At 28.4% G+C, this 57,757-nt stretch overlaps 9 protein-coding genes, 1 non-coding gene and 1 further gene across 13 annotated transcripts; 4 read left to right on the top strand and 7 right to left on the bottom strand.

Moving 5' to 3' along the window:
- Positions 1 to 498: 498 nt before the first annotated feature.
- Bm4493 (Uncharacterized protein) lies at positions 499 to 2,875 on the bottom strand (the record flags this gene model as incomplete). Its single annotated transcript, XM_043077752.1, has 6 exons — positions 499 to 702; positions 973 to 1,095; positions 1,398 to 1,514; positions 1,745 to 1,942; positions 2,029 to 2,241; positions 2,633 to 2,875. The coding sequence occupies 6 exons, from the start codon at positions 2,873 to 2,875 to the stop codon at positions 499 to 501; spliced, it is 1,098 nt and encodes a 365-aa protein (XP_042933686.1).
- A 2,440-nt stretch (positions 2,876 to 5,315) lies between these two features.
- On the bottom strand, positions 5,316 to 10,106 carry Bma-klp-20 (kinesin-like protein KIF3A, putative; the record flags this gene model as incomplete). Its single annotated transcript, XM_043077751.1, has 13 exons — positions 5,316 to 5,355; positions 5,528 to 5,637; positions 5,955 to 6,100; positions 6,502 to 6,704; positions 7,018 to 7,226; positions 7,312 to 7,508; positions 7,648 to 7,822; positions 7,951 to 8,148; positions 8,413 to 8,548; positions 8,717 to 8,817; positions 8,969 to 9,195; positions 9,488 to 9,602; positions 9,960 to 10,106. 13 exons carry the CDS (start codon positions 10,104 to 10,106, stop codon positions 5,316 to 5,318), a joined length of 2,004 nt encoding a protein of 667 aa, XP_042933685.1.
- A 1,577-nt stretch (positions 10,107 to 11,683) lies between these two features.
- Positions 11,684 to 14,943, bottom strand: Bma-ppk-2 (Pip kinase protein 2, putative; the record flags this gene model as incomplete). The annotated part of the gene is made up of 10 exons (XM_001902864.2): positions 11,684 to 11,758; positions 12,032 to 12,174; positions 12,355 to 12,552; positions 12,654 to 12,786; positions 12,874 to 12,936; positions 13,406 to 13,552; positions 13,780 to 13,935; positions 14,005 to 14,101; positions 14,385 to 14,482; positions 14,815 to 14,943. 10 exons carry the CDS (start codon positions 14,941 to 14,943, stop codon positions 11,684 to 11,686), a joined length of 1,239 nt encoding a protein of 412 aa, XP_001902899.1.
- Positions 14,944 to 18,618: 3,675 nt separating this feature from the next.
- Bm4453 (syntaxin A, putative) lies at positions 18,619 to 24,982 on the bottom strand (the record flags this gene model as incomplete). Of its 2 annotated transcripts, none has more annotated exons than XM_043077749.1 (8): positions 18,619 to 18,720; positions 22,818 to 22,928; positions 23,249 to 23,437; positions 23,626 to 23,831; positions 23,939 to 24,013; positions 24,117 to 24,216; positions 24,409 to 24,492; positions 24,950 to 24,982. In XM_043077749.1, the coding sequence occupies 8 exons, from the start codon at positions 24,980 to 24,982 to the stop codon at positions 18,619 to 18,621; spliced, it is 900 nt and encodes a 299-aa protein (XP_042933683.1). The 2 variants fall into 2 exon arrangements, with proteins under 2 accessions (XP_042933683.1, XP_042933684.1); XM_043077750.1 differs by lacking the exon at positions 18,619 to 18,720 and adding an exon at positions 20,752 to 20,838.
- A 2,684-nt stretch (positions 24,983 to 27,666) lies between these two features.
- On the top strand, positions 27,667 to 29,579 carry Bm10320 (Uncharacterized protein; the record flags this gene model as incomplete). Of its 2 annotated transcripts, none has more annotated exons than XM_043077747.1 (2): positions 27,667 to 27,711; positions 29,124 to 29,579. In XM_043077747.1, the coding sequence occupies 2 exons, from the start codon at positions 27,667 to 27,669 to the stop codon at positions 29,577 to 29,579; spliced, it is 501 nt and encodes a 166-aa protein (XP_042933681.1). The 2 variants fall into 2 exon arrangements, with proteins under 2 accessions (XP_042933681.1, XP_042933682.1); XM_043077748.1 differs by lacking the exon at positions 27,667 to 27,711 and adding an exon at positions 28,591 to 28,593.
- Positions 29,153 to 29,497, top strand: Bm15580. The gene has a single exon (XR_006227965.1). The product of XR_006227965.1 is annotated as a pre-microRNA Bm15580 (primary transcript).
- A 6,267-nt stretch (positions 29,580 to 35,846) lies between the features above and the next one.
- Bm5458 (Syntaxin, putative) lies at positions 35,847 to 42,206 on the top strand (the record flags this gene model as incomplete). The annotated part of the gene is made up of 8 exons (XM_043077746.1): positions 35,847 to 35,879; positions 36,341 to 36,424; positions 36,617 to 36,716; positions 36,819 to 36,893; positions 37,001 to 37,206; positions 37,395 to 37,583; positions 37,905 to 38,015; positions 42,105 to 42,206. 8 exons carry the CDS (start codon positions 35,847 to 35,849, stop codon positions 42,204 to 42,206), a joined length of 900 nt encoding a protein of 299 aa, XP_042933680.1.
- A 1,913-nt stretch (positions 42,207 to 44,119) lies between these two features.
- Bm18164 (Uncharacterized protein) lies at positions 44,120 to 46,458 on the bottom strand (the record flags this gene model as incomplete). Its single annotated transcript, XM_043077745.1, has 6 exons — positions 44,120 to 44,209; positions 44,363 to 44,431; positions 44,911 to 44,970; positions 45,231 to 45,284; positions 45,755 to 45,974; positions 46,427 to 46,458. The coding sequence occupies 6 exons, from the start codon at positions 46,456 to 46,458 to the stop codon at positions 44,120 to 44,122; spliced, it is 525 nt and encodes a 174-aa protein (XP_042933679.1).
- An 870-nt stretch (positions 46,459 to 47,328) lies between these two features.
- Bm10317 (Uncharacterized protein) lies at positions 47,329 to 48,904 on the bottom strand (the record flags this gene model as incomplete). Its single annotated transcript, XM_043077744.1, has 4 exons — positions 47,329 to 47,409; positions 47,649 to 47,813; positions 48,069 to 48,221; positions 48,839 to 48,904. 4 exons carry the CDS (start codon positions 48,902 to 48,904, stop codon positions 47,329 to 47,331), a joined length of 465 nt encoding a protein of 154 aa, XP_042933678.1.
- Positions 48,905 to 49,697: 793 nt separating this feature from the next.
- Bma-mir-1822 lies at positions 49,698 to 49,813 on the bottom strand. Its single transcript, XR_006228148.1, has one exon. It is a non-coding gene; the product is annotated as a pre-microRNA Bma-mir-1822 (primary transcript).
- A 1,790-nt stretch (positions 49,814 to 51,603) lies between these two features.
- On the top strand, positions 51,604 to 56,440 carry Bm1395 (Uncharacterized protein; the record flags this gene model as incomplete). The annotated part of the gene is made up of 11 exons (XM_043077743.1): positions 51,604 to 51,636; positions 51,935 to 52,000; positions 52,414 to 52,515; positions 52,743 to 52,916; positions 53,297 to 53,470; positions 53,634 to 53,729; positions 53,909 to 54,067; positions 54,235 to 54,396; positions 55,059 to 55,178; positions 55,458 to 55,561; positions 55,951 to 56,440. 11 exons carry the CDS (start codon positions 51,604 to 51,606, stop codon positions 56,438 to 56,440), a joined length of 1,680 nt encoding a protein of 559 aa, XP_042933677.1.
- Positions 56,441 to 57,757: the final 1,317 nt, after the last annotated feature.

Raw genomic sequence — 57,757 nt, 5'->3', positions numbered from 1 at the left:
ATGAAAATTTTCTCTTATCGCTTATCAGATATCGACAATTTGCCTAAAAAGTTGTTCTTATTAAACTTCTAAACTTTAGTTGCTTTCTGCTATTCCAGAATTTTATAAAATCACAGAAAAAAAAAAAATATATATATACAAATATTGGATTCGAAGGAATCAGGTAATCTTAATACTGTCATAGCTCACATGCTTGAAATATAGAGAAATTTAATAATAATAACAACGGAAAAAAAATTTTTAGCTTAGTAAAATCTATCTTTGTGTTCAGGTTTTCTTATTAAACAGTCAAATTCAATAAAAAAAAATGAAGATAATTTCTTTAACGCTATGCAAACAAACTACAACAGTAAACCTAGCATTGTTATTATACTAATTTCAACAAATTTTATAGATAATAGTAAAAAACAAAACAAAAAAAAAAAAAAGCAAAAAAAAAGATACTTGAAAAGAATGAAAATCTAATTCTATTGCAAATTCGAATGAGTAAATGCATGATCAAAGAAGTTGCCGAGTTGCACTATATGCACAGGTAGCTTTAATCATTTCTTCGGAGATTCCACCACGCCATATACCGCCAATAATTTTGCAATGCTGTCGTTGTACTGCCAGAAATGATAATTGTCGTAAGGTTGCTGGCTCAAGCGGGACAAATGCTACACCGGTGGAACATATGAATGCAAATTGCGTTTTTGAACAGACCTGTGAAAATTTTATTCTCATAAATTCTGACCATTATAAGCCTATCTTTAGAATTTACGCAAGCCTACACTCGATTAGTAATTATTGTGAACATGAATTCAATATAATTATTCGAAAAGAAACTTAATCACATTTCAATTCAGTTAAAAGCATATTTTAAGTCAGTGAAATCATTTTCTTACGCCAACAACAACGGTATATAAAGCATTCACTTAGTAAAAAAAAAAAAAAAAAGATAATACTAAAGTATTAGATTATAAGTAGCTATACCCCATAGAATCGTAATTGAATATGCATGGGAAGACGATATTTACCCGCTGGTATTACTCGATAAACCTTTCGTTCATCATCAAATATAATATGATAGAAGGAATGATATGCTTGACGAAAAATCTGCAAAATAAAGAAAAATTATTCTTTTCTTGCAGAAATTTAAAGAATAACAATTAAAAGTAAAAGAAATATGAAGTGAAGAATTTTTTTACCCATCACTTTCAAACTATAGATCATATGATGCTTTTGTTGTACTCAATACTGCATCGCTAACTCTCTCTTTTCGATCTTTTTTTCACCTCCGTTCTATTCTGTTTCACCAGCGTAAACTCCGATCCAAATTTCCTAGCATATCATAAATTATGTGTTATAAAAAAGAATAAAATTGTAAATTAGTTTAAAAAAAAATAAACAAAACAAACCTTTGCAATGCAAATATCATCACTGACGTAAAAAGTAAGTGGTGATTCAATAGCTCCCATTCGATGCACTGTTCGTCCGTATGTTTCACTGATGCCTCTAACACGTAATAAATTCAACTATAAACATATAAAATTTATTTTCATTAGCAATTCAAATTTAATAACAGTTTTTAGAAGAATGCTAAATCAAAGCTGCTAAAAATTTTCGTATCAAATCAATAAGTGACATTATTACAGGTATCACTAGAAAATCTATACGAATTTATGTTCAGTATCTCACTAAACATAAGTTTTACTCTTTTAAAAATGTTCAAAAGCAAAAAAAAAAAAAAAAAAAAAAAACTAACATCAGTAGGTGAATCTGATGATGGTGGATAGGTATTCCAGCAATTATTTTCTCCATCATAAACAATAATATCGTGATTATCTTGTAGTTTAAACACTCTTCTTCTATCACCATCTAAAACAATCGGGAAACGACTACATCTTTCCTCATTTTCATTTGCAGCAATTGTTTCACTGATAATTACAAATGTCATACTATCCTGAAACAAAGAATATTTAGCAAATTGCATTTTCTAATAATTTAAATAACTTAAAGTTAAACTAAAAGAAGAAGAAAAAAAGAAACCTTAAGAAGTATTATTTTCCAAAACGGAATTGGTCCCATTACAACGCTTCTTTCATACATATATAATTGATGTTTTCCACAGCCAAGTACAATATTCTCTAAAAAAACCTTATTCTCGAATTCATCACCAGATACTTCATCCAAATTAAATACATCACATGCACCGCTATCCATATATATTCGTAACATTGATATTCGTGGTACATCACAATCCTAAAAAAAAATAATAATCAAATGGTTAATAAATGCATATAAATCAAACTATTTAACCTATTATAATATATATGACAGTTATATTCTATAAATCAGTCGAAAAAAACTATTTTAAAACATTATATGTGTTTAGAAATTTTTAGAATTTTTTTTTTTTATACCACATTTTTTTGGCACTTCTTAAATTTACCTATTCAACATTAGCTATTTCTAAATTATTTCCCAATTTATGTGATTATCTAACTTTTGCTTTCTTTATTTATTTGAAAATAAAAAAAAAAATTTTTCCCGTTTTACACTCATCTCTATTTATCATCCTAGTGCTGAATCTGAATCCTTTCATCAAAATTCTATAATAAAAAAAAAAAAAATGTATCATAAATAAACTTACGAATAATGCGACAATAAGAGCATAGATATATGGCTCATCAGGTGATACAGTGTAAAAAGAATAAAAAAGTTGAATAAGCGGAAAATCAAATAATTTTGACCATGAATTAGGTATAAATGAATGTATGGACCATATTTGAATACGATCAGTACAAAATGGTGAAACGTACAATTGATGACCCCAAAAACCAATTTTCATAAGTCGATAATTTCGTAGCTCAGGAATAATTCCAAAAATACGCATTATATAAATGAATAATGCCTGATTTAACACTTAAAATCTGAAATTTAAAAATTCACCAAAAAAAAAGTTGTTATTTTTCAAAAAATTACAAATATCATTTATTGGAAAATATGAAAGTAATATAAGCAAAAAGAAAACGATCGATAATAAATAAAAAAAAAAAAAAAAAAAGTAAGGAATAATCTTTTTGTCTTCGATTCTCTTTTTCAAAGTTTATCAAATGTTTTCATTTTAAACAACAGAACAGCTGAGCAAAATGTTAAAAAACAACAATTAAAAAAAAAATTAAATAAATAAAACAGAAAAGCAAACCTGATAATACTGCTAATGATAACATATTGCAGTTGAAAGTGATGATGCATTGAGGATAAATAGCAAAAACCAACAATCAATCCTCTAAATTGTTTATCATTTTGTTATATTGCATAAAAAAAAAAAAAAAAAGAAAAGAAAAAAACATAAATCAATATGTGAAATGAATGAATGAATCAATCAATCAATCAGACAAATTATTCATCCAATTAAATGAATATTATTCCATCTGATCAATAATTTTATCATTTACACTGTTTCATAATAAAACATATGGTTAAATTGAAATATTGAAGAAGAGAACGAGAATATTCCAAAAAAAAAAAAAGAATAATAAAAGTATTTGTATCTATTCTAAATTATAATAAACCAATTATAATTTTGAATTTGGTTTATTAATATTTGATGTAAAAGTAATAATATTCTAATATATTTGAACTGTTTAATATTATTTGTTTGATTTGTTTCTTTCTTTTACCTTTTTATTTGAATACAATTATTAATTGAAGAAATTGATTTACAAAGGTAATGTGTATTACCTTCGTAAATCAATAAATAACATTAAATAGTTCAAATATATTAGAATATTATTAATACCTTAAAATTTTATGCAAAAAATCAAGTGTTAATCATTATTAATTTTCAAGTATAGCTCCAAATAAAATGGAAATTGATCAGAGAATGAATTATAAGAAATGAATGATTGAATTACTCTAACGAATGATTTCTCTCTAATGATTGTGAGAGTTGGAAAACTTTCATTTCTCTCCTCTTTTTCATCTTCACCTTTACAAATTTTAGCATTGATTTGAATCCTTTGCACCTCTTACAGGTAAGCTTTTCCTGTGTTTCACTCTCCAGTACTAAAAATTTTATATTTATAACTACTATCATTCCTGAAATCATCCTCTATACAATAATTTTGCCTAATTTATGCATTTTATACTATTTAAAGTCAACCATGCAAGACTAACATAAAACAATGCCATTTTTTTTTTTGGTTTAGTTTAATATTTTATCTTTTCTTTGCTAATCTATCTTTTCGTTTTACATCTGAATAGTACACTTTAGTCTCAGAAAAAAAAAAAAAGAAAAAAAGAAAAGAAAAGTATCACGAAACTATGATAAAGAGAACTATTGATAAATCTTGCCTGGAGGCTTCATAGTTAAAAGTTAATTGTCTAAGCGAAATAAAAGCTGGCATTTTGACCAATCGAAAATTTTAACAGTTTTATCAAAAATCTATATTGAATAATCATTTACGCCTCTCTTCCTTGTTATTTAGCTAATCAACATGTATTTAGATATTAGCTGAAATATTTCATATATAAGTGCAGTGTAGTTTCACAGGTGGATTGATTTTTTAAAAATGAATACTCTATGTATAATCCATTTCGAGCGTAATTCGCTGCATTATTTCAAAGAAAGCTAACCTTATATCTAGATATTTCAAAGTAATAAAATTGAATAATTCGACATTCGTTGATGATATTCAATCCTCGTGATTAGTAATTATTTAAATCAGTTACGATGTACGTGAACAGTATTCAGATATTACGCTTGCTTAAATAATTGGATTTCAAATTTAAAAATATCTCTAAGCAAGAACTTTTGGAACCAGACTTTTCCAGTAGCAAAATATAGAAATAGCTTCGAATAATTGAAATTAGGAGCACAGTGTCAAAGACATTAATGAAACTAATATTCATTTCGAGTTATGTACATTAAAGCATAATTAAACTATCACAGAGCACAAAACAACGAGACAACATAGTTGCACAATAGTAAAAGAACTTCCGCGTACTTTTTTTTTTTTTTTTTTCTAAATCAATTGTTTTCATTCCCACATAAATTAAAGGTTTTCTTCGAGTTAACAAAAAAAAAAAAAAAGAAAGCTCGAGGGACTTAATTGAATCTAATCTATCATATAATTCTTATACATTAATGTCTCATTTTTTTCAATTCCCTTCCCCTCTCACAAGAAAAGAGAATTCTTTAAAGCTTCATAAATAAAACTGATCAGTTCATCATCTCAAACGTAAATACCAACCCAATAATCACAAACCAAGCACATATGTGCTTTATTTGTAAAAATTCAAAACAACGTGATCCATTCATCCAAACTGATTTAATTCAGTAACACATTCAGACGTGCCGCATCTCTTTCGCTGCAAATCACTTCACATATCATACTATATGCGACAATTTTAGTGGCAATTTCTTCATTAAATAAAATTAATTTCATGTATACTTTCCAAAAGAAGCTCTAATCTGCAATAAAATACTCGAACAATGTTAAGTAAAAGAAATTAAACGATTGAGGAAGATAAATTAACATACCGCTTGCTAGATTTTACACGTAGCTTTGAAGAGCGCACATCATTTGAAGGCATATGCGCTACTTGATCCTGATAGGAGAGGAACAAATCCAGCATTTGAGAGTTTGGAGGCTATAAGTGTAAACTAAAGGTATATAATTATAAAACTGTAGTCTTTAATTATAAGACTATAATGCTGCTTATTGCTTGAAAATATTAAAATCCATTCAAAAGACCTAAATAATACAGTAGTCAATTAACTGTTATTTTATCTTTAAAATATATAGCGCAAGACATTGAAATCTTTTTTAATTATTTTTGACGAAATAATTCGAGTTGCAGAAAAATTTAACTATTTCATAATAGTGTAAGTAATCATATCCTTAGTCTATTTGTTAGTTTAATTGTCGATGTCTAAGTGTTACTGAAACATCAAACAAAGTGTAAACCTTGTATAGTGGTTGTTGTGGTGGGTTACGTGCTCGCATATTATTTCCAGTATAAGCAATGCATTTTAATTGCCAATCACCTACTTCCTCATTCCATCGAACATAACGTTCAATGAGTTCTAAGAAATCCGGTGGTATATAGTTTTCTGCAAAAAAAAAAAAAAAATTTATCCAATAGTTCCATTATCGATAGTACTATTGCAAATGATCTATAGTAAAACGATGAAAATAAGCCAAGAAAAGAACAAAAGACTGATAACAGATTGATAACACTAGATGAAACGTTCTAAAAGTTTATATACAAGAAAGGCAATGTCAGGTTAATGTTCATTAAGTTATCTGCAAGAATTTGCAGCTACTTTACAATTCCACAATTCTTTATACGCACTGATCTCTTGTGTTTAGGTGATTTCATAACAATGTAATTCTTTTTGATGAGAACAAAATATAGGAAAACTCGTTGCTTTCTTTATTCCTGCTAAAAGATTTGCCATCTTAATCAATTTCATTCAATACGAATTAATTAGTATATATATATACTATTTACCAATAATGAGCAGTTGTAGAAGAAGTTCGCTGCGAAGTTGACGAACACAATCCAAAAGACCTTCCATTTCACGTTGATGTTCCATTTGTAAATCAGCCAATTCACTTTTTGCAGCATTTAGCATATTCCAAACTTTTTTTATCTTCTTCGACTTTCCATGTGCTTCTTCTGCTAAGGTATTATATTTTTCTTCTAGATCAATCCTATAAATATAACTGCTTAACAGAAAGAATTATCTTTTTTTTACCGTTTTTTTTTTCAAAGCTTGCAAAATCTTTTGCTTTTTTTACCCCTAATAACTAACAAAACAATTCTGTATAAAAGGATAAATTCTATTATTTTACCAAAAGGAAGATATAGGGAACTTAACGCATAATTCTCTGCACAACATGTTAAAATTAATATTCAAACATTGACAAACTTATAGAGTAAAGAAAATTTTAGGAAAAAAAAAATTTCAAACTCTCTGCTACATTTTCATCAATCCTTTTAATCAACTGTTCTAACAAATCGGACCTCTCTTGATTTTTTTCGGCCAATGCTTGCTTCAGCTGCGTCTCGTTTACACGTCCACGTTCTAATTCAGCATTACTTTGTTCTAGCAATCGGGCTTGTTTCTCAGCCTTTTCAAGCATATTTTCACCACCAACAATAAGCTTTTTCTCAATTTGCTTTAGTTTATTCATCAATGAATCATGATCTCTATGCGCTTGAGCCAATTCTTCCTAAATTAACACAAAATTTTAGAAAAATATCCGAAACAGAGATGTGATCGAAAGCAACTCTATAAACGACTGCCTATAAACATACCTCTTTGGCATGCAGTTCTGCTATCAATGTTTCGCGCTCCTCGTCAGCTATTCCTTTTTCCTTTTGCAATTCATTTTTCCTAATTTCAATCGTCTTTTCCAGTTCTTCAATACGATCACTATAACGATTTCGCGATTGTTTCTGACCTTTATTCCAACTCGATTCATCCACCTCATCTTCATTTCCACTTGACTCTTCTACAAGCGAAACAATAAATGATTAATTCATATCAAAAAATTTTTGTACCATAAGGTTTCATAATTTATAACAAGAACTTGTAAAACGAATATAAAAGAAAGTGCGTTCAGTACATTCATCCAAAAATGTCTATCGAACCTTTTTCAAGCATACGCTTAAGATGCTCAATTTCCAGTTGAAATTTCCTTAATAGTGCATCTTTTGGATCCTCATTAATTCGAACCACATTTTGAATATTTTTAGCACGATTTGCATATCTTAATGTGGAAACCGTTTCATCGTAATTATAGGAAGCAGGACCAATATTTGCAAACTGAAATAAGAAAAACATTACTCCACTGTACGACTTCTAAATTTTTAAACTTTTAAAATACGTTTCTACAAAAAACACTGTTCTTCGCACATAGTCATTAAAATCAGACTATGTAATAATTTACTTACCATGACAGTCTTTGAATTACCACCTAACGAATCCTGAAGTAATCGCGTAAGTTTGGAATTTCTATAAGGAATGTGAACAGTCTTCGAGTCGACCAAAGCACTAATAACATTACCAAGTGAAGAAAGGGACAAATTGATACGAGCCGCTTCTTTTAATCGATTTCCACTGGCACCACTCTTCGATTGTCTCTCACTACCCTAAATTACAATCATTGCGATCGTCGCATGATATCGGCCAAAAAGTTGAAACAATTACCGTTGAAAATAAAAACAAAATGTTGAAAATAAGTCGTATTTATAATTCAAACGTAACTTAATGAATTTTCTAATGAAAATCTACAATAAGCTGAAATATTACAAAAATGTTTTCTCAAAAGTACAATACATAATATTGTTTATTTTACTGATATCACCAGATATAATGCACTGAATTGCAAAATTATACAAATAACTTAAACTTACGGCCAAATCGACAAGCTGTAGCTTTCCTTGTGTGATATGACAACGATCACCAATCTTTTCACTGCATTCAATCGTTATTGTAAACAGAGCATGGGAACGTGAACTGTCTACATTCATCTTTGTTGCACCTGTTGATCTAAAATATAACGGAAAAGTCAATAAAAACGCTTTCTAATCAACTGAACTTACTTTAACATTTATATTAGCTTCATCAAGTCTATTCAGTTCACATCTATTGCACAGAATAATTGTCTATTTCAAAATTTCTAAATTACTTTGTTGTTTCGAAAAAATAGTAACATACCTGTAATTATTACCGAATTGCATGATACGCTCCATATGATCTGCACCGGAGACAGTGACGCTTGATAGATCTTTCACATAAACACCAATGTCTGGTCGTTCCTAAATAACATCTAAATTCAAAGTAATAAATTTCGATTATAATTAAATAAAAAATAAGTAAAAAGGAGGAGTAAATTAAAAGTCATTCACTTAATTTATTTACTACCCAGAATAAAGTGATTAACAAAAAAAAAAAAAAAAAAACACTAACCTTAATTTCAAGACCATGCACCGGATTTTTAGCTAACAAATCTCGGATCTCTTCATTGTAAATCTCTAAATAAGAAACTCGAACAAGGAATGTTTTATCTTGTTGACATTTTGCTATATGATCAAAAATATGTGCAAATGAATTGGGAATTATTCCAGGACAATTTTTATTTCCCAACATTGTGAAAGTCTTTCCAGTGCCAGTTTGTCCATAAGCAAGAATAGTACCTAAATAAAATTAGAATGAGAAAACAAGAAGCAATAAAAAAAAGGACTAAAATTACTCCTAGAAATAAAAAAAAAAAAATGTTTATTCTGTTTCTACTTATTAATTCATAATCTCATCGAAAACACTATAAGTACATCGCAAATTTTATCTTCACTCACAATTACCATTCAACATTGAATAAAATTATTACATATCTTTTAATGAATTAATATTAACGTTGCAACCTTTATCGTCCTCTTAAAAATATAACGGTCTAGTATTTCTGAGGATTAAATTCAAAATCGTACTAACCGTTATATCCCTTCAACACGTTGTTAACAATGTGCCTTGCAGCAATGTTATAAACATTAAACTGATTGCTATCTTCTCCAAACACAGCATCGAATGTAAAAATACGAGATGGTTCCTAAGAAATATTTAATTTCTTCATATACAAAAAAGAAAAAAAGAAAAACTTTTTTTCCTTGAATTACTGATATCAAAAACAAAAACTAGAATGAATGTCTAGAGAGGTGCTTTAATTGCTATCAACAAAAAAAATTATTATTCAAGGCTAATTTATGATATTTCCAATTTCTCGCTTTAATATACTATAAAAAATTGTCGAAATGTTTCAAATAAATTTATTACTTGTTGTAAAATGATTTCTATTTGATTTTCAATATTTAAAATTAAACTTAACAATTTCATATTCACAACCAAAGTGGCTAATCAATTTAATAGGTTGTGAATAGAGACTACATCTGATTTAAATTGAAGCTACCTGGTCATTGTTTGGATTGGTGACGACAATAGAGTTGCTGGCACTCTCCACGGTTACAATTTTTTGATAGCCTTGTTCAAGTTCTATACGGCTCAGAGGTCTACAACGAACTACCACGCGAACATTATCTACTTCTGTCACCTCCATCAATCGTCACCGTGAGCACTCTACAAACACACAATGAGGAAAACCATAACTTAAAGGCAAACAATTTATGGTGCAATTTGAACGTGAGGCTACACGTCTACTCTTTACGCATATCACTTATTATAGATGAAATTATGCAGACATATTTTTATGTATATTAGCAGATAAAAAAAAAAAGTACTGATTAAGACTCACAAATATATAGACTTCTTATCATTTGGATGTTCTATAATCCGTCTTTGTTAGACTTAATTTTTTTTTTCTTTTTGTTTTAAATATGCGCAAGTGTTGAATATAATCGTCATTTGTCATATTTTATCACTGTTTCGATTTTTTTTTTTACCAATAATTTTTGCAAGAATTTCACACTACAAATAAACCTGTTGGTGTGTTTTTGTAATGTGATAATTTCAGATTCATAATAACCGAGACATCCTCAAGATTGACATTTTTCTATTTTTATAATAGATGCTTAGTTTATGATTTTATTAACTATGTTAATCTCTTGCAATGATAATTTTAACACTTGAACTAAAACTAAATAAACCAAGCAATTAATAGGCGTATAAAACGCCAAGAAAAGAACGAATTCTTTTTGGAATTTAGACTTTCAATATGCTTTATCGAAAGTTAACAATACAAAGATAAATACTAATGGAATTAGAATGGACATACGTGCCCGTGAAAATAGACCAAATTGACAAAAAACAACATGACAGCTGCAAGCTTATACAAATATAAACTTAAGTAATAAAAAATATGTACAAAATAAATCAACACTACCAAATGAAATGAAAACAGATTGTAATGGTGGGAAAAAAAAGATTAAGTCAAATTTATAGAACGAGAAAAACTTTTTTACTGGGCAAAAAAAAAAAAAAAAACCAATTACAGTAAATATTCTGCACACGTGAACTTCACAGCATTTATAGAGTATATAAAACGATTGTTAAAACTTTCTCATTCTACCTTTTTGATACCAATAAAGATAAAGATAAGTTTTTGCCGAGTGAGTAAGAAATATAAAATAAAATGATATTATTCCTTATTTCTAATCACTGTTTTATTATTTTTTTTATTTTTTTTAATTCACTGAAATCACAGGTAAGCATGCACAAACACCAATGTTTGTAATATGTATTGAAAAGAAATGTAACGCAAATCAAATCAAACAGCTCTCACAGGCATAAGCAAAGCGATGTTATTGAGCGGAATAAAAAAGACAAAATTACTAGTCAGAGATCGAGAAATAAATTATAAATATAATTACAGTATATGTAGGAATGAATAAAGTAGAATACTATATCTCTTTGAATAAAAACTAAATTCTATAGTTTACTGAAAACTTATAGTTTTCCGAAAACTCCTTAGAAATCTATTACTAATCAAATGAAAGCGATAGTGCGAGCTATCTTGAAACGGCGAAGCATTATAGCACTGTTTTTACCGCTTGCTGCAACGGCAGCAAGCAGTAAAATTTTCCTTTTTTTCTTTTTTTTTCTTGAGAATCTCGAATATGTGAGAAGAAATGTGTTCAAAAAAAAGTGCTGTAAAATTGCATCATTCGAATTGATCTGCTAACGGGTTACCGCCGCTGATTCCGTATTAAAATTGACAGCATTGCTTACGAAATCAAGTAATCGGCGCGCATACTGCAAAAAAAAAAACTATAATGAGGCTTTATATAGGAACAATTCCAAACAACAGTTTTAAAGCAAAATAACACCAACTGAATTCTAAGAATTAAGATAAATGAAGCAAAACAACTCCACAGTAAAAATGTATACAACCAGATAACATAGTGGTATTACGAAGATAATTAATTAAGAAAATATCTGATAAATTGTTTTACGGAATCGGTAACGAATTAAAGCCCAGAAAACTATAAACACTTATAAAATCTGATGGACCGTAAAATTTGCTACCTGGTCAGGTTTCACCGTTGATATATTATCCGCATCTAAACCGTACTTAACAGCTTTAGCAGCTGACGCGGTTTTCTTTTTAACTCCGTAATAAGTGAGGATGTCCACAAGGCCAATGAAATATATTAACCGCTTATCGCTTTCTGAAAATTTATCTGTTGCAGTTAAGATCTATAAGAGAAATTAAAAGTTGATAAGTTGCATTAAAATATCATCAATTCCTGCCTTTCGATTACTTTTTTATGCCATATCCGCTTTTTCCAGGCTCAACAGTGGGAAAAACAAATAGTCTCAATGTCCAAACAGTGTAGAGTAAAACTCACCTGGACTACTTGGGATTGCATAAAACTCATCATCAAGATCTGGTCCACCGGATGGGATTGGCGCAAATGCACCTGTTAATGGCAACGGTGAATCCGGTGGCGTTGGAACAAGTTCATCACCTGAAATTTCACCTTCAGAAGGTTCGGCTGGTTGTTGGCCTGCTGCCTCTTGCTCACCCTTGTCCATATCATGGATACCTGAAACAGAAAAAGAAAATAAAAATTATAAACTACCTATAAAAATTACAATAACTCTTTACATTTTCGTGTTTTTCTTTAATTTCAAGTTAGAAACTAACCAACAAGAAGCGAATAATCCATTAAGTGCATTCTTGCTAAGAATTCGGCATCATCACGTAACATTGAAAGTAATTTTTCACGCGCATCGGCCGGCAGTATTAATTTGTACTTATCTTCCAAGAAATCATTATCCTTAATTAAAAAATCACATACATCTTTGCTTGGACCAAATTATATGTTTTTAAGAAATTCCGTAAAGAAAAAATGACAGTAACTAACTTTAAGTGTTGGAAGTTCCTTCGTTTTTTCCTTATCAGTTGCTTGCCGCTGTACAGTTGAACCCTATAAACTTTTATTGCCTTAAAATATATCTACACGTGCACTGCATCTTCAGGTATTTAGGAATTCATTTTTCAGTTTTCTGAAATAAATTTAAGACGCTGTCGACAAATTCACGACCAACTGGAAATTTCGGAGAGTACCTGACAATATTTGACAACACCTGATACTACCAAATTTCTCAAATGAAAATTTAATGAAAGTCCGAAACTCAATTTATTTCAGGAATTTGTAAAACATCCTTAATAAAAAAACAGACAAATTCAGTTACATTTCAAAACCCCCAATAGAATATGTTTTATACAACAATATAAGAAGCACACAATCAGGTCGTTCATTTATCAGTGGTTAAATGCACACTGAATCAATCCGTCTAGAGAGAGAATCTAGACACCACCTAATTTTTTCAAATCAATTCATTGGATTGATTCGAATATATATGTAAATATACTGATACTGATTCAAAACATACCTTCAAATCATATTTACGATGGACGGCATATTTTCGACCAAGGATATTGCGCATTACAATCAAATATGTTTCACTACCATCAACAGTGAGACGATATAGACCCAAAAACTGTGGAAGTAAGGTTTTGCCATGTTTTTCTACTACATACTGAAATGACAAGTATAAAATTTCAGACAACATCCGAAAAATACAAAGCACACTTGATAAGGATTGAAACTATTCAAACTAAACATCCTTCGGTCAAATTTCACCAAATTTCATAAGAACGTTCTCTACGATCAATTATCTTCTAAGTCTTTCTTGATAGATTTTAAGCTTCAAAATTCTGATAATTATTGCGAAACCAAGTATAAAATTTTATTAATATAATGTACTTCGTGATATGATCTGAGAACTGAGTGCAATTCGGCAACTGCTTCCGAATCCATTGATTTTATCACAAATTTCTTATCGTGTGAAACAAACAAACGTGAGCCACTTTTGTCTACTTGATCCAGTTCTGGTTCCGGTTCACTATATGTTAGCGAACGCTGTAAAGATAAAACATCACTCAAAAGAAATCATAAATAATGGTGGAAATGATAAGTGATTAAACTTACTAAATATTCATTTTGATCAACACCAAAATGGTCTCGAAGATTTCGGAACACATTAGGACAATAATCTTTGATCTTGAAATGGCTTGGCATATTATCTCTAAAACAACAGAAACTTCGATACTTACGTTGCATTACTTATGCAATATAAAAATTTTTTGCTTTCAACTAATTTTGATCGTGTGGGTTTAATGAAGCTGTTCAGTGACACGATCATACTAAATTTTTTGTAGCTTTGTAACTATATTAATACTGTCTGATACGCAATGTGGTAACAAAAAAGATGTACAGCACAAACTGAGTGTACAATCCAGATGACTGAAGTTAGTTAGAGTTAGATTCAGATGGAAAATTCGCTTGTGAAATACACAAATTGATCTTACTTGTTAAAGAAATGATTGTCAATTTTAATTTTAATCGAGGCTTTAAAATCATCAGGCATCAGCAACCCTGGAGGTGGAACATGTAGTAATTCGCTGATCTGTAACATAACTGTCATAAAGCTTTGCTAATTATCTCTTATACTTCTCAAAGCAATGCTTCTGTGCTAACTGTTCAAACTTCATATGCCAGTTTTTCATGAAACATTTTATTTGTAATAAAATCATCAACAAATCAATCGTCATGCAAACAATCAGTGTTCATGGTTGTTTACACAGTGCTTGATTTATTACTTGTTTTTTAAGTAAGATTTGAAAAGCAAAACAAGCCCCAACAATTATGAAAATTGAATGTTTTCTGTTTTAGCCTGAAATAATTTAAAGCTAACATAAAAACGACACAATATTATTAATAAAAATGGGAACTATTTACCGAATGATTCACTCCCCACATGAATACCGAAAGAAGTGGTTCCTTGGCTCGAAATAATTTCCATTTTGGTACCAAAACTTTTCCTTTTCCCTTCTTTCCTTTACGTGGTGTTTTTTTCTTCGTAGACATCTCTACAAAGTACAATAAAAAATTCAAAGTTATTATGAAATAGTATGCGACGATGGACGTTCTTTATTGGTAATAAAATAGTCATTCGCCCGAATTTTCAAAAGATGGATTAGAACTAAGGGAAAAAACACTGCACTGAATACAGAAAACACGATACCGAGAATGGCATTTTCAAGCCTTAAGAATATCATGGTTCAAATTACTTATTCAAATCATTATCTGAGGCAAATATTTCGACAAAATTAGCCCTCGAAGTACGGAGATTACGTGAAGTTCCGTTTATCTCCCAACTTTAAAACTCTAAAATTTAAAAGTAGCTTTTGGCAATTAAATGGGAAGCAAAACATCAGATTCAACTAAATTCACGCAAACAACTAAATTTCACTGCTCTTTTAGTGCCAGTGTATGATTGTATAACACGCAAACCTTTAATCCTTTCGAGAAACAGCCAATGAAAAATCAATCCCAACGTCAATTATATGAATCACAATAAGTAAACAAGGAGGGACATAATATTATTAATTTTCGACTAACTGACGATAAGCCAATATATGATAATAAAAACTTTAAACATTCTGTTGAAAGAAACTATCGGAACTTATCTCATTAGACTAATAAACGGCTAAATATAGCTAAAACCCCACTTTAAATTACTTAATTTTGTTTAATTACCAAGAAAATAACACAAGAGAGATGATAACAGTGTTGCGTATATTTTGATAATGTGATTTAAAGGATTGAAATTTGGAAAAAATCGATCGACACAATCTATTGAAAATATGGCTGAAATGTGGCTAAAAGTAAACAATAATTGCATTAAACTATAATACACCGCGTTAAGAGTAAAAGCCAGTGTTGTCAACTGGCTCCTATCAGTTCTAATCTAAAGACATGTCTGAAACTTATATTCTCTGAGCTTTGCAGGACTAACGGGATTTTCTAACTGGACAGACGAGATTGATCAATTAATGCTGCTTTAACCCTGTTTCCTCGTGATTTAACTACCACTCTACTTACCCATTTTCACCATTTGTACCTCTTGCTCCTCTCTCCGAATATCACTCAGGCTTCACTTGTCTAACAACATACAACCATCCTTACATTTAAATCATCCTTCATTCTTTTATTCTTCTCTCAAATGCATAAAATGTTACAATCTTTGTGAAGCATTGAAGAAACAAACTAATTAACGACGGACACTGCACAATAACAAAATATCTTTACTGGATAAACAGATACACACAAATAACTAACTCATCAGAAGGTATGCACATACTTATAAATAACTCATCTATAACAAACAGAAAATGATATGCTGATAGGATGCGCAAAAATGATATGATAATGATAGGAGGAGCAAAATGCCAAAAAAACACCATTGCCAACTTACTCTATCACAAAAAATAAACCCACAAACATTCAACAGCTTATCAGCAACTGATATCTCTTACTCAATACGGAATTAACACGGCCCGATGGATATACACTCGATGAAACATGGAAGACTCGAAAATGAAAAAATGATTAATCGATTTGCGGAATGGAAATGTCACATTGTCACCTCTCTAATCTCAACGATAGATAAACGAGAGTGTTGTTACATTTGCTTGAAATCAATAATCTCGAAAAACATTTTCACACTAACAACGACTGATCTATTTTATTGAATTAATGAACTCATGTTACCATAATATTTTCAACATCAAAGATTTCAACATTTCCTTCTTATACAAATTGCTCTGCTATATGTCTATATCATCTCTTTATCCACAAAAAAAAAAAAAAAAAAAAAGTATAAGCTTTGTTCATATGTCTTTTACATCTCAAACTCATAACAATTGCTCAGTTATTTATGGATGAACGATAATCTTTGTGTAAATTCTCGAAGATAATTCAACTTATAAACAACACACTACTTTCTGTCCACTTACAATGAGAAACTACAGATGCAGCTAATGATAATTACTATACAGTTAACATAGATTGCATTTCTAACATTTTGTTAACCTTTCATCTTTATCACTCCCTAAGTAATATTCGCTTTTTCTTTTTCTTTTAAAGATTGATCTGAAGTTTGTTTCGATAAATTGCAAAGCTTACAGAGTAGCATTCATTAACCAAAATTTGAAGCAATTGTGTTATTTAGCAATATTAACGTGAAATAATTTTTATAACAATGTCAAAAGACAGTCAAGAATAGAAATGCTTGTAGTATATTAGCAGATTTGTTACAAAAAGTGTCATTATTCTCGACATTTGCAACAAAATGCAAATATGCGCAAAGATGTAAATGTGTTAGAACAAAATTTATAATTTAATTCCCGTAAAATATTGAGCAAAATGTACAAAAGAAGAAATAAGCAATACAAAATACAAAGAGTGGACCAAGTATCATTGTTATACCTTTTCTAGACAAAAAATTCAATTCGTCAACAATTTCACCTAAATTTTTGTAACAACACAAAACTCTAAACTAATTATAACGAAAAAAGTACGACAATAATACAAAACATTGCTTTTTCGTTAAATAAATTGAGAAGCTTACAATAAATAAATAAAAAAAAAAATTGAATTCATCAACAATTTCACCTGTCATCTTTGTTATCCACCTTTCATCTTTGTTATTGACGCTTAAACTTAAACAAAACTTTAAACGCCTGAGAAGCTAGTAGCAAACTGAGGGGTAGCAGAAAACAGCACTGACGCAGAAAATCCTACATTTCATTGAATTTCTGAAAATCCCAATGATCACTTTCTCATGTTCTATTCAGCTCCATCAATTAATAGCAGTCAAAATTAGTTTGCAAATCTGAGCCAAATTTATGCGAACCGCGGTGCAATCTATTTGCTGATTCTCACCGGAAATCTTTTCCGTTTAGTCTATCGGCCAACCTCAAATATGGACGAATCAGGAAGTCACTGCAAGTAGTAACTTGACTGCTTCGCCCATAGTAATAATGTAATCTCTGCAATTACGCTTACTTCAACTGATACTAACTGATCAACTTATCATTGAATTGTTTACTTTATTTACATTAAGTGACGCAAATGTAATTACAATGGCAAATATAAATAAATTACATGGCAAGAAAATGAAAAAATTACAATTTCTATCCTTTAATACAATTATTATCAATCAAATTACCCGTAGATGATGAAGATGGGTAGCATCCCGGGTATTTCGAGAATGGATATTCAAGGATAAAAGCTACCATCATATGGATATCCTATTCAAACACCAACAAACAGTATTGTAAACCTTTTTAAAAACTAATACTTTGTCATTTTTGAAAGGCAGTGAGATTGAAAAGCATATATATTTTGCTCCATTGAAACTGTATATCACTTTTCAAGACACATTTCTACCTCTTTTTACTTCCTCTTACTTATCAAAAGAGAAAAGGTCAAATTTCATACTTCCCCGAGATGACACAGCTTTGTTATGAGCATATTATCAAATCCACACTTATCATTTGCACTTCTCAAAACAATATCTCAAAAATAATGCCTAAACAAATTCCGAAACTGAAAATTTAAATCCATATGTATAAACAAAATGAATTGCACTTGAAAAGAGAACGTATTGTATTTATTCAGGTACCACATTCTATCTGCACATTCCGACTGTTAACACTGATCGATAAGCATCGATCAGGACGCTCCTCCGGAGAAAGCCTATTTCTGCGACGATTTGGATGACCCACCAACGTAGATAACAAAGAATAGTACCAGCGACATCAATAACAACGCAATGAATACCAAAATGCAAATCTTTTTCTGAAATGTTACACGTGACCCAACTTTGGGTAGGCAAATAAATTTTTCCCATCGCAAATGTAATTAACCTGTTAAACGCATTATTTCTAAATAATAAACCGTACTTCCCACTGATAAGCAGAAAAGTAGCTTACGTGAACATCCGGAAAAGCTAACGCTAAACTTTCCATGTTATCATTTGTCACCTATTAATTGGCATGTCGCACCCTCTCTCATTATCGTCACATGTTATTAGTTAACAATAACAAAGTGATTCATTCTTCCGAAAAAATTTGTTATTGCACAAAATATGACAAATGTAGAAAGCAAATGAAATGAGTGACAAAAAAGTTGGATTACGAATTCTACAAAAGGTGTGAAATAATACGATTTCAGTATGTTTACCTCCGACCAATTGTAGGATTAAAAATTCGAAGCTTTCGCTTCATTTATTTATGGAAGTAACAAATAATCTCTGACCACCGCCAATCAATCAAAAACTGTTTGTTAATAAAGCCAAATTAATAAGCAATTTTTTTGATTGTGCTGAACAGAAGAATAAATCAAATCAGAAAAGTAATAATAGGCAGCAATTTTTAGTTAAGCATAAATTTCATTAACACCACTTCATAACCTTTCGCATTTTAAAAAAAAAAAATCTACAACAAAAGGTTGAAAAAAAGTTTTAGCCACCGAAAAGAATTTGCACTTTCTTTTCGAACAAACAACAATTCCACGGTCTAATGACAAACACTATAAGCCAATTTTTCTGCTTTGAAAAGAAAAGAAATGGATGAAACATACGATTTACCCATGAATGGAATTACAATCGATAATGAAAAATAAGATCACATGTCAAACAACCCCCAAAAACAAATAAACTCAAACTAATTTCTATGCTTTAAATGAAATTTTCCAATACATTTAATACTTTTGAAACTTCTCTGAAAGACACCTAATAGTATATGAAATGAAAAAATACACTATCAAATTGCATATACATGGCTACTTGTCGATTCAATATTTCTAAACAAATAAAGCAGTAGCCATTATTCAGAAGCAATGGAAGGAGAAATTTAAATTTGAAAAACAGTCTAATCAGAGTTTCTAGCAAACACAATAAATTTCAAAATCTGTAAACTTTGGATTTTTCTCTCACTTTCTTCAACTTCCAACCTTCCTTTTTCTTTTTCAAAATTTCATACTGCTCACTTAGATACCAAAAAGACTATTGCATTAAGACCTTTGCAATATATCACAAAAGGATTGAAAATCAACAATATCAGATTAAAGCAAACAAATTCTAAGAAATCAAAAAAGGAAAAATTGAATTGCTTTCACAGTATACAAAATTGCGAATTCAAAAATAAAATTACCAATTCGATTTAATGACAAATCAGCACATTTATGCAAAAAACAAATGACGAAATACAACTAATCATTGCTTTTTGAAATCATAGGCTAATCGAAAAGAAAAAAAAAAAAACATTTTATTGCAAAATTACATAAATTACTGATTTAATAATTAAACGAACATATTCAACGTTATAAAAACAAAAATAAGGTAATAGAAGAATAACTTAATCTGTCAGATTTCCCGATTCTAGTGTAAATAAATTTTGGTTATTTTGGTTTTAACAAATATTATTACATCCAGTTCTCCAACTACCAAAACCTAAAGAATAAATTTAAAAATTTTTCCCAGTTTTGTTACAGTAAAATATTATGCGATTTTCGAATGTTCACTGCACGAATCATAAGATAATTGTTGGGGAAAAAAAATGCTGCAGAAATGGATGTATAAACAAAGGTGAAATTTATGCAAATTCAGGCAGTGATGAAGCAAGAAAAAAAGATGATTGCTACGAACGGTCGTCATCAGTAAACAAAGAAACATCGTAAATAAGCCGTGTTATGATTACACACATATAATAAAACTGAGATAATAAGAAACAACAAATAATTGCAAGAAGCTATAATGCTGATTTTAAGGGAAAAACATGAATGATAACAAATATGTTTAAATAATAGCAAAATGAGTGGCCTGATATCTCAGAAAGGACTTGGAATAAATGTCATCAACATGAGGACCAGTATGGCGATTAGAATTGTCACGCAAATCAATATCATTATCTTCTTCTGAAAGGAGAATAATGCATCTTTCATTTTGATTTTTGCAACTTTTTCCTTTTCTCTTAGTTACTGCTAAATAGCAAAAATCACATCGGAAACCAACAAGGAAGTAATCTACTGAGACAATAATCAAGTTAACTAAATAAGTAGGTAGCTTTTCATTCTGTTTACATCATTTGAGGACAAAATAGTAAGTAAAACTGTTTGAAAGAAACCAAAAAGTTTCTAGCATGAAACATGCATCACAATTAGAACAACGAAATTTCAAACAACCACAACCACAGCAATCAAAAAAGCATAGTTGCAACCACCACAAAACGAATCACTTTCAAGACATTGTCACAAATATCTCAACAACTCAACTATTCTATCCAAATATTCCCCAACTTTACCCGTGAAATTCACAAATGGTTGATGAAGAATAGTAGAGTCTGAGGAACAGTCTACACTTATAACTTCAAAATTTGCTGCGGTGAATAGCAAGTTCACATCCTATGAAAGTTTACTGATCGTAGCCATAAGAACTATGAGAAACACATCGTAGCAAAGATACTAAAGAGGTAGAAAATGCCCAAATATTCCCCTTCCCCGATTTCTACAACAATAGTAAAAAGCAGTGAAAAGTTGTCATTGACAGAAATAATTAGATGGAAAATTTGCAATTTTAGGCAAGAAAGCAAAAAAAAATACATACTTAGAATATAGACTATTAATGTCGATAACGATATCCTTTTCCGCAACAAAGATAAAATGATTTCCCACAAAAAAAGGGTAACAATTCCTGCGGGGACTGAATATTCTGCGCAACATTTTCCCAGCCATTCTTACATACATCGATATTTATGTGCAGTTGTCACGATTGAAAAAAAAAAAAAAAAAAAAAAAAAAGTGGCTACCTGAGAAAAAGAGAAAGAAAATGCAAAATATTGTTCGCAATAAACTTACACATAAAAATTAGATTTAAAAGGTGGCTGAATTCATGAGATTTCATAAGATAAATAAACAAAACTTTTTCTTTTCTTTTCCTCACCGTACTAAAATGTTTTTCAAGCTAGAAAGAACACTGAAACAATGCTTTCTTTACTATATCATCTTCGTCTTTTCAGTATTATATTTCCACAGTACAAGGTTTCTAATTAATAATATTTGTAATAAATCTAAAAAAAAAAGACAAAGATAGAAATGGACAGACTTATACAAGTAAGTGACCAATTTCTTCTTTAGCACAAAGCTATTTCAACTAATCAGGAAATTCCTATCAGTTGACCAGTAAGCATTGCTCTCATACGACAAAGCTTCTAGCTCAATTTGTCTCTATAATATACTCCCTATAACCGATCTTTCTCATACACTAACACAAACACAAACAATTCGTGCACATAATATAATTTAATAATTCAACTGGAAATTACTTAAAATTTCCTCCGCATAGCTGTTTCGGAGCAGATTCAGCGAACTTTATGTCGAGCAATTATATCATAACACCAACGACAAACAATAAGGAAATCGAAAAGTTTATGGGTTTATTTGTTAATTATCAATTTAACCATCTTGAATTATTTTTGAATTCCAGGCATAGTCAACTTTTCGATCTTCTAAAGCATGTAATCAAAGCAACAACATAAGATGGAATCATAAATAAAATTAAAATAAAACATAAGCGTACTATCCATGATAAAAGTGACAATGTTACATGCAGAAAGGTTAACAGATAGTTCACGACGACTACGACCATAATTTAATAACTAGAGTGCAATCCAATTATACAAACTAAAAATACAAACTATCCGAGAAAGAATAAACGCTTTGCTAAACATTGCAAAGTCTATCTAAAACCGTTCTATGCCAAAAACAAAATTTCTACAGAGTCTTCATTACCCTGTTCTTATTATGCATTCTTATTGTAGCTAAAATTAAAGTACAAAGCTCACGAAAACCGACCAATAGGTACTGTTCTCTAATTCAATAGGGAAAAAGAAACTTACCCTCCTTGCTTTACTTTGATATTGCACTGCCTTCTTCGTATCAGCTACAGCTCGATCGACAAACTCTTTTGCGTGCTCTACATTGTATTCTATTCGATCTACCATTTCGCCCTACAAATAGCATTATTTCTGTCAAATCAAAAAAAAAAAAAAATGAAAATAACTGTTCTTCACATTCTTGATAAATCTACTACCCATAATATCTTATAAAATTATTAATTCATTTCTTTAATGGCTAGTTCTTCACATTATTTATAAATCTACTACCTATAATATCTTGTAATCGATGATCAACATGGTAACAACTACAGACAAACAATTTAAAAAGCAATAAGCAATAAACATAAACTAGCACTGCTACACGCAATTTCGTAATTAATTATAATACAACTCTAAACAAAATTACGCTTCCACCACTTCTTTAAACCCACCTGAGACTCAACAAGCATTGCCATATCCATGAACATATCGTGTAGTTCACGTATGCTCGATTCTAACTTCATAATATCATTATGACGAGCTTCAATATCAGCTAATGTTTGCCGTGCTTGTTGTGTATCGGTGATGATTCCTTGGGTAAAGACACCTGGATTTCCAGACTCAATCATTTCTTCCAAATCCTAGAAACAATAAACTGCTAATGTCTAATTTACAAAAAATCAACATTTTACGACGTGCTATTGAAGCCACATAGTTCATATCTCAAGTTACACCAAAGATTTGTCGGTGGACATTGTCGCACTACCCAAGCCGTCAATTCACAGTAATCAAAAAATTTAATCATTTATTGAAAAATAAACAAGCTTACCTCATCTCCTACTTGCTTGCCAGCAATATCTAATTGCCTCTGAATACGACCCTTACAACGTTCGCGATAATCCGTCTGTGTTTTATTATAATCCGTCATGACTTCGACGAATTTTCTGGAAAGCGTTGAGTGTTGCGTTTTTCGTATACGTAAATCAGCTGACGATAATCCACTACTTTCATCATGTTCAATACTATTTTCGATCACTGAAATATTTCATTCAGTGAAAAGATATATGAATGATTTTATGTCTTCAATATTATTTATTCAACTCAAAACTAACTTTAACAGATTGCAGAACCTCAAAACTAACATTTTAGTTTCCCCCGAACTTTATTTGCAGTTTTCTTAATGCTAGCCATCAGCTCATCCAATTCTTCCTTTGTTTCTGTAAAACATACAATCAGCAAATCATAGTAAACATCATCAAACCATTGGGAAAAAAAATGATCTAAACGTCAGGAGAAAATTTTTATGTTAGAATGACGTACTAGGATCATTAACTGGATTGGAAAGAATTGCTGAATGTTTCTTCTTCACTTCTTCAACATTTGATGCAATTAAGTCTACGCTACCTCGTATTTCTTCAACCTTAATAATTAATAATATAGTAACAAAATAAATAAATTTCCTTTTGCAAACAACCAATTTTTAGCTTATCAAATTAAAAAAAAAAATTTCAAGAAGAATAAACCACAACAAATCAAACATAAATAAAAAACTTGACTAATTGGAATGAATTTGATTTAAGAAATCACAAAGATGGAAATGTAAAAGTCTAACCTGTTCGAAAAATTCTTCCATGAACTGTCCCTGAGCACTGTCTGTTGCTGCAAGGTCATCTTCATGGTCTTCTTCTGATTGAGCCTGAAATATTTATATTATTCTTTTTAAAACTGCTTATTTTTTCTAAACCATCACTAAAATAATCTCAACGACAAAAACATTTAAACTAGTTCCAATTTGTAGGACTGCTTCTGAATAAAATGCTTGTCTCATCTGTTTTCTGGCAATGAGTATATTTGGTCTGTTAGTATATTGGCCAGAAAAAGCTTATAATATTAAATCATGCAATGCTATTCACCTAGGCTTAAAGTTTTCATTTTCAGTAATTTCAATCATAATAATATGGATCCATTATTCCAGCCATTCACTATTTTCTAATGATCATGTTAAAGGTGAAAAAAAAAAAAAAAAATGTCTTCTAACATTTAATCACAAATGAAGACTGGAAACCATATGGAAAATCAAATTATGATCAATGATAATCTCACAAATCAGTTAAAAGGAAAATCGTATCAACAAATAGTAAAAAAAGACGTACAGCTTTAAGAGCGCTAAGACGATCCTTGGTCATAATCGATTAAATGGTAGACGATATTTTCTAAAAAACTGCAATAAAAGCAACTTTGATCCTATAAAATCGTGATAAACTTTATCGAAGTCGAAAGTAATAAATTGTCATGTCGAACCACATCACAAGAATGACCCATACAGAGACATTCAAACCTGCAAATGAAACAATTTATTGCGATCAAATAAAAGCAGCGTTGTGTCGATACGGTGGTGTTGGATGTTGCTCAACATACAAACATCTTCGGAGAAAAACGAACAAACTGATTTAATTTCAATGAATTTTATACTGAAACGACACCCATTTATTTCTACACCCACGCATACACACTCCTCGAAAAAGACTGCCGATTAATGTTACGAATAAGAGAAATGGACGGATCGCTTGCAACACAACAAGCAAAAAGGACAAACAAAGTGGCGACACAGCTAAACAAACAAACAAATAAGTTAGCCAATAAAATAACCATAACAAAAAAACTGAGAAAAAATCATCCATTATTTACAATGCTAACTACTCAAAAATAACAAGATAAGCGCAAAAAAAATTAATCAACCGTGTCACAATCCCTGTAAATATTGCATGCACGATCTTAACGGATCATTGTTAATGGTTTTGAATCAGCAGAATTTTGTTGGAAATAATCATTATCAAATCGATAAAGTTTGTTGAAAAAATTTCCATACTTATTAACCATAGGTCTTGAGCAACTCATTAAAGAAACTATGGAAAAGCCTTTCGGAAGCGTCCATTCGTCAGAAACATTTATTAAAATAATTACGTCTTTTAACTAATTCAAATCACTGCAATTTCCCAAAATTTCTCTCCTTAAAAAATTCTCATTTTAAAAGTTTAGCCTATGAGGATATTATCGAATCCATATTTTATTTCCTAGAAGATTCAACAGCGTCCAATTAGAGCTAGAGTCTATTTCCAGCATTCCTTTTAATTTGCTCCAAAATTTGCCACTTCATAGTCCTAAAATGGCACTTAAATTGAATTTCCTTCAAGAAGCAATGATGCACATTCTTAAAAAGAATGTACTGTCCTGTCATTTGACGCATTTCTTGTCTTTTTGCAACCTAAAACAACAAGCTAAGCAAAAGTTCAATGAAACAAAAAAAACGGATAACTTTTTGTTTACTTAGTTGTTTTATAAACAAATAAATAAATGAATCAATAAACAAATAAACTATATACATATTCACATACTTTATCGTTTTTTTCATTTATTCGCTTGCTGAATAATTTATTTACTTGGTTAATCATTTACACTCAAACTTGTTTACATATCGCACTACGTCAGCAGCTAAAGAATTAATCATTCGACAGCAACGTGCACATACAATATTACCATTTTATCCTACCAAAATAACACAAATTACTAATTAATCCTCTTCACTAATCTCTGTGTGTACTTTTTCATTCCATCTGAATAGTAGAATAATACTTTTCAAACTAAATATTTCATCAATAAACAAAACTTATTAACGTAAGTTTCACTGTCACGTCAGTAAGCATACTTACGTATACGAAATCTTACACATAAAGCAGTAACGTATAGAAATATCGTAGCATATTGCCAATGAATGTTTATCGCAATGAGATATTAGTAGTTGTAAGCATGAAATAATGCATAATTATCTAACAGAAACAATGTTGTTCGGTTGCAGAAAGAGGAAGAAAAATAAAAATAAATAATGTAAATGTCAGTTTCAAAAAAGAAAAAAATCGGAAACGAAATTGAAAAGCGATGAAAAATAATAGCAAAATGATACAATCAACATTATCAGAGAATGAGAAAAGAGAAAACAAAAATTCCAACCAATCATTCATTCATTCAACCATAAATATTAGACAAAAGCATAGAGTACGGCCCGTGGACAATTCTAATAGTTCAATGTGTCAACTGCAAAGTATCACTCATTTCTTGAATTTTTCAATTCAAAAATAAATTATTGTTACTGTCATCGTTATCACACTATCATTTACTATTATCATTTGCTATTACTATCACTGTTATTGTCATCATTATTGTTAGTACTGAATTTTACATCTTTAAAATTAACAAAACTATATGCCATCTTCTTTTTTTTTTTTCGAGAATTCTCTTTGCAATCCTTGAAATCCTGGACATCACCGGAATTCCGGACTTATTATTTGATAGGACGAATAATTAGCTACCGGAATAATGCATTTATAATGCAAAGCAATTACGGTGGCAGCAAATACGGTATTTAATAAGAAAGGAACGGAATGCATTTATTAGTAAGAGAAAATAAGATTATAAAGTGAAAGTTAGATAAGTTAAGTACGAGATTTGCAGTGATATTTTGGTAGAAGGGGAAGGAGAGAGAGAGAGAGAGAGAGAGAGAGAGAGAGAGAGAGGAAGAGAGAGGGAGAGAGAGAGAGAATGGACAAAGAACGTTTATTAGGCCAAAAGTATTTGTTAGGCCTAAAAGAGAAATAAAAGTACAAAAGAGACAGACACAGACATACACTCATAAATGAATATGAAATGATGGCAAAGATCCGATTTGTTCGTAGCAAATAGCATAAAAAGAGCTTTAATGAAGGGAAAAGCATTCTTTCATCATTAAAATAGCCAAATTTACTGAAAGTGAAATTTACCATTGTAAAAAGAAATAATCAATAAAAGCTATTAAATGACAGTTAGCAAGCAGGACATGCACACACATACACGCACATGCACACATACACATACAAAGATGGTTAGTTTGAACGCTGTCTGTGAATGATCGATTGTTGTGCGTATGTCTGTATGTGTATGTATGTATGTATGTATGTGTGTGTGTGTGTGTATGTGTGTGTAGTGGTAGGAAGAGGAATGGATGAATAAGTTGGAATTTGGAATGGAGTGGCACGAGTGAATGAATGGAGTTCGCTCGCATAATGCATGTAAACTATGCTTCATTCGTCAGTGTCGTTATTGTCGTCCGGAAACTATTGCAGCATGCAAAGACCCAACTCTGTCCGGAAAATTAGATAATTAGACAGGAATGCTACTGTCACCGCAAGATATAGCTTATTGTCACCGCAAGATATAGCTTATTGTCACCGCAAGATATAGCTTATTGTCACACCTGTAAGCAACGACTATCAAAGATTTGCATTTGTGACAACACTATGAAATGTTGCAAGCAACTTGGATTATGATTACTGTTCAGGAATCTTTTTAAAGAATTTTGCATTGAGTGTGTCTGTGTATGTCTGTGTATGTGTATTATCATTTTATCAGTTAATTCTATGTGTTATCATTTTATCAGTTAATTCTATTCACATTATACTATTACAATTCATTTCATTAGCATATTTTTGTTAAATAATGCAGTAAATAGGATAATCATTAAGTGATTTGTGACTTACCTAATGGAATGAAAAGTTTAAATTTTGAGAAAAATAAATAAAACGAAATAAGGAATGAAATATATCAACAAAAATTGTCACATATTGCAAAAAGGAATAATATGTTTTCTTGTAATTATTTATTGTTTCTTATTAGTTTATTTTACTTAAATGGATGGAAGCGTTTTTATTAAATTAAGTTCGTAAACTTCTAATACTTTTAAGAAACTTACTAAATTCAAAAAATGGTATTCTTAGTTTCAAGTCACTGATTATAATATACAACAAACAGTAAAACCTGTGAGAGAGTGATTATCATAATAGCAACTTTTTGAAAATTTTCAAATTTTAAAATTTATCAAGCAAAGTTCCTGTTTGCTAGAAACGTTGATTAGACTAGTTTTGAAAATATTTTGATGTTCGTTTAAATTTTTCCTTCCATTGCTTCTAAATTATGGCTATTGCCTTACCTGTTTAGAAATATTTAAATTAACAAGTATTCAATTTGATTGTGCTACAAGAAGTACAAAAATTTCTGTAATTTTGTATTTTTTTTCTCCTCCTTTTTTCTTTTCTATTTCATAAAGTTTGATTAAAGCTAAAAAAAAAAAAAAAATGCAAAATAAGATGAAAATTCTTTTCTTTCATAATTTGAACATCTAAATTCAAAGAATTCTATAAGTTAGGCTTATCGTACCACTGTATATAGGTTTGATAATGATATGATATAGCTGATAGTGTTTATTCCATAAATAATATATTGATCATTCTGAGATAGAATTTGTTTGCTATTAATCACATTGATTGTGATGATGATCGTGATGATGATGATGATGATGATGATCGTGATGATGATGATGATGATGATGATCGTGATGATGATGATGATGATGATGATCGTGATGATGATGATGATGATGATGATCGTGATGATGATGATGATGATGATGATCGTGATGATGATGATGATGATGATGATCGTGATGATGATGATGATGATGATGATCGTGATGATGATGATGATGATGATGATCGTGATGATGATGATGATGATGATGATCGTGATGATGATGATGATGATGATGATCGTGATGATGATGATGATGATGATGATCGTGATGATGATGATGATGATGATGATCAGCCTTTTACTACAAATATATTTTTAAAAATTCCAGCGACAATTTGTTTGCATTTTCTTCTTTATGCATCGAAAATTCCTCTAATCGCATAATTTTTTGTTTTTTAAAATGTATGTGTGTATGTGTACGTGTATGTGTATCTGTTGTGTATGTGTATCCGTGTATGTATCTGTGCATGCATATGTGTGTGTATGTATGTATGTATGTGTATGTGTATGTGTGTAGGTGTATTTACATGCAAGTGAATTTTGAATTGGTGGTGAAGAGGAAATGAAGAGAACAAGTAATGTGTATTTATGTGCCAGTGAATGAATTCACAAGTCATAGCTATCTGGCCTAGGCTTCTATGCCTTTTCAAGGCTTATTTTGATTATTTTAACATGCATCCCAGTTTTTCTAGCAAAATTTATAGATGAAACCAATGGTAAAATGTAGTTTTTGCATACAAACAATTCTTATTCTCCTTCTAACTAAACTTTATATACTTTAGCCTTTAACTTTTTCTTTTCTACCTCATTCACAATCACATTAACACTATTTCATCCACTAATAGCTCCCTATAATATTTTAGGTTTTACTTTTTTAAATGAATAAATGTTAACTTTAGCAAATCGATCATCATAACTCTTTCACACTACTCTATTTATGTCATTTTATCACATGCAAACATAAACACAAACATACATGCAGTTGTAATTTGCATAAATGAAAGCTTAGAATGCTAAGCTAACTTATTTTTCATTGAAAAAAAAAATCATACTTTTCTTTTCTCTAAATAAAATTATTACTGCAAACAGATGGGTTTCTTATAAAAAAAAAGAAAAGAAAAATCCCATTTTTTCGTTTTTTTTTTTTTTTTTTTCAACCATAATTTTACTTATCAATCATTTTAGATAAGCTAATTGCTTACTACATGCAGCATTATTAATTCATTCATTTTAGCTCCTTTTTTCTCTACTTTTAGTCTATTTTTACTTTCACACTTTTCTTCTTTTTTTTTTTTTTTTTTTTCTACTTTCATTTTTCATAAGCTATTTTTCATTTTATAATACATTAAATTATTTCTCAGTATAGCAAAATGATCACTAACATTTGCAAAACTTTTTCCATTTCACTAAATTTATGTTGCATTAATGAATATTCATAAATTTAATTTTCATTCATAACATTTACAAAATTAGGCTAAAAATGGAATTTCAATAATGTTTACAAATTTTAATATTTTCCACCGTATTCAATCATTGCTCCATAAATTTTCTGCATATTTGCTTGCTTCCTTACTGTCATCCATTTGAAAATTTATAATTGTCACATATATATGTCAAATTTCTATTCCTGCTATAAATCTCTGATACTTATAATAATAATAATAATAATAATAATAATAATTATTATTATCTAACATGCAATCCTATAAAATTTTCATGCAAAATTACTTTACATTCAAATTTTTTTTCTTTCTCTTTTTTTTTTTTTCATTTAAAAGGCATAAGTAAAACTGCGATGCATCATTTAAAGCTAACATTAGTAGACGATAATTTGTGCCCAAGTATTAAAAACACTAAATGAGCTTCTCTTGGGAAACTTTTGTTTACCCGTGTAATTGTATTTCCCATTTTAGTTTACTGCAAAGAAATAGATTTACTTGCCATACACTAATTTTTCAAGAAATTGCTGTGTTCAAATTATTTCTGCCTTTTTTTTTTTTGATGTATTCAAATTATTTCTGCTATCATAGGCAGTTGAAAGTATTGGTAAACAAGTAGAAAGTATCCATTTTTTTTTTTGGTTATTTTATGGTTTCTTTTTTTTTAAGTATGATAAGTAATTAGTTTGACTCAATGGTTATAAAAATTGATTTATTCTAATGATACTAATTAAACTTATCAGAGCAAAAAATTGAAAGTTTGTGAAAATTACCAATCATATTTTATCAGTTTGGAATTACTAATCATATTTTATCAATTTGCGGTTACGAATATTTTATCAGTTTGGAATTACTAATCATATTTTATCAATTTGCAGTTACGAATATTTTATCAGTTTGAAGTTACTAATCATATTTTATCAATTTTCAGTTACGAATATTTTATCAGTTTGGAATACTAATCATATTTTATCAGATATAATTGAATATGATTTGGATATGATAATACAATTATATTTCTCTTTTCCTTTTAGAAATTTGGAAAATTAATGTAATTTTTTTCCTTCAACAAAATTTTTTTTTTTTTTTTTTGTGTAATTTTTAATTTTTTTTTTTCCTTTTTCCTTTTTTTTCCACTAAAGGTTTAATAGATAGATTACACTATACAACTATCATTTATCACAAATATTTATCACTGCAATAAAAATGTGTTTGCTCAAAGAATATCGATGTTACACTTAAACATTTGATATCAGCATTGATTATCAGTGGTGATTAAACGGATCAATAGAATTGATTATCATAAAGTGTTAAACTAACTAATAACTCTTATAGAAATATCATGTAATCTCATCTTCATTCACATATTCCATTTTTAATCATTCATTCAATCAAATTTTTTTTTCCTATTAATTTCTTTGAGATATGAGAATTTGCTTATTGTATACAATTTTTATTTCATTTTTTTTTGTTTGTCTTTCAAGAAATCATTCGCATTTTGCGTTTTATATTCCGGAATTAATGTCTGCAAGACATTTTAGCTGTTAGCCAATTAACTTGAAGCAATCTTGCTATTTAGAAAGTACATTTTCATAAGTCATTTATTATAAAAAACATTTTTATGGCTTTTAAGCAAATAACAGAAAAAAAAAAAAAAGAAAGAATAATTTGCTTGCTGACAATCTTTTTTTTTTTTTTTCTTTTGCTATCAAAAAGAAACGATAACTGTTCGTTCAATCAATATTCTCAATGATAAAATTGCAATATGTGACAATTTTTGTTGATATATTTCATTCCTTATTTCGTTTTATTTATTTTTCTCAAATTTTAAACTTTTCATTCCATTAGGTAAGTCACAAATCACTTAATGATTATCCTATTTACTGCATTATTTAACAAAAATATGCTAATGAAATGAATTGTAATAGTATAATGTGAATAGAATTAACTGATAAAATGATAACACATAGAATTAACTGATAAAATGATAATACACATACACAGACACACACAGACACACTCAATGCAAAATTCTTTAAAAAGATTCCTGAGCAGTAATCATAATCCAAGTTGCTTGCAACATTTCATAATGTTGTCACAAATGCAAATCTTTGATAGTCGTTGCTTACAGGTGTGACAATAAGCTATATCTTGCGGTGACAATAAGCTATATCTTGCGGTGACAGTAGCATTCCTGTCTAATTATCTAATTTTCCGGACAGAGTTGGGTCTTTGCATGCTGCAATAGTTTCCGGACGACAATAACGACACTGACGAATGAAGCATAGTTTACATGCATTATGCGAGCGAACTCCATTCACTCGTGCCACTCCATTCCAAATTCCAACTTATTCATCCATTCCTCTTCCTACCAACTACACACACATACACACACACACACACATACATACATACACATACAGACATACGCACAACAATGATCATTCACAGACAGCGTTCAAACTAACCATCTTTGTATGTGTATGTGTGCATGTGCGTGTATGTGTGTGCATGTCCTGCATGCTAACTGTCATTTAATAGCTTTTATTGATTATTTCTTTTTACAATGGTAAATTTCACTTTCAGTAAATTTGGCTATTTTAATGATGAAAGAATGCTTTTCCCTTCATTAAAGCTCTTTTTATGCTATTTGCTACGAACAAATCGGATCTTTGCCATCATTTCATATTCATTTATGAGTGTATGTCTGTGTCTGTCTCTTTTGTACTTTTATTTCTCTTTTAGGCCTAACAAATACTTTTGGCCTAATAAACGTTCTTTGTCCATTCTCTCTCTCTCTCCCTCTCTCCCCCTCTCTTCCTCTCTCTCTCTCTCTCTCTCTCTCTCCTTCCCCTTCTACCAAAATATCACTGCAAATCTCGTACTTAACTTATCTAACTTTCACTTTATAATCTTATTTTCTCTTACTAATAAATGCATTCCGTTCCTTTCTTATTAAATACCGTATTTGCTGCCACCGTAATTGCTTTGCATTATAAATGCATTATTCCGGTAGCTAATTATTCGTCCTATCAAATAATAAGTCCGGAATTCCGGTGATGTCCAGGATTTCAAGGATTGCAAAGAGAATTCTCGAAAAAAAAAAAGAAGATGGCATATAGTTTTGTTAATTTTAAAGATGTAAAATTCAGTACTAACAATAATGATGACAATAACAGTGATAGTAATAGCAAATGATAATAGTAAATGATAGTGTGATAACGATGACAGTAACAATAATTTATTTTTGAATTGAAAAATTCAAGAAATGAGTGATACTTTGCAGTTGACACATTGAACTATTAGAATTGTCCACGGGCCGTACTCTATGCTTTTGTCTAATATTTATGGTTGAATGAATGAATGATTGGTTGGAATTTTTGTTTTCTCTTTTCTCATTCTCTGATAATGTTGATTGTATCATTTTGCTATTATTTTTCATCGCTTTTCAATTTCGTTTCCGATTTTTTTCTTTTTTGAAACTGACATTTACATTATTTATTTTTATTTTTCTTCCTCTTTCTGCAACCGAACAACATTGTTTCTGTTAGATAATTATGCATTATTTCATGCTTACAACTACTAATATCTCATTGCGATAAACATTCATTGGCAATATGCTACGATATTTCTATACGTTACTGCTTTATGTGTAAGATTTCGTATACGTAAGTATGCTTACTGACGTGACAGTGAAACTTACGTTAGTAAGTTTTGTTTATTGATGAAATATTTAGTTTGAAAAGTATTATTCTACTATTCAGATGGAATGAAAAAGTACACACAGAGATTAGTGAAGAGGATTAATTAGTAATTTGTGTGATTTGTGTTATTTTGGTAGGATAAAATGGTAATATTGTATGTGCACGTTGCTGTCGAATGATTAATTCTTTAGCTGCTGACGTAGTGCGATATGTAAACAAGTTTGAGTGTAAATGATTAACCAAGTAAATAAATTATTCAGCAAGCGAATAAATGAAAAAAACGATAAAGTATGTGAATATGTATATAGTTTATTTGTTTATTGATTCATTTATTTATTTGTTTATAAAACAACTAAGTAAACAAAAAGTTATCCGTTTTTTTTGTTTCATTGAACTTTTGCTTAGCTTGTTGTTTTAGGTTGCAAAAAGACAAGAAATGCGTCAAATGACAGGACAGTACATTCTTTTGAAGAATGTGCATCATTGCTTCTTGAAGGAAATTCAATTTAAGTGCCATTTTAGGACTATGAAGTGGCAAATTTTGGAGCAAATTAAAAGGAATGCTGGAAATAGACTCTAGCTCTAATTGGACGCTATTGAATCTTCTAGGAAATAAAATATGGATTCGATAATATCCTCATAGGCAAAACTTTTAAAATGAGAATTTTTTAAAGAGAGAAATTTTGGGAAATTGCAGTGATTTGAATTAGTTAAAAGACGTAATTATTTTAATAAATGTTTCTGACGAATGGACGCTTCCGAAAGGCTTTTCCATAGTTTCTTTAATGAGTTGCTCAAGACCTATGGTTAATAAGTATGAAAATTTTTTCAACAAACTTTATCGATTTGATGATGATTATTTCCAACAAAATTCTGCTGATTCAAAACCATTAACAATGATCCGTTAAGATCGTGCATGCAATATTTACAGGGAAATCTGTGATATTGTGACACGGTTGATTAATTTTTTTTGCGCTTATCTTGTTATTTTTGAGTAGTTAGCATTGTAAATAATGGATGATTTTTTCTCAGTTTTTTTGTTATGGTTATTTTATTGGCTAACTTATTTGTTTGTTTGTTTAGCTGTGTCGCCACTTTGTTTGTCCTTTTTGCTTGTTGTGTTGCAAGCGTTCCGTCCATTTCTCTTATTCGTAACATTAATCGGCAGTCTTTTTCGAGAAGTGTGTATGCGTGGGTGTAGAAATAAATGGGTGTCGTTTCAGTATAAAATTCATTGAAATTAAATCAGTTTGTTCGTTTTTCTCCGAAGATGTTTGTATGTTGAGCAACATCCAACACCACCGTATCGACACAACGCTGCTTTTATTTGATCGCAATAAATTGTTTCATTTGCAGGTTTGAATGTCTCTGTATGGGTCATTCTTGTGATGTGGTTCGACATGACAATTTATTACTTTCGACTTCGATAAAGTTTATCACGATTTTATAGGATCAAAGTTGCTTTTATTGAAGTTTTTTAGAAAATATCGTCTACCATTTAATCAATTATGACCAAGGATCGTCTTAGCGCTCTTAAAGCTGTACGTCTTTTTTTACTATTTGTTGATACGATTTTCCTTTTAACTGATTTGTGAGATTATCATTGATCATAATTTGATTTTCCATATGGTTTCCAGTCTTCATTTGTGATTAAATGTTAGAAGACATTTTTTTTTTTTTTTTTTTTTCACCTTTAACATGATCATTAGAAAATAGTGAATGGCTGGAATAATGGATCCATATTATTATGATTGAAATTACTGAAAATGAAAACTTTAAGCCTAGGTGAATAGCATTGCATGATTTAATATTATAAGCTTTTTCTGGCCAATATACTAACAGACCAAATATACTCATTGCCAGAAAACAGATGAGACAAGCATTTTATTCAGAAGCAGTCCTACAAATTGGAACTAGTTTAAATGTTTTTGTCGTTGAGATTATTTTAGTGATGGTTTAGAAAAAATAAGCAGTTTTAAAAAGAATAATATAAATATTTCAGGCTCAATCAGAGGAAGACCATGAAGATGACCTTGCAGCAACAGACAGTGCTCAGGGACAGTTCATGGAAGAATTTTTCGAACAGGTTAGACTTTTACATTTCCATCTTTGTGATTTCTTAAATCAAATTCATTCCAATTAGTCAAGTTTTTTATTTATGTTTGATTTGTTGTGGTTTATTCTTCTTGAAATTTTTTTTTTTAATTTGATAAGCTAAAAATTGGTTGTTTGCAAAAGGAAATTTATTTATTTTGTTACTATATTATTAATTATTAAGGTTGAAGAAATACGAGGTAGCGTAGACTTAATTGCATCAAATGTTGAAGAAGTGAAGAAGAAACATTCAGCAATTCTTTCCAATCCAGTTAATGATCCTAGTACGTCATTCTAACATAAAAATTTTCTCCTGACGTTTAGATCATTTTTTTCCCTATGGTTTGATGATGTTTACTATGATTTGCTGATTGTATGTTTTACAGAAACAAAGGAAGAATTGGATGAGCTGATGGCTAGCATTAAGAAAACTGCAAATAAAGTTCGGGGGAAACTAAAATGTTAGTTTTGAGGTTCTGCAATCTGTTAAAGTTAGTTTTGAGTTGAATAAATAATATTGAAGACATAAAATCATTCATATATCTTTTCACTGAATGAAATATTTCAGTGATCGAAAATAGTATTGAACATGATGAAAGTAGTGGATTATCGTCAGCTGATTTACGTATACGAAAAACGCAACACTCAACGCTTTCCAGAAAATTCGTCGAAGTCATGACGGATTATAATAAAACACAGACGGATTATCGCGAACGTTGTAAGGGTCGTATTCAGAGGCAATTAGATATTGCTGGCAAGCAAGTAGGAGATGAGGTAAGCTTGTTTATTTTTCAATAAATGATTAAATTTTTTGATTACTGTGAATTGACGGCTTGGGTAGTGCGACAATGTCCACCGACAAATCTTTGGTGTAACTTGAGATATGAACTATGTGGCTTCAATAGCACGTCGTAAAATGTTGATTTTTTGTAAATTAGACATTAGCAGTTTATTGTTTCTAGGATTTGGAAGAAATGATTGAGTCTGGAAATCCAGGTGTCTTTACCCAAGGAATCATTACCGATACACAACAAGCACGGCAAACATTAGCTGATATTGAAGCTCGTCATAATGATATTATGAAGTTAGAATCGAGCATACGTGAACTACACGATATGTTCATGGATATGGCAATGCTTGTTGAGTCTCAGGTGGGTTTAAAGAAGTGGTGGAAGCGTAATTTTGTTTAGAGTTGTATTATAATTAATTACGAAATTGCGTGTAGCAGTGCTGGTTTATGTTTATTGCTTATTGCTTTTTAAATTGTTTGTCTGTAGTTGTTACCATGTTGATCATCGATTACAAGATATTATAGGTAGTAGATTTATAAAGAATGTGAAGAACTAGCCATTAAAGAAATGAATTAATAATTTTATAAGATATTATGGGTAGTAGATTTATCAAGAATGTGAAGAACAGTTATTTTCATTTTTTTTTTTTTTTTGATTTGACAGAAATAATGCTATTTGTAGGGCGAAATGGTAGATCGAATAGAATACAATGTAGAGCACGCAAAAGAGTTTGTCGATCGAGCTGTAGCTGATACGAAGAAGGCAGTGCAATACCAAAGTAAAGCAAGGAGGGTAAGTTTCTTTTTCCCTATTGAATTAGAGAACAGTACCTATTGGTCGGTTTTCGTGAGCTTTGTGCTTTAATTTTAGTTATAATAAGAATGCATAATAAGAACAGGGTAATGAAGACTCTGTAGAAATTTTGTTTTTGGCGTAAAACGGTTTTAGATAGACTTTGCAATGTTTAACAAAGCGTTTGTTCTTTCTCGGACAGTTTGTATTTTTAGTTTGTATAATTGGATTGCACTCTAGTTATTAAATTATGGTCGTAGTCGTCGTGAACTGTCTGTTAGCCTTTCTGCATGTAACATTGTCACTTTTATTGTGGATAGTACGCTTATGTTTTATTTTAATTTTATTTATGATTCCATCTTATGTTGTTGCTTTGATTACATGCTTTAGAAAATCGAAAAGTTGACTATGCTTGGAATTCAAAAATAGTTGAAGATGATTAAATTGATAATTAACAAATAAACCCATAAACTTTTCGATTTCCTTATTGTTTGTCGTTGGTGTTATGATATAATTACTCGACATAAAGTTCGCTGAATCTGCTCCGAAACAGCTATGCGGAGGAAATTTTAAGTAATTTCCAGTTGAATTATTAAATTATATTATGTGCACGAATTGTTTGTGTTTGTGTTAGTGTATGAGAAAGATCGGTTATAGGGAGTATATTATAGAGACAAATTGAGCTAGAAGCTTTGTCGTATGAGAGCAATGCTTACTGGTCAACTGATAGGAATTTCCTGATTAGTTGAAATAGCTTTGTGCTAAGGAAGAAATTGGTCACTTACTTGTATAAGTCTGTCCATTTCTATCTTTGTCTTTTTTTTTTTAGATTTATTACAAATATTATTAATTAGAAACCTTGTACTGTGGAAATATAATACTGAAAAGACGAAGATAATAGTAAAGAAAGCATTGTTTCAGTATTCTTTCTAGCTTGAAAAACATTTTAGTACGGTGAGGAAAAGAAAAGAAAAAGTTTTGTTTATTTATCTTATGAAATCTCATGAATTCAGCCACCTTTTAAATCTAATTTTTATGTGTAAGTTTATTGCGAACAATATTTTGCATTTTCTTTCTCTTTTTCTCAGGTAGCCACTTTTTTTTTTTTTTTTTTTTTTTTTCAATCGTGACAACTTCACATAAATATCGATGTATGTAAGAATGGCTGGGAAAATGTTGTGCAGAATATTCAGTCCCCGCAGGAATTGTTACCCTTTTTTTGTGGGAAATCATTTTATCTTTGTTGCGGAAAAGGATATCGTTATCGACATTAATAGTCTATATTCTAAGTATTTTTTTTTTTTTTTTTTTTGCTTTCTTGCCTAAAATTGCAAATTTTCCATCTAATTATTTCTGTCAATGACAACTTTTCACTGCTTTTTACTATTGTTGTAGAAATCGGGGAAAGGGAATATTTGGGCATTTTCTACCTCTTTAGTATCTTTGCTACGATGTGTTTCTCATAGTTCTTATGGCTACGATCAGTGTTTAGGTAGGATGTAAACTTGCTATTCACCGCAGCAAATTTTGAAGTTATAAGTGTAGAATGTACCTCAGACTCTACTATTCTTCATCAACCATTTGTGAATTTCACGGGTAAAGTTGGGGAATATTTGGATAGAATAGTTGAGTTGTTGAGATATTTGTGACAATGTCTTGAAAGTGATTCGTTTTGTGGTGGTTGCAACTATGCTTTTTTGATTGCTGTGGTTGTGGTTGTTTGAAATTTCGTTGTTCTAATTGTGATGCATGTTTCATGCTAGAAACTTTTTGGTTTCTTTCAAACAGTTTTGTCCATAAATGATGTAAACAGAATGAAAAGCTACCTACTTATTTAGTTAACTTGATTATTGTCTCAGTAGATTACTTCCTTGTTGGTTTCCGATGTGATTTTTGCTATTTAGCAGTAACTAAGAGAAAAGGAAAAAGTTGCAAAAATCAAAATGAAAGATGCATTATTCTCCTTTCAGAAGAAGATAATGATATTGATTTGCGTGACAATTCTAATCGCCATACTGGTCCTCATGTTGATGACATTTATTCCAAGTCCTTTCTGAGATATCAGGCCACTCATTTTGCTATTATTTAAACATATTTGTTATCATTCATGTTTTTCCCTTAAAATCAGCATTATAGCTTCTTGCAATTATTTGTTGTTTCTTATTATCTCAGTTTTATTATATGTGTGTAATCATAACACGGCTTATTTACGATGTTTCTTTGTTTACTGATGACGACCGTTCGTAGCAATCATCTTTTTTTCTTGCTTCATCACTGCCTGAATTTGCATAAATTTCACCTTTGTTTATACATCCATTTCTGCAGCATTTTTTTTCCCCAACAATTATCTTATGATTCGTGCAGTGAACATTCGAAAATCGCATAATATTTTACTGTAACAAAACTGGGAAAATTTTTTAAATTTATTCTTTAGGTTTTGGTAGTTGGAGAACTGGATGTAATAATATTTGTTAAAACCAAAATAACCAAAATTTATTTACACTAGAATCGGGAAATCTGACAGATTAAGTTATTCTTCTATTACCTTATTTTTGTTTTTATAACGTTGAATATGTTCGTTTAATTATTAAATCAGTAATTTATGTAATTTTGCAATAAAATGTTTTTTTTTTTTTTTTCTTTTCGATTAGCCTATGATTTCAAAAAGCAATGATTAGTTGTATTTCGTCATTTGTTTTTTGCATAAATGTGCTGATTTGTCATTAAATCGAATTGGTAATTTTATTTTTGAATTCGCAATTTTGTATACTGTGAAAGCAGTTCAATTTTTCCTTTTTTGATTTCTTAGAATTTGTTTGCTTTAATCTGATATTGTTGATTTTCAATCCTTTTGTGATATATTGCAAAGGTCTTAATGCAATAGTCTTTTTGGTATCTAAGTGAGCAGTATGAAATTTTGAAAAAGAAAAAGGAAGGTTGGAAGTTGAAGAAAGTGAGAGAAAAATCCAAAGTTTACAGATTTTGAAATTTATTGTGTTTGCTAGAAACTCTGATTAGACTGTTTTTCAAATTTAAATTTCTCCTTCCATTGCTTCTGAATAATGGCTACTGCTTTATTTGTTTAGAAATATTGAATCGACAAGTAGCCATGTATATGCAATTTGATAGTGTATTTTTTCATTTCATATACTATTAGGTGTCTTTCAGAGAAGTTTCAAAAGTATTAAATGTATTGGAAAATTTCATTTAAAGCATAGAAATTAGTTTGATTTTATTTGTTTTTGGGGGTTGTTTGACATGTGATTTTATTTTTCATTATCGATTGTAATTCCATTCATGGGTAAATCGTATGTTTCATCCATTTCTTTTCTTTTCAAAGCAGAAATATTGGCTTATAGTGTTTGTCATTAGACCGTGGAATTGTTGTTTGTTCGAAAAGAAAGTGCAAATTCTTTTCGGTGGCTAAAACTTTTTTTCAACCTTTTGTTGTAGATTTTTTTTTTAAAATGCGAAAGGTTATGAAGTGGTGTTAATGAAATTTATGCTTAACTAAAAATTGCTGCCTATTATTATTTTTCTGATTTGATTTATTCTTCTGTTCAGCACAATCAAAAAAATTGCTTATTAATTTGGCTTTATTAACAAACAGTTTTTGATTGATTGGCGGTGGTCAGAGATTATTTGTTACTTCCATAAATAAATGAAGCGAAAGCTTCGAATTTTTAATCCTACAATTGGTCGGAGGTAAACATACTGAAATCGTATTATTTCACACCTTTTGTAGAATTCGTAATCCAACTTTTTTGTCACTCATTTCATTTGCTTTCTACATTTGTCATATTTTGTGCAATAACAAATTTTTTCGGAAGAATGAATCACTTTGTTATTGTTAACTAATAACATGTGACGATAATGAGAGAGGGTGCGACATGCCAATTAATAGGTGACAAATGATAACATGGAAAGTTTAGCGTTAGCTTTTCCGGATGTTCACGTAAGCTACTTTTCTGCTTATCAGTGGGAAGTACGGTTTATTATTTAGAAATAATGCGTTTAACAGGTTAATTACATTTGCGATGGGAAAAATTTATTTGCCTACCCAAAGTTGGGTCACGTGTAACATTTCAGAAAAAGATTTGCATTTTGGTATTCATTGCGTTGTTATTGATGTCGCTGGTACTATTCTTTGTTATCTACGTTGGTGGGTCATCCAAATCGTCGCAGAAATAGGCTTTCTCCGGAGGAGCGTCCTGATCGATGCTTATCGATCAGTGTTAACAGTCGGAATGTGCAGATAGAATGTGGTACCTGAATAAATACAATACGTTCTCTTTTCAAGTGCAATTCATTTTGTTTATACATATGGATTTAAATTTTCAGTTTCGGAATTTGTTTAGGCATTATTTTTGAGATATTGTTTTGAGAAGTGCAAATGATAAGTGTGGATTTGATAATATGCTCATAACAAAGCTGTGTCATCTCGGGGAAGTATGAAATTTGACCTTTTCTCTTTTGATAAGTAAGAGGAAGTAAAAAGAGGTAGAAATGTGTCTTGAAAAGTGATATACAGTTTCAATGGAGCAAAATATATATGCTTTTCAATCTCACTGCCTTTCAAAAATGACAAAGTATTAGTTTTTAAAAAGGTTTACAATGCTGTTTGTTGGTGTTTGAATAGGATATCCATATGATGGTAGCTTTTATCCTTGAATATCCATTCTCGAAATACCCGGGATGCTACCCATCTTCATCATCTACGGGTAATTTGATTGATAATAATTGTATTAAAGGATAGAAATTGTAATTTTTTCATTTTCTTGCCATGTAATTTATTTATATTTGCCATTGTAATTACATTTGCGTCACTTAATGTAAATAAAGTAAACAATTCAATGATAAGTTGATCAGTTAGTATCAGTTGAAGTAAGCGTAATTGCAGAGATTACATTATTACTATGGGCGAAGCAGTCAAGTTACTACTTGCAGTGACTTCCTGATTCGTCCATATTTGAGGTTGGCCGATAGACTAAACGGAAAAGATTTCCGGTGAGAATCAGCAAATAGATTGCACCACGGTTCGCATAAATTTGGCTCAGATTTGCAAACTAATTTTGACTGCTATCAATTGATGGAGCTGAATAGAACATGAGAAAGTGATCATTGGGTTTTTCAGAAATTCAATGAAATGTAGGATTTTCTGCGTCAGTGCTGTTTTCTACTACCCCTCAGTTTGCTACTAGCTTCTCAGGCGTTTAAAGTTTTGTTTAAGTTTAAGCGTCAATAACAAAGATGAAAGGTGGATAACAAAGATGACAGGTGAAATTGTTGATGAATTCAATTTTTTTTTTTTATTTATTTATTGTAAGCTTCTCAATTTATTTAACGAAAAAGCAATGTTTTGTATTATTGTCGTACTTTTTTCGTTATAATTAGTTTAGAGTTTTGTGTTGTTACAATGTTGTGCAAAAATTTAGGTGAAATTGTTGACGAATTTAATTTTTTGTCTAGAAAAGGTGTAACAATGATACTTGGTCCACTCTTTGTATTTTGTATTGCTTATTTCTTCTTTTGTACATTTTGCTCAATATTTTACGGGAATTAAATTATAAATTTTGTTCTAACACATTTACATCTTTGCGCATATTTGCATTTGGTTGCAAATGTCGAGAATAATGATACTTTTTGTAACAAATCTGCTAATATACTACAAGCATTTCTATTCTTGACTGTCTTTTGACATTGTTATAAAAATTATTTCACGTTAATATTGCTAAATAACACAATTGCTTCAAATTTTGGTTAATGAAATTTCTTCCATTTTATACATTTAAATTATGAAATGGATAAATTATCATTCATTTCAGCATATCAATATGAAATTTTTGTTTATTTCGATTGCAATTATTTCAGACATAAATATAAATGTTTGTTTATTTGAATCACAAGAATATCATAAATGATATTATCACATGCTAAAATTATCCTACAATTTCATTTATAAATCAAAAAATGAATTTTATAATTTGTTGCATTTGAGTAAGTTGAGATGCTCACTCAACAATAAAATTATCTCTGTAACTATCAATTTGATAAGTTTTTTGGATTGATAGTAATTCTTCCATATTTTTTATTTTTATTTTTTTTCAAAGATCATCAGTTGATGAGGGCAACATATGTGCCGGAATTGTTTTGTAATCGTCACGATCACAACGTACCGGTGGTCTTGCTTTAATCTATAAGAAATGCATTTTTCTTATTCAAATTTAAATTTCAAAAATGAAAGTTTCAAAAAATGTAATACTTTTTCGCCTTTTTTTTTTTTTTTTTTAAGTTTTAATCATACTTTATAAAATTTGTACAAAAAGATGGGAAATAAAAGCAGAAACCTCTGTGCTTCTTCTGGCAACTCGTTTCTTTGGAATATGTGTAGCAAATGAATCTTGTTCTCCTTTATGCTAATAATAATAATAATAATAATAATAATAATAATAAATATATTTTTTATAATATGTATTATTTTCATAAGTAAGTATACTATGTATAAATTTTAATTTGAAACTTAAAACTTTTTGAATAATTATTAGAATAAATGCCGAAATGCGCCACTATCGATATATATGATTTTTTAGTGAAAAAAAAGAAGAAACTTAAGGTATTGAACATAAAATTTAATTAGTCATTCTAAAATTGTACTAACATATCCTTGCTTTCTTTTCTCCCTCTCTCTCTCTCTCTCTCCCTTTTTATTTTTTTCTAATCAAATTAATTTGAATATTAAATAATAAAATAACATTAGTACTTACTTAAGTATTGATGATAAGTATGAAATACTTCTTGTATAAGTATAATTTCATTAAAATATTCTCCAATTTTAGTAAATATATCAGTAGCAAAATTAAAAAAAAAAAAAAGGATCAATTATTAAAATAATAACTTCTGGTTGTGATGAGTCCAAATTTTTCTTCATTTTTAACGATTTTGATTTTGATAGTGACTGCAAAATTCATTTTTTCATATAAACTTCAATCAATTTATAATATAAATTTGATAAATACTTTTTTGATTATGTTATTACTCTATTTATTCCATTCAATCTTCTTTTGTTTCTCATTTTAATTTTAACTCTATTTTAAAATTAAAAATTCATTTGGCAGAAACAGAGTATTATTTAAAAAATTAAGTTCATATCAAAAAAAGAAATTCTTATCATTATGAATACACTAGCTTATCACTATAACAAAATAGTTTGCTTACTTGACGAATAAATTTCATAGTTTCTGCCTGTGTTGCATCTACTGATTTGTCGGACTAAAAAGTTCTCTAATGGAATGTAATGTACTATCAATCTTATCAAGTAAGCAAATGATATGTTATCAATCAATCAATCAATCAATCAATCAATCAATCAATTCATTCATTTTTTTTTTAATCATGTAAAATTTCAATAAATTAATTTTTTACTAAAATATTCATTCATATTTTTACTTTAATTTTCTTTCTATTTTCATTCAAAACTAACAACAGCGAAAAAAAAAAAAATGAAAAAAAAAATGCTTAATCATTCATTAATTCACTAAAGTTTTTTTCTAATCTTTTCCTTAAATCTCAATTTATCATAGCTTAAGATTAAATCCATTTTTTCTTTTTTTTTTTTTTTTTTTTTTTGATGGCGCAATTGTTACAATAAATAATCTATGATGTTTATATAGAATTAATAATTAAACTAATATTAACAATTAAACTATATCTATTCTAAAATATATCAAAAAATTAATCACCGATGTACGAGGAAATGATTGTGATTTTGATAAAGCTGGCGATTGAGCATCTTCAGGTGCTGTTTTTGTTGTCCGTATTGCATTATCAACCGGTGCTGTATTAATTCCGGTTTCATCCGATGAACGCTGATGTGTTTTTTTAAGATGGTTAAGTGATCGATTGCAACATCCCCACCAGAATATAATTGTACTCACCAGTAATACTAGAGTTGTTTGTATACTGGAATCTTTTTATTGTAAGTAATTTTAAATAGGTAATTTTAAACTTTGAAAGATTATCTATTTATCAATAAAAAGAATATTATTATAAATTAAACAAAAAAAAAAGAAAAAAAAAAAAAAAAAGGAAACTATTAATATAGAATTAAAGAGTATAGCATTGATTTCCTTAAATCTTTAAATTTATTGTTAATCTATAAATGAAAAGTATTTATTTTATTTTTTATTTATCTTTTATTTTTTTTTTTTTTTTTTTTTTTTTGCTTTAGCATTTTTAGGAAGAATAAATGATAAAAGTTAATGATAACAATTAACACTAATGATTTTATCGCTAATCATTAATTATCATAAATGAAATTCAAGGAGAAACTCGTGCAATTCAAATAGAACTTTTGATCTTTTCTGATTTAAAAATCAATCTTTGAAATTTTGATAATCAACAATGAAACGCACCAAAAGAACGACATATTATAAATTGCCTCCATTGATTATCGATTTCATAAATTTCAAAAACAGCAAAAATATCCGCAAAAAAAAAAAAAGATAAAAAGAGAGAGAGAGAGAGAGTTTCAATAAACAATTTAGACCACTTCTCAGAAGTTTACAAAATTGATAAGAATAAAATGGAAATGGAAAATAGCAATTTTATGCTGTTAATTTTTTTATCAAATATATGAAAAAAAAAAATTTATTTAAATTTTGTCACAAAATTTATATCTGAATTAATATAGGATGATGAATTTAAAGCAAATTGTCACAAATAAATATAATTATCTATCGAATATTCCAATACAATGTGAGAATAATAATATCGATTGTCTTAATTGTTATTGCTATTAATTGATTTAATTTAGGAATTGAAAATTTAGGAACAAAAAAAATTTATTGATTTCAAATTTAGTTATATTTATAATCTAGCAAATGTAATGTATTTAATTTAATTTAGAAATTAAAAAATTTATTTATGCTATAGCAAATGTAATGTATTTAATTTAGGAATTGAAAATTTATTTATAATATAGCAAATGTAAAAAAAAAAATGTTCAGTGGTGAAAAAAAAAATTGGTAATTTTAACAAGGAAAGATAAATGTTATTTGTGATTTTATTAACTGATATGATAATTGTTATGGTAATGATATCTCATAGATGTTACTTTATTGATAAGATGATAATTCACTTAAGTATTATAAATGATGCAATGCATTTGAGTTTGTATAATTTAGTAACTTTTTAAGAGTAAACAAAGTTATTGATTTATGTATTTGAGAAGTTTTTCATAATTTTTTTCAGAGTAATTTTTAAATTTTTAAAACAAAAATAGGAATAAAACAACAAAATATGCGTTAAAATGTTTCTATTGATCCAAATTTCTTCCTTTATGTTTGATTAATATAAATGATGCCTGATAAAATAGCGTCTTCAGAAGCAGAAATATCTGAAAAATAATTTTAAGTTTCAAAAAAAATAAAAATAAAAATAAAATAAAATAAGAATAAACACAATGTAAAAACGTTGTAATGAATAAGAATAAAAATGATACATGTAAAATTATCATTAATTGTAGAAATAAACACATTGCTTAAATGATTTATCAGTTAATGATTAATCAATATCAAAACTTAAAATTGAATTAATTAACTAAGCAAGGAATTAAAAAAATTAAAAACATTATACCGTACAAACAGCAATTCGATTCTTCCAACTATCTTTACCAATATTTGTTGGTGGAAGATATCGATGATGCGTGAAACTACCAGAAACCATTTTTATCAGGTCATAGGTTAATACTGAACCAGCTAATAAAGATAAGGAAAATGCTATTAAATTAAATATCACTTCCTGAAATTTTACAAATATTATAAAATCTCAAATATTATTTATTAAATTTTTTTTTACTTCAATATATTTTTATGATAAGATTTATTTAAATTTTTTTTTTTTTTATAAAACATACATCCAAGAACTGTCACATTGACCAATAAAACAATTACGTATATGTTAAGCAATGATAAACTCACTGATAATAAATGATTGCACTATCAATATCAAAACATTACTATGATATCATTATAAATAAAATAATTCGAAACTAACAATATTGTAAATATTCTTTATACCAATGTATTGCATCAGTAATGTCAACGAGGTGCATAGGATAAGTAAGACAGAAATGAAGAAAATAACTGTGTATATGAACCATTGATATCTTCCATCACTGATAAAAATGATAATCACCAGAGAACATACCTGAAAGAAAGAGCACTATGTGATATATGCAATGAAACTAAATCAATTTATTTACTGATGAAAAAAATATTTGTAGTGCTATAAAGTTGAAACAGTCCAGAATAAATAATGCTTAGATATAACAAATAGAAGATGTCGAGAAAATAGATCGAGAAAAGAAGTGGACAATTGACCTTAGTGAAGTGACCATTAAATTGTAAATTGTGTATGTCTGTGTGTGTGGCTTTATGTTCAAAAAAAAAAATTTATTAAATTTGAAATTTCTAACGATAACAAATATCTTTAGAATCAGTTTTAATCAGAAATTTTCAATTAGAGATTAAATTAGTAGAAAATGATATGAAAAATCAGATAAGACTAAGACTAAATGATAAGCAGTAAACAGAAGAGAACAATTAAAAATAATAATAAATTTTTTTCAAAGATGAAAATTTATAACGGATGTCTCTCATAATACTTTGACTATAATCTGCTTATTATCAATTAGAATTAATAATAAAAGAATTATCTGTTATTTTAACTTCAAAACAAATTTTTAAGTAATTCTCAATCAATTCAGTTATAATTTAAAAAAGTGCATCTCTAAAAATAAATAAATAAATAAATAAATAGCTAACCAATTGAAGCCATTTAAGAATTGATATTTTAGTAAAGCACCACATTGGTGAACGAATGATAGCCATTGATATATATTAGCAATAGCGATAGGATGAATTTGATAGATTTCTTTCTTGAAATAGCTAACACTGCTAGCACTGATATCACTGCTATCACTGCTATCTATTGTTGTTATCACTGTTGTTGCTGTTGTTATTGTTGTTGTTGTTGTTGATTTTGATATTAATGATTGCTTTTTTCAAATGCATCTTCCATTCTATTGGAAGATAAATATTGAAGCTTATCCATCCCTCTGGGCGCTATTATCCTCTTTCCTATTCTCTTTCTTTTTCTTTTTTCCTTTTTTCCTTTTTTTTTTTTTGCTTTGATAAATTTGAACATTCGAACTACCCACACATACACACACGCACACAATACATAGCGCTTATTTATCTTACAAATTTAGTTGTAACTAAAATTACTACAATTAGCGCATCTAGCATATGTCTATAATATATATATATATATATATATTTCTTACCCATCTCCAACATATTTCTTTGCCCATTAATTAAAATAGATAATTAAATATATTTTTAAAAAGAAAAATAAAATGAATAAATAGTTTTTTTTTTTTTTAAAAAAAAAAAGACATTTTTGTGCCTTTTCATTTATTGCAATTTGTACAGTACCTTTTGCATTATTTTTGTATCATACCGTATCACTTGGAGATGTAAACTGTATGATGATAGATGGACGTGGGAAAGTGCCGTAAATTCATCGAAATTTGATCAAAAATTTGAGAAAAAAAACTTTTTTTTTTTTAAATATAATAATTGATGATAGGAGAGAGAGAGAGAGAGAGAGAGAGAGAGGGGGGAGAGAAGAGGGCATCGGTGGCATTAGTCTTTCAAGGGGCAGCTCGGACAAAAAATACAAATTTCAAACCGATAGCTGAACAGGTGAAAGACGTACGCACAACGTGCCCATAAGTATTATAATTCATTTTAACGTGTACCATTATGAATAATTACACCTGAAATATATTACGAGAAGAGTAATTCAATTAATCAAACAATTACTTCACGTACGTACAAACACAACGTGCCCATAAGTATTATAGTTCATCTGAAATATATAACGAGAATAATAATTAAATTAATCAAACAATTACTTTACGTACGCACAAATACAACGTGCCCATAAGTATTATAGTACATTTTAACGTGTACCATTATGAATAATTACACCTGAAATATATTACGAGAAGAGTAATTCAATTAATTAATCAATTAATCGATCTATTTCGAATCAAAATTATCATAAGCTATCATTATTGTCTGAGAATAGCATAATAATAAATATAAATATATAAAGCAAAGAGGAAATACGGAGATTGCTGCAAGTGATACGGCTGTACTGCACCATCTACAGCAATCATTAAAAAGCAACCAATTGAAATTGCCAGCTGGCTATTTTAGCTTTTTAGCTTTAGATATTTTCCATCCTGCAAAAATTATTCATAATGAAAAAAGTGGAAATACACACATACATACACATAGACGTGCACGTGCACGTGCACGTACACGTACACATACACGTACATATACATACATCACATACAGCTGGAACATATAGAATTATATCACCACTTCTTGATCAGCTTTTAGCTTTTTAACTTTAGACATTTTCCATCCTGCAAAATTAAAAAAAAAAAATGGAAATACACACACACACACACACACACACATACATACACATACACACACATGTACACATACACGTACACGTGAATACGTACACATACATATACACAAATAGCTGTAATATATCGAATTCTACCACCATCTATTGACTTTAGCAGGATTTTTATATACAGATGGCTAACTGACCCACCCCTGAGAAAGATATCGAATATCATATCACAGCTGAATACTGTAAGCTAAAATAGTATGAAAAACTGGATCACACTCTTTTCCATTTCGTATCATTTAAATATGAGAAGAAACTAAGTCTCTCTGAGATATACCAGAAGAATTGAAAGCTCTAAAATATCACAAATATAAACAAATGTAACACATTTGCGCCAGAATTTAAGCTAAACAATAATGCTGGAATGTATTCATGTGAAATTATATGCGCTGTATCAAATTTTATATTTGTTGATAGATAGGAAATAAGCGTAAAGCAAAATAAAGAAAGAGAAATAAATGAGAGAGAGAGGAGGGGAGAAAGAGAGAGAGAGAAAGAGAGAGAGAGAGAATGTTTAAATTTTAAACTAAATATTTCGATATGATGAAAATATTGAGAGGGGATATTTTGAGATTTTAATTTATAAGGAAGAGAAAAAAATTTTTTTCATTTTTTTGCTATTACTATATCAAATGATTTTAGAATTTAAAAAAATGTTATATTATAAAATTTTTTCATATAACTTAAAAAATTTAATTTAAAAAAAATTTTTTCATATTTTTTCATGTAAAATAATTTTCATATATTACAGTTTGTTTTTTATTTTTTTTTAATTTTAATATTTATAATATATAATTTTGAATTATTGGAATATAAATTAATAATGATTGTACAATATTATATAATTTTGAATTATTGGAATATAAATTAATAATGATTGTACAGTATTATATTAATTGAATGTGTAAAAATTTTTCATAAAATGCAATGAATTTTACTTCAAATAGGCATTTTATTCATTTCACTGTTATCAAGCGGTTTTGTTATAATCATCGATTAAAATAAAACAAAAAAAAAAAAAAATAAAAAATAAATGGGATTATTTCGAAAAAAAACAGTTCCATTGGTTTGTAGTTAGTGGTTTTTTTTTTTTTTTGGATGAATTTAATTTTTAGTTTATTTCTTATTTTACAACCATCAATTTGTTGAATTGATTATAAAAGTTAAAATGTAACAAAGAAATAAATGAATGCCATTTTGATCAACTATTATATACTTCAACAATTAACTTTGATGGTGAAAAACTTTACAATTTAAGTTAATTAAAGTTAAAAAAAAAATAGTAAATTATTTATTTAATTACTTAAAATATTCTCAACTGTTAATTTATGTTAAAGTAAATTTAATAATACTATATTTTTTAGGCACCAGTACCATTACCAACCAGAGAAAACATCGCCGAAGTACTCTATCTAAATTATGAACAAAAAGTATTTAACTTTATAAACTTTTTTAAAAAATAAAAAAATTTTTTCTAGACTTTCTTAATTTTTTAAATTCTTTTTTTTATTTTTACTTTTTTTGATTCTAAAAAAAACTGAGGAAGAATATTTTATTAATTGAATGCTAGAAGTCAATTTCATTTCTGAGAAAATATTTTTAATGATAGACTAAAAATTTTCCAATTAAAGTGAAAATTAGAGGATAAAATAAAAAAATTTTTCATTTCTTAATAACATCATTTAATCTAACAATGTTAAAAAAAAAAAAAAAAAATTTAATTTAAAAAAAAGGAAAACTTTTTTTTTTTGTTTTTTTTTGTTTTCAAACTTTTTATATTATTAATATTTCTATTTTTTATATTGTACTGTTTAAAAAAGAAAACAAAAAAGAGAAATTAAAGATGTTACCTATGGAAAAACGACATATCTATGATCAATTTTATACTCCAGCATTGTATCGTGCTGAATTTGAAGCTAAACCGATGGTTTTATTTCTTGGACAGGTTAGCTTTTTTTTTTTTTTTTACAGGTAAATAAGTATATTAATTTACTGATATTTTTATTTTTAACTGAGAGTAATTGAAATTATCATAACTTCTTAGTTTCTAAATAAATTAAATTTGAATATATTTGATAAGTTATTAAAAAATTTTTAGCCATTGAATAAATTAAATTGATAAGTGATAACTAATTATGATAAATGTTCAAAATGATATATAATTTATTGTAGTATTCGGTTGGTAAAACATCAATGATCAAATTTCTTTTAAACGGAATGGAATATCCGGGTAGTATGATTGGACCGGAACCAACAACGGATTGCTTTACAGTTATTTATCATTCAGCTAATGCAAGTACTGTTATGGGAACATCACTTGCATCTGATAATACATTACCATTTCAGGTTTCAATCATTTCAATTTAAATTTTATTTTAAAAATTTGTCAAAATTTAAATTTTATGTTAAAATTAATTGATTAAATTTTCCAATATTATCAGAAAATTTAATTTCATAGAATACAAAATTATAAAAAAAAAAAAAAAAAAAAAAAAAAGCTATTAAAAATGTTCGATCAATTGAAAATAAATTCAATCATTTTTTTTTTTAATTTTGAAATAAAAAAAGTTGCATTTAGAAAAAAAAAAAAAAAAATTCGTACAACCAGAAAATATTAATTAGTGAAATATAATATTAATTAAACGTATAGCATTTTATAAAATTATTTGTTTATCTAAAATTTTAATACAAAATAGAAATGAGTAATAATAAAATAGCATTTTAAGTCATTAAATATGTTTGGTTCGGCATTTTTGACGCGAATGCGTGGTGCAACACTTCCGTCTAAATTACTTGAACATATTACTTTTATGGATACACCTGGAATATTATCCGGTCAAAAGCAACGTTCATCACGTGGCTATGATTTTGCATCCGTTGTAAATTACATTGCTGGCAAAGTAATTAATTATTTTTTTACAAATGATAGTATTTGAGATTATTTTATTCAAATTTTTGCTCATTTTCTTTAACTGATAACAAATGTTAATATTATTTTTTCTTTTTTTTTTTTTATAACTGATAAGAAATATTTGAGTGTTTATTAAGATTCGTAGTTTATAGGTTGATATGATCGTACTTTTATTTGACACTTCAAAATTGGATATTAGCGATGAGTATAAGCAAGTAATACAATGTCTTAAAGGAAACGAAGAAAAAGTTGGTTAAAAATTTTGTTTCAATTTTTAAGTATTACTTATTTTATTTCTTCTAATATTTTATTTTCGTTTTTTTCGTTTTTTTTTTTTTTTAAATTTAAATTTTTTTTTTTGCAATTTTTTCTTTTTTTCATTTTTTTTTTTTTTTCAAAGGTAAATTTATAGTTTCTAATAATTTAGATTAAAATAGTACTCAATAAAGCAGATCAAGTGGGAGCAGCAGAACTTATTCGAGTTAGAGGTGCACTGATGTGGAGTTTAAGTCGAATTCTTGAATCACCGGAAGTTCCTAAAGTTTTTATTGGTTCATTTTGTACGGCGGATTCCAAAGATACAATTGTTTGTGTTGTTATTATTTTCTTTTTTTCGAGTAATATTTAAATTTAGCAGAAAATATGAAATAAAAAAAAATTAATTTTTATTTTTTTCCTTTTCTGTTGAATTTTACTTTTCAATTATTGTTGTAAATAATTCAAATAAAAATGAAAATAAATTTGTATTTTAAGAGCTCTGAAGTGCATGAAATCTTTACACAAGAATATATTGATTTCTTTGATGAATTAAAATTACTTCCATCGGGTTGTAACGTACGTAAGTTAAACGACGTAATTAAACGTGCCAAGAAATTGAAAATTCATGCGCTTATTATGGAATATCTTCTTAAGAAGGTAAATGTTGCATAAATTAAAATTTTTTTTTTAATTCATTTAACACCAAATGATTGTATCATTTGATATTTATAAGCTTTCAAGGTAAACTTATAGTTTTAAGTAATTAAGCTAATTCACATTTGATTTTAGGTTCATCTAAAATATATCAATTTAATTTAAAACAATAAATTGATAAATGCATATTAAGATTACTAATAATTTCGTATAATATTTTATAATTGCATGAATAAGTTTTGAGTTTTGTTTTTTGTACAAATTTGAATAAATTATAACAATTTTTATTGTTGATAAAATTTTAATTATGGCTAATTCAATTAGATCAATTAGATCTCTATAATAAATATTAAGTTAATACTCATAGAAAATAACAACTTTCATAAAGAAAAAAAAGTTAAATATTTTTGCTAAAAATTTTTTAGCAACATACCTGATTATGTTTATTTTTAATTAAAAAAAAAAAAATAAATAAATAAATAAATAAATAATAATGACATATTTTAGACTAGGAAATTTGGGAAATAAAATCTATTTTTTAGATTTTTTTTTTAAAAGTTTATATAATTATTTGATAATTTAAGTATTATTTTAAAATGAATTATAAGCTTTTATCGGATATAATCTTTACGTAAGGTAACAAATATTACTTTTATTTACTTTAGATGTGGTGTAAATCAAATGGTGAATTGAAACGTGTTGTAACACAATATAATTTACTTCAAATATTAGATGATTTCAAATATCGTTTGCGCGTTGCGGAAAGTGATTTACCTGACATATTGGTACATTTTAATATTTTATACTTTTATTATTTTATTTATTTTAAATCAAATATAGAAAAAAAAGAAATTTTTTTTTTTTTTTTTTTTTTAATAAAATATACTAAATGAAATTTTAAATAAAATATAGCAAAAAAAGATGAGCAAAAATTTTTTATTACAATAATATTTGTGATGAAAATATCATTGCATGCAATATTATAATGATATGCATGCATTTTTTGCATGCAGCATTTTTATTTCTTGCAAAAAATGCTTAATTATTAGCCTTTTTTTTTGTAGCCTTTTTTGGAAAAAGCACGTTTGTCATATATTAAAGGATGGAATAAAGTAAACGAAGAGCAAATGCATAATTTAGATCAATTCATTAATGATGATATACCTAGGTAGGTAAATAAATTAACAAATTTTATTTTAATAAAATATTCCAATCAATTTTTTCTGTTTTTTAAATTTTTTTTTTTTTTTTTTTAATGCTTTTTGATAGAATCTTCTTGTAATAGTTAAAGTAATATCTTTTCTTCTCTCTTTTTCTCTCTCTCTCTCTCTCCCTCTCTCTCTCTCTCCATCTCTTTTTTATTGTTTTAAAAATTTGTGAAATAACAAATTTTCATTGATATATTATAATTGTAACATATCATTAATCATTAGATTTATGATAGAATGGCTAAATTAAATTAATTTTTTAAGAATTAATTTGAATTTTAAGAAAAATGAAAGACAGAAAAAAAAAAAAAAAAAGAAAAATTGGCTAATTTTTATTAAATTTTCTTAGAATGGTAGCAGCTGTACAAAGTAAAAATAAAAAGATAGAAATTCCAAGCGTTCTCGAGAATCTCTACAAAGATTTGATGAATAAACGATTGTTGGAAGAGAGAAAATCGAAAAGACATAAGAAATCTAAGTTAGATACTAATGCAAATAAATTGAAATTAAAAAAAAATAAATCGGAATCTAAAAATGATAAATCAAAATCTGACCAAGTGAAACCGGATTCGAAAGAAAGTAAACCAAAATCTGATGATGTCAAACCGGATTCGAAAGAAAACAAGCCAAAATCTGACGATGTCAAACCGAATTCGAAAGAAAGTAAACCAAAATCTGAGGAAGATAAACAGGAATCTAAACGAAGCAAACCAAAATCTGAGGAAGATAAACCGGAATCTAAACGAAGCAAACCAAAATCTGAGGAAGATAAACCGGAATCTAAAGAAAGCAAACAAGATTCCAGTGAATATAAAGCGAATAAACGGAACAAACAGTAAACAGGAAAATTTGAAAAAATAAAAACTGGAATGAAATTTACAGTGATGAGAATGAATATTTTCAAATTTTATATTATTGTTATATTATTCATATACATATGTATATGTGTATTCATTTATAAATTATTTTAATTTTTATACAAAATTATAAAAAATGAAATGCAACATTCATTCAGGTATTATAATGATAGTTTAATTAATATACAGTACTTTATAAACAGGTAATCAGGAAAGACCAAAAAAAAAAAAAAAATGAAAAATGAAAAATGAAAAAGAAAAGAAAACAAAGAAAGGATTAGATTAAATAAATAAATAAATTTTAGATTGAAAATAAAAGTATTATTAATTTTGTTACGTAGGAATAAAATTAATAACAAAGTGTGTGATTTTTTTTCATATTTAATTGAATAGTTTAATCGATGCGAAAAGAAAAATATAATACAATTTTTACCAGTAAAAGTTAACAAATAAATGAAAAAAGCATGTGAAAATGAATTGAAATGATAGACTTAGTTATTCAATAGACAAATGCCATTTAATTTATTCTTTTTTCCTTTTTTCCGGATAAATTACTAAGTTTTGCTGTTTGACATTCCCATTGTCACCTTGTAATTGTTATGATTACATTTCTAAATGTTTGAAAATCTAAGGTAAGGTATAACTGACTGATTATTAATTGCTAAAACTAATGGAAAGATAACAGATAGAAGTAAAATAAATTTTCATTATTATAAATTTTGTTTCTCTAAAATGTTAGATAGGTTTTTTCTTTTTTTTTTTTTTTTTTTTGTTTTTTTCATTTATTTTTTCTAATTTAGCATAAAAAAAAAGAAAAAAAAATTTTGATATCACAGTAATACTAATAAAATATTAGATTAACCTTTGACATTTTCAATTATAGTATTACAAATTGTTTGTAAACAAATTGTTTACAAAAATAAAATTTGCTGTAAATTATAAAAGAAAAAAAGAAAAGGTAATAAATGAATGTTTCGTGTAGAAAAAAATGAATAAAATTAAAATTCATTTTTATTTTTTTTAATAACACCTGAATTACATTGAAAAAAAGTATTAGATAATACTGAAATTCAAGAGTAGAATTCTCGACAAATAAATAATTTTCGACTTATAGTTCAAAAATTTTTTTTTTTTTAAACTATTATTAATTTATTTTATTGCTCATTGTATGATACATTACATACATGTGTGTGTGTGTGTTCATTTCTGATAAGTGATAAGCATTCTTTTATGATAACTCAGATAAGTATACTTATTAAAATGAATTATTTAAAAAAAAAAAAAAAGAAATTTACAAGT

Source organism: Brugia malayi (assembly GCF_000002995.4).
Source record: "Brugia malayi strain FR3 genome assembly, contig: Bm_v4_Chr1_scaffold_001, whole genome shotgun sequence".
NCBI classification, from domain to species: domain Eukaryota; kingdom Metazoa; phylum Nematoda; class Chromadorea; order Rhabditida; family Onchocercidae; genus Brugia; species Brugia malayi.
The sequence above is the reverse complement of the archived record's forward strand: the minus strand, read 5'-3'. Positions and strand labels throughout refer to the sequence as shown.